At 39.8% G+C, this 72089-nt stretch overlaps 1 protein-coding gene and 1 non-coding gene across 2 annotated transcripts; both read right to left on the bottom strand.

The window, feature by feature from the left end:
• Nucleotides 1-32115: 32115 nt before the first annotated feature.
• On the bottom strand, nt 32116-32222 carry LOC141636382 (small nucleolar RNA R71). The gene has a single exon (XR_012540999.1). It is a non-coding gene; the product is annotated as a small nucleolar RNA R71 (small nucleolar RNA).
• Nucleotides 32223-56770: 24548 nt separating this feature from the next.
• On the bottom strand, nt 56771-57837 carry LOC141629218 (uncharacterized). Its single transcript, XM_074442255.1, has 2 exons — nt 57239-57837; nt 56771-57140 (listed from the first exon to the last, which is right to left on the bottom strand). The coding sequence occupies exons 1-2, from the start codon at nt 57835-57837 to the stop codon at nt 56771-56773; spliced, it is 969 nt and encodes a 322-aa protein (XP_074298356.1).
• Nucleotides 57838-72089: the final 14252 nt, after the last annotated feature.

The following is a 72089-nucleotide window of genomic DNA, read 5'->3' as shown; positions in this document are numbered from 1 at the left end:
GGTGTGATAGTTATAAAGTTGTTATGTGAATGTTTTGTGATATATGTTGGGTACGGTAAACTAATAGAATGATGTTCAAAAGTGATAATTGGAGTAATCTGGCATGGCTAGTTATACTTGTGTGTGTATTCATGATATATGTTTACTCCGTGTAATGGTATGGGTGATATTCATAAGGTTGGTATCTGTTTATTTCGTATAATATGTTTTGTTGTGATCTAGTAAAGCAGTTTTGAGTAAGTTTTCTTGTCCGGAAAGTTATACTGAGTTAGTGTTTATGGGAATTGTATGTGGTTGTTATGTCTATCGATGTGGTTGTTGTGCCTCGGGTGGTGATCCGGGCACGATACTTCATGTTATGATGCGGGTATTTTCGCGTTGCGGTGCGGCTGTTGGTGGCGGTATTGCGATGCCATCACTGGTTGTGGTGGAGTAGGCGGGATGATTACGATTCGAGTTTCGAAAGTACATACCAGTTATACATAGTTTGTTTTTTTGTTTGCTGCTGTTTCTAGTGAGTTTCAGTTTGGACAGATAGATGGTTGTCTTGTTTATTGATGTTTCTTACCAGTTTCAGCTTGGGCGTGAGGAAAGAGTATGATATGGAAGAGAGTTGTGTATGTTTCTGTTGCCGGCATGGTATAGCGATATTCTGTTGATGGGACACAGTTGTGCGAGGTTGTTACAGTAATTTTGATCTTGTTTTAAGATGGGGCATTGGTAGACATAGTAATGGCAAGTGAATGGTGGGACATGTGTTGTACTGATCTGAAAACTGCAAGTGGTTCATAATCTTTTATTGGGACAGTGAGTATAGAGTGCTGGAAGTTAGTATTGTGGGATTCATCTGTATGCATCCCTTTAAATATAAGGACTATAACGAATATATCTTGATGAATGCTAGTCATAAAATTAAATTACATAAACAAAAGGTAAATAGATGAAGAATCAACTTTTGGTCCTAGCAAATTCGGCCTAAGAACAATATCGCAATGATATTCGCCTATTAGTTGCACCCAAGACGATATGAGAAATGCCCTTAACTTGTTGCTAGAATCGATCCCCAAATTTCAGTAAATTAATTAGGGTTTTTGTTTTTGTGTTTTTAGATGAGAGGCAAGAATTGGAAAAAGAATTAGGTTAGAAAAATTATCCCTCCTTCTCTTATTATAACCGAAAAAGAGAAAGAATAAGGGGAGTTTTTCTTTTCCTAAAACTCGGCCCAAAATCCGAAAATAATAAGGAGTATATTTTCCTTATTTTCGGTTTTGGCATCTACCGAAAATGAGGATAAAAATCCTTATTTTCGGTTATTCCAAAAATGTATAAAATGTGTTGTTTATAAATTGTCATCTAGTGAGGATCGATCCCATAACCTCTTGGTTTGAGTACCCTTACTATTACCACTATGACACATTCATCTTGTTGATTAAATATAACCGATTACATTTAATCACGAATTAACATATTAATTCGTCCAAGCTTACATCATATACATTAATTAAATATAACCTATTATATTCAATTTACGAATTGACAGTTAATTCGTCTCAACTAATATTATTTAATCGGTATTAAATAATCGTCTCATCAACACATTGACTAACTGTTTAGTCATATAAGGCATCAATGTGATTACATTTCCATAACCACATCTCTCAAACACATCCTTTAGGTGTGACCTTTAGGGACCAGTTGATCACCGCCATCTGTATGATAATAACGTCAAACTTTCTAGCAAGCCAACCGTTATTAGGTAATCGTTAATCAACTGATAAAATACGAAGTATACCCTTGTGAACGTGTAAGAGATTTACAAATGTTATCACACTAATTTGTGGAGGACACAAGCTCCAAGAAACTCCCACTTGTCCTCACAAGTGTATGTGCGATAACCGATTCTCATATCCTAAAATTTCTCCCACTCAATGTAAAACAATTTGCGTAATCTGTATTCACAAAGGTCGTATTTTACAAGCGATCTTTATCAAGAGTGGTTTCCCGGAGTAGAGAGTAACTTAACTGATAAACGAATCATCATTCGAGCATGGCCATGCATTTCAGTTACAACTCCTCGAGTGGCCCTGAGAAATAACTATACCTGATAAGGGTTGGATATTTTCCTCAACTCGAATCCTGCAGATGTAAGCACAGTATGAAATGACCCAGAAAAAATCTACTTAGCCTCCAGTTATGGCAGACCGTGAGAAAGAAACCAAAGTCACCCAAAAACTGCCTTAATCTCAAGAGACAGTCGATAGTCAAAAGAATCAACTCTAGGAACACAATGGATGTTCTATCTATGACCTGGCACCGAATGTTTTTAAACATTTAGGACTCCATTACGTTGTCAAAAAAATTTGTCCTACGAGGTATCGTTATAATCTCGCATTTGTGATCGATCAGTCAACCGTTTGACTTTTGGCTCGTTGAACCCACCATCAATCGACTGCACAATATAATAGCCAGAGTTATCAGCTCTTGTAGGCGATTACGGACCAAAATAAAATATAATGTAATTCAGTTCACTTTGTGGCATTCAAAGTTGTCAGTACAATCCACATGAAAAATAAAATATTATAATAAAACGATGAAGTTATAAATAGTATATGAAAAAGATAATGTATCAAATTCATAATCAACTACTACAACTCAGGAACACGTTTAATTCCCATGGAAATAACGTGCCCTTCATGCATATCAAAATTCAACGGTTTAGTGAGAGGGTCCGCGATGTTATCATCCGTCGCAATCTTGTCAATCACTATCTCTTCTTGCTCCACATAATCACGGGTCAGGTGAGCTTTCCGATGTACATGTCTAGATTTGTTGCTAGACTTTGGCTCCTTAGCCTGGAAGATGGCACCTCTATTATCACAAAAGATGGTGATCGGGTCATTCGAACTAGGAACTATCATAAGTCCTTGTAAGAATTGATGCATCCATATCGCTTCCTTAGCTGCTTCTGAAGCGGCATAGTACTCGGATTCAGTGGTAGAATCTGCTACAACACTCTGTTTGGAACTCTTCCGGTGACCGCAAAGACACCATTAAGAGTGAAGACGAATCCGGACTGAGATTTTGAATCATCTCGATCCGTTTGGAAGCTAGCATCTGCGTAACCAATTGCGCATAGCTTAGAATCGCCTCCATAAGTCAATACCCTATCCTTAGTCCTCCATAGGTACTTGAGGATATTTTTTACAGCTATCCAGTGTGTTTCACCTGGATTCTTTTGGTACCGACTCGTCATACTCAATGCATATGCCACGTCTGGACGTGTGCATATCATGGCATACATGATTGATCCTATTGCAGATGCATAAGGAACACGACTCATGCGCTCAATCTCTTCAGGCGTCGTGGGTGACTGAGACTTGCTCAACTGCATCCCAGACGTCATTGGAAGCTTCCCCTTCTTGGAGTTGGTCATGCTGAACTTCTCAAGAATCTTATCCAAATAAGACTCCTGACTAAGTGATAACGTCCGTCGTGATCTATCTCGGTAGATACGGATTCCCAAAATGCATTGTGCCTCACCCAGATCTTTCATCTGGAAATGGTTCTTCAACCATTCTTTAACCGAAGATATGAGAGGAATGTCATTCCCAATCAGGAGTATGTCATCGACATACAATATCAAGAATACAATCTTGCTCCCACTCGACTTGATATATAAGCATGGTTCTTCGACCGATCGAGTGAAACCATACTCTTTTATCACCAGGTCGAAATGATGATTCCAACTCCGAGAAGTTTGCTTAAGTCCATAAATGGAACGCTTAAGCTTGCATACTTTCTTAGGATGTTCAGGATCTATGAAACCTTTGGGTTGCACCATGTACAACTCTTCCTCCAAATAACCGTTTAAGAAGGCGGTTTTCACATCCATTTGCCAAATTTCATAGTCATGAAATGCGGCAATCGCTATGATTATCCGAATGGAACGTAGCATGACTACAGGTGCAAACATCTCATCATAATGCAATCCGTGCACTTGAGTGAAACCTTTTGCCACTAGTCGTGCCTTATAGGTATCTGGTTGCGCGTCTACAGAATGCTTTATTTTGTAAAGCCATTTGCACTATAGAGGTTTTACCTTATTAGGTAAATCAACTAGATCCCATACGTCATTCTCATACATGGAGTCCATCTCGGATTGCATGGCTTCGAGCCATAGCTTTGAGTCGGAACAGGCCATAGCACCTTTATAGGTAGCGGGTTCATTACTCTCTAGGAGTAAAACGTCTTTCTCCTCGACCATACCAATGTATCTGTCCGGAGGATGAGAGACTCTACCCGACCTCTTAGGTTCCTCAGGAATACTAACCGTATCATCAGTTGGAGGAACAACTTCCTCCATATGTTCTTCGGTTGTTTGTTCTGGAATCTCCTACAGCTCGAAGGTTCTATTACATGTCTTGTTCTCGAGAAATTCTTTCACTAAGAACGTCGCACTAGCCGCAACAAAAACTCGATGTTCGGTAGGCGAATAGAAGTAATGACCAAATGTTCCTTTTGGATAACCTATAAAGTATGTTTTGACCGATCGTGGGCCGAGCTTATCCTCGTGTCTCCACTTGACATAAGCCTCGCAGCCCCAAACCCGAATAAAGGACAAGTTAGGTACCGTTCCCTTCCACATTTTATATGGAGTCTTGTCGACAGCTTTAGTCGGACTTCGGTTAAGTATAAGAGCGGCTGACAAAAGAGCAAAACCCCATAATGAATCAGGCACTACCATGTGACTCATCGTGGATCGAACCATGTCAAGTAAGGTTCAATTTCTCCGTTTGGACACACCATTTAACTGAGGTGTTCCAGGTGGAGTTAACTGCAAAACGATTCCACAGTCTTTAAGGTGTTGATCAAACTCATTTGAAAGATATTCGCCACCCCGATCTGAACGGAGTGCTTTAACCTTTCTACCCAGTTGGTTTTCAACCCTGTTCTGGTATTCCTTGAATTTCTCAAAGGACTCACTTTTATGCTTCATTAAGTAGACATATCCGTATCTACTCAAATAGTCCGTGAAAGTGATAAAATATCTATAGCCATCTCTAGCGGTAATTGACATAGGTCCACAAACATTAGTATGTAGGAGTCCTAATAGGTCACTAGCGCGCATTCCAATACCTTTGAAGGAAATTCGAGTCATTTTGCCAATTAGACATGATTCACACGTGCCATATGTAGAAAATTCGAATGCAGGAATAGTCCCATTATCGACGAGTTTCTTTACGCGTTTCTCATTTATGTGTCCCATTCGACAATGCCATAGATAGGTTTGATCTTTGTCACCAACCTTTAATTTCTTATTATTCATGTGTAATACTTCCGTGGTTTGATCTAAGATGTAAATTCCATTCATGGAAACCGCTTTGCCATAAATCATTTCATTGAAAGAGGAAATACAACTATTATCCTTTATTAAAAATAAAAATCCGTCTTTATCAAGTATGGAAACTGAAATAATGTTCTTAGACAAACTGGGTACATAGTAACAGTTATTTAAAAATAACTCAAAACCACTAGGGAGTTGGATTACATATGTTCCCTTCGAGACAGCAGCAACTCTGGCTCCATTCCCGACTCGCAGGTCCAGATCACCCTTTCTGAGAGGTGTGATGTTTCTTAGGCCCTGCAAATGATTACACAGATGAGAACCACAACCCGTATCAAGTACCCAAGTTCCGAAACTTGCATGGTTAATCTCAATCATATGCATATAAAATGACATACCAACAGGAACGACGCGGCCTACTTTGATGTCCTCACGGTAGATGGGACAGTTCCTCCTCCAATGTCCAGTCTTGTGACAATGGTGGCACTCAATGTCACCGCCCTTGCTCTTTGCCTTGCCTTGTGAGCCACTAGTCTCACCGGGCCCACTCTTACCGTTTCCTGGCTTCTTGAATTTTGGCTTACCTACAGTTAGGTCGCCTGGAGCTTTGCCCTTACCTTTACCGTTGTTGGAAATCGTGAGAACATCCTGCATCATTCTCCCACTCAATTTCATATCCTTCTCGGTCTGTACGAGAAGGGAGTGTAGCTCATGAGGACTCTTTTTCAAGTCATTCATGTAGTAGTTCGCCCTGAAAAGGGCTAAACCATCGTGAAGAGAATGAAGCATTCGGTCAATGACAATGCTCTCACTGATTTTGCAATCAAGTGCCTCCAACTTCTCGACATTCTCAATCATGTTAAGAATGTGTGGGCTAACCGGTTGGCCCTTTTGGAGTTTCGCATCAAAGAAGCGACAGGTATGCTCATAAGTAACGATCCTCGGTGCTTTTGAGAACTCGTTAGTGAGCGTGGTGAAAATATTGTTCGCACCTTGGGCAATGAAGCGTCTATGCAAATTGGTTTCCATTGCAAAGATGAGTACGTTTTTTATCGCACCCGCTTCCATAACGAAATCACTATAAGCAAGTGACTCGTTAACTTCCGATATGGGGCCTGGGTTTACTGGTATTGGCTCAGTTAAGTACTTGAGCTTACTGTCAGCAATGGCAGCATGCCGTAGTGCTGCCTCCCAGTCCGCAAAGTTGGACCCATCATTCTTCAGTCGCGTGTACTGATTCATGTTGTCCATAAAAACTTTCAGCCAGGACTCGCGTCCAAGTGTGGCACTAGGCATTGGGATTTCGTTATTTCCAGCCATTTGTTGTAACAGTAAAATAAACGTGTTCTACACTGCAAAAAGAAGAATAAATAATAAGCATGTGCATCGATTTTAATTCAAGTCTAATGAACTAGTGTCATAACGCAAAGACTCAAAACATTTATACAATTGACCTTCCTCAAGAATTATATAGATGATCCCAAGACTCAATTATCTGTAAATTGATAAGCCAACCTTTTGGCTAATTCTACTGTTAGAATTCTTGGTCGATAAATTTCTGTAAATTCTATCTTTAGTCCACCATAATCACGAGAAACTCTTCGGACTATAATGTTGAGATAAACTAAGTCAACACAAAATACTTACCCAACGTAGAAGGGGTCATTTTATGCCTACCGATGAAGAAGGGACTCATAGTTGTTTGCCCTTATAAAGACTAGTCTCAATTTCCGTTTTAGAGGAAGATCCCATCAACTTTATTTTAATTCATTTTAAGTGAACTAATATCTAGCATGCGTGAATGAATAAACTAAGGTTATGGCTTAATAAACATGTGACATCTGTATGTCTATGAAAACTAACATACAACCTATATGTGTCAATTTTCATGCATTTTAGTAGTAGGTGGTTTGGTTTTAGTCGGAAAATGATGCATAAACTATCATGTGAATGAAAAGCAATAGGAATGAAAAACGTAAAAACTATAAAAAGTCCTAGTGTGGCCTATCTTATCAAAATGAACATTAAATACAAATTTGGAATCCATCCTTGGACCTGAGAAGGTTGTCTCGATGTTCCATCTTGATCCATGTAGCGGGAGGGAGCTCCAATCTCCATCTTTAGTCTTCTTTGAAAAATACAATAAATAAATTTACATAATAAACCTATTTATTACATTCTAATTTCAAATCCCAAAAACTAAAGAAAAAATAACGGAGATTCGAGATCTCATAATTACATAAAATTATGTTTCTTTCATTACGAAAACATAATTAACTAAGGCCACACTAAGTATTACAAATACAACCGATTGCAAAAATACGTAAATAAATTCATTCAACGATTCATTCAACAAAAGAAAGTACTTAAAGGATTCAACAAAAGAAAGTACTTAAAGGAACATGACTAATGAAAAGACTTAACATAAAGATTCTTGTTTGATTATGATCAAACTAAACATAAAGATTCAATGTTAACGTTTACTTAAGAGCCTAATGAAACGAAATGCATCCTTGAATATAAATGAGATTTATGATTAAGAGTTGCATAGAAAGACATATGGATGTCTATAATAGATAAGTTAATGGTTAACCATGCTAGAGTCATTGCTAAACTTCATGAAAATGGACAAGTTATACCTCTTTCCGAAATGAGTATTCTGAGAGGCACGTATGAACTCCATATTGAACTTTACATTTTAGTAATAACATTGCTTCGCTTCATTTTAAGAATGAATAAGTTAGAGATTAAAATCTCTTTTCATTGTTAGAGATCGAAACCTCTTTCCAAATAGGTATTTTGAACGGATATTTTGATAACATATGTGGTTTTATCATAACAACCTAGCAAAGCAAAAATGATTTCAATTCATGAAATGTTTCGATTGAGTGGTCAAACACGAAACATGTGGAATTGAGTAGAGTTTGAAATTGTCATGTGTAGACATGAGATTTAGTGAGAGTAATCATCCTCCATGAATTTTACAACTTATTACTCATTGAGAATGACGAGCATATACTATCTTTAATAAAGAAAGCACTTAAGTTTTCAATTCTGGATGAATATGGACAAAGATGAATCCAATTAAAACATGGGATGTTGGATTGGCATTAAGATGCGCACATCAAATCAACAAGATACGTAGGTTATTCATATCGATGAAGATCGAATTACCATGAGAAGGTCAAGGTCATTCATTGAACCTAAGAACTGTTTACTACATGATTAAGTTCACTAATGTTTCCGCCATTAGAATAATCATGCACATGTCCTAAATAAATCATATGCTTAGAGCACGATGAGTCATTGGTAAGCCATATAAGAATCGTCATGAATTCTCGAGGAGAACTAATGAGCTATTCTAGAGTTTGGAAGAACACTCAGTTGTGTGATAAGAAGTTACACATGCTGGAGTTTCCAAACACATAAGGATTTATGAAGATCCTAAGCCAATTACGCTAAGAGAGAAATAAGAATTTGGAAGGATACTTGGTTGTGGTAAGAAGTTACACGAAACTAGTATTTTCTAATATGCAAGGATTTGTGAGAAGTCCTAGACTAATTATCTTGACAATTGTTGCAGGATCCTACAAAACATATACCTAGTGCATTGTGAGTTGATGGAACACTTGACTAGTGCAAGTTGTATCATCCACCATAATCCAAATTGTTGGTTATGTGATAACAACAAAAGGGTTTCTTACAAGATTAAAGAACCAAAATATAGTTCGAAGACTAGATATGTGCTTGGTAGAGTTCATGCTATGAGAGATGACATGAAAATAAGGGAAATCGCAATTCGAAAGTTTGAGCACGTGGACACATGGTGTGTTGAACTTTTATTGCATCAACAAGTGTTAACACACTTGTAAGAAATTTGGTAGTAATATGGTATTGACTACTCAAATGAAATGTCTTCATTTATTGTTTGAGTTATCATTAACTCATCTTGTACTTTGTTACATCCAAACGGGTTGTAGAGACAATATTGAACCCCGTTAAAGTGAACCCGGATTTACATGGTATTTGCCCATAGTCACTTGTATAAGGTGACGTCTCAAAGTGACTAGAGTGTGATGCGATTGATGGCAAGTTCAAGTGCCATAGAGTCATATGAGATGACTAGTTGATCACATAGGCAGACGGTTGTGAACATTCTGTCGGGCCAACGACCGCTTATAGAGTTCTGGCAAATTTATATAGCCTGCTCGTGGCGAGAGCTACTATAGTATTCTAATGAATCGATTCTTTTGACTAAAGACTATTCTCCTAAGGTGGCACAATTTCAGAGTAACTTTGATTTATGTTCCTACGACCTTCGTAAATGGGGTCAAATGGGCTTATTTTGGGTTATGATGAGTTGTGGCTAGTCGAAGGGAATAGTGCGATAGGAATTTTCCACCCCTTTTTAGGGTTAAAACTATATCTCAGGGCCACTCGAGGAGTAATGAAATGGAAATGCGTGGCCACGCTCGGAAGGTATCTATGGTAGATAATTCCGGTCAATCAGTTATTCTCCAGATCGAGGAAACCATTCTCGATATGATCACTTGCAAGTACGACCCGAAAGACACCTTGTATTGAGTTGGAGATAGTAATAGGACAAGAGAATTGGTGACGCACACTTGTGGAGGACAAGTGGGAGATTGTTGGAGTAAGTGTCCCCGACAATAATGCGATCACAATTGTCGATCATGATGATCACATGTTTAAATCTCATATTTAAGAATACATGAGGGAAAGTAATATTTTCTGATCAACTGGTCCACACATATCGGTAATGATTGGTGACTAGAGTTTGACATTCGTAAATCGACGGTGGTGATCAGTTGATACCCTGAGGTCATACCTATAGGGTAATACTCTTAATTGATTATTTAATTAATCGTATGCCGATACGAGTTAATTAAATGGCTTAAAATTGACGGATGATTTTGTGAGTAAAATTAACGTGTCTCATTGTAATTCGATTAAATAAGATACGGTCTAAGTAATCGAATTGTTTTATTACATAGATTGAATTATTGTTTACAAAACAATTGAAACAGAGTGAATAACTCATTATAAATACAAGAAGTTGTAATTTATAATTCAATAAACCTTTTTGGTACAAGTAATTAAGAATTACTAGTTAATTTTGTATGTGACATATTTTATTAATATTTTGATTTTTAATATGTTAAAAATACACTATAGTGTAACATGTCATGTAACATGTGACACATGACAAAATTGACAAAATGACAAATAAAATGGACTACCCATTTTATCTAAGTGTACCGAAATAATGGAGGGAATTAGGGTTCATATTGTGTTTTATTTTTAAATAGAAACATAATTATTAAACCTAAAAATATAGCCTTGCATGTCTAGTCTAATCTTGAGAAGAACAAAGACCATGCATTGGCCTCTATAACCACCTCCCCCCCCCACCACCCGGTTTTTCCATAGAGAAAACAAAGGGTTTTCTCTCCTTTTATACACTACATATATTGTATATACTACTAGTGTATTATTAATTCTAATACTCCATTTTTTGTTGAAAAACTTAGAGAAAGAAAACCTCACAAATACTCCCCTCTTGACCGTGACATTCAAGAGCAAAAACTCAATATTTTGTGTCAATTTTAAGTTAGATTTTAATTAATACTAGATCATATTAATTATAATTATTAAGGGTGTTGCCTTGAGTATAATTCCTTGGGAGAGATTCTCCACTTGAATCTTGTTCTTCCACCTTTGGAAAGCTCAAGAACTAGTAAGAAGGTGAACTTACTAGTGCCCATATTCTGAAATCATCAATGTAAGAATTGATTTTCTCCTTACACTTGTAACCGTTTTGCATGCATAAGATCCGATTTAATTTTATGACTAAATTAAACTTTCATATATTGGATATGTAAACAAATGAGATTAATGAATCCTAACATAATCGTGGTGGAAAATGAAGGCTTCAAAGAGGAAGAGAAGAATGGTGATCGACCTACGCCGAAACATCAGCATATAAGACTCGCCGGCAGGTGAGTGTACTGTACAGCGGTATTGGTTACCGGAGATTTGATGTCGGTGTCAGGTTGTGGGTGGGAAGTGGAAACTTGGAAGTAGGATAGAATTTAATTACAGGGGAGAAAGTTAAGGATATGAGTAGTTGGTGTTCTAACTTTGGCCGTAGATTTGTTGTATCCAATGGTTATATTTAGTTCGTAAGGTTCTACCGTAAAATAGTTCGTACAGGATCCCGATTCTATATATATATATATATATATATATATATATATATATATATTTATATATATATATATATATATATATATATATATATATATAGAGACACACACACACACACACACAACACACACAACACACACATTACTTCAACATATAATGATTCCCAAGACACCCCCATGGTGACCGGCTCAAAGTTGTAAGGGCCTAAATGCGACTTCGGGACGTCTCCCAAGCCTTTGCAGTAGCTCCTAACAACTCGTACCTGGGTTCATTTTAATTAGACTCCCTATGTTTATTTGGTTCATTAGTTTTAGGTTCCAAAATCGTCGCTCTTATACCACTTTGTAACACCCCCACATACCAAGGTGCCTTACCAAGGACCATCCTAGCATATGAAGATGTTACCATCTCGGTTGCCTGAGGTAAGTATATCAAATGTGACCATTCAAGAACAATCATTAAAGTATAGAGTTTAGTGAATACATCATCTCAACTGAAAACCAAAGTAAAAGTATATAAATCTCAATACATCAAAACAATGTATGTAAACTCATGACAGCGGAAGCTAGACTCAAAGTGATCACATCCCATCCTTATCCCCGCAGCTAAATATAATCATCACTTGTCACAATCTCCTTACCATCCCCGAATGGATCACAACAGTTTTACAAAACACAACGGGGTCAGTCAACTGAATAATCAAGATAAGCTAAACTCAAAGAAACAACCAAAGAACCCAACTGAACAACCATTCTCCAACTCCAATCACATCACATATCCGGCTACACACTTAAGTGTGTAGCTCTCCCAGATTACCCGCCGTGATAGGTAATCTTTATTGCCAGTAGGGGACCGCAGCCATGCCCACCTAAGCCCCGCTCTTCGCAATGAGCAACAACCCATGTCCATTAATATGCACATCCTCCTTTGTGACGGGAACAACAAGGGGCAAATCAAGGGCATGAAGCATTCCCGAAAATGACTCCACTCAGCCGAGGACGCACCTCGTAACATAAACAAACAATAACAATTCCAACAACCAAGAAAGACAATTCCAATAATAATTCCAATCATGCCAATACACCAATTAACATCGTTTTAAATCAATTAAACAGGCAACCGAGTAAAGAAACCCTACCTTATCACTGATCTGAATCACGAGTATACAACGGAAGCTAGAAATGTTCCTCTACGAGTCCTTCACCTAACAATAATCACAATAATCTATTCACAAACATGCAAATCACCCTTTCTCCCAATTTCAATCACTAGGGTAAAACCCTAGAGAATAAAACTAAACCAAAACTACGGAACTAGTGACTTACCGACGAATCTGATGCAAAAGAGATGAACAAAAGACTCACGGACGATCGATTGCCTTGGGAGGGATTAAGGATGATTAGAGAAGCGTAGAATATAAATAGGTTTTGGTAAAAGTGAAAGTAAACTATAAAACATGATTTATTTAACCTTTAATCATCCTTAATCAAACCGCGGAAATAAATCCAGTCAAATCGGTTACTCGGTCGAGTACTAAGAGTACTCGGCCGAGTAGTATTACATTACTTGGCCGAGTATGTGTGTTCCTGGATAGTAGCCTGACCAGAAAACACACGACACACTATTGGGCCGAGTTAGCCCTATTCAGTCGAGTAACAAGACCCAGAAAACCGTGGTATTACAATCTTCTCTCCTTAAAACGAACTTCATCCCTGAAGTTCATAATATACCCAAAATAAAACAACACAACACAACACTAACTACTCACTGACAACAACCACAACTACTCGAAGGTACAAAGAACACCAACTATACATAACAAAAAAACTCGTCCCAAGCTCAAAGATACCAACAACACACCCATGTTGACCTCAAACTAATCAAAAACATGCATGCGACCATCTCCTACCCCCTTAATAGACAACGGTTACGTCCCCGTAACCAAACATACCTGATAAAAAAGGTGAGGAAAACCCTCTCTCATAGACTCCTCTGGCTCCCATGTGGCCTCTTCCACATTGTTATTAGACCAAAGTACCTTTAGTAAGATGTTCTCACCATTCCTTGTCTTGCGCACCTTACGGTCTAAGATCTCCTTAGGAACTTTGGCATAAGTTAGAGACTCGTCTAACTCTATGTTCTCTAGCTCAAGCACATGTGATGGATCACTCACATACCTCTGGAGCTGTGAAACATGAAATACGTTGCGGACCCGATCAAGCGATGGTGGTAGAGCTAGCCTATAAGCTACTTCACCTATGCGGTTTAAAATCTCATAAGGACCGATGAACTTCTGACTCAACTTCCCTTTCTTGCCAAACCTCATCACCCCTCGCATAGGTGACACTTTCAAAAGGACCATGTCACCTACAGCGAACCCAATGTCCCTGCGTTGCAAATCCGCGTAACTCTTTTGGCGATCTTGAGCTGCTTTCATCTTTTGGCGAATCGTGTGAACTTGCTCAATCATATCCTGCACCATCTGTGGCCCCAAAACCACAGCCTCAGCACTATCATCTTAACATACCAGACTCCTGCACTTCATGCCATACAAAGCCTCGAAAGGTGCCATCCCTATGCTGGTGTGATAGCTGCTGTTGTATGAAAACTCGATCAAGTCCAGCCTATCTTCCTAACTTCCACCAAACTCCATGGCACAAGCCCTGAACATATCCTCACGGACGATTGATTTCCTTGGGAGTGATTAAGGATGATTAGAGAACCGTAGAATGTAAATAGATTTTGGTAAAAGTGAAAGTAAACTACAGAACACGATTTATATAACCTTTAATCATCCTTAATCAAACCGCGGAAATAAATTCCGTCAGACCGGTTACTCGGTTGAGTACTAAGAGTACTCGGCCGAGTACCCCTTACTCGACCGAGTATTACACTACTCAGTCGAGTGTTCCTGGACAGTAGCATGACCAAAAAACACAGTACACACTACTCGGTCGAGTTGCCCTATTCGGCCGAGTAACAAGAACCAGAAAACCGTGGTATTACAAATCTGTACTTAGTCGAGTACTCTGAAGGCAGAATACCGTTTCATCAATGTCAACACCAAATATCCAAGTCACTTACAAACATCAGTTCTAAACCATCGAATAACACAAAAACTGGGTCTCAAACATAGCATGGTCTACAATAAAAGTATAGTCTTGGCCTTATGGCTTACTTACACACACAAAAGAAGTTAAAATGCTGAATATGAAACCAAATACAAACGAAGTCAAACAATTAATACAAAGTACCAATAAAATATAAATCTCAAGGTTCGGTACCCACATCCTCGCCCATTTCATCATCATTAACTGCACCTGAATTCCCAGCTCCATGACTAGCCCCAACAATGGTACCACCACCAATCCATCTCCCCTCTGAGTCAAGCTGGCTGCCGTAGTTAGGTTCCTAAGGACCCGCGAGACAACCATACCCATAGCTAGTCGGGGCTCCCCATGTAGCTCGATCCACTCTAAATATATAGAAAACTCCACTATAATCCCCCACTCCTCTCCACCAAACCGGCTGGGCACACTCAGTCCCCACATTCTAGAGATGCTCTATCTCATGCATGTTCCTTAAATCCAGGTTGGTAGACAACATCTTAGTGAGCTCATTAACCTGCATCGTAGGGTCATGTACTGTAGGTAAAGACGGGTACTGGTGTGGGGAATAGCCCTGGGAAACATAAGGTTCCTCGGTCGCAACCTCCCTATCCACCCTCGCTCTACGAGCCTCGCGATAAGGTTTAGCGGCCCTCTGATGACGAGGAACAAACACCGGTTCGGGCATGTCCATAAGGATCTCATCGGGAATGAGGTAAGTCTGGGGTGGAAGGTTGGCCTCATCACTCTCTGGGTCAGCCTCCTATAAATGGTCGGTTATAGGAAGATTATCTGCATCGGGTAACCTCTTCCAGATAGATCCTCTTACCCTCCAAGCCAAAGTCCCATCATCTAATTCCATCAACTAATTTGTGTATAACAAATAACCCTTGTCTATGGTAGGCACCTTCTCAAACAAAGTTGGGAAGTCAGGAGAGGCCTTAAAGGTGGTCAGACGCTGGGCCAATCAGGTCATTATGGCGCCGCAACTAAGGTGACGAGTCTTGGACTGAGCCAAGGGGGTTAGACTGGTACACACTATCGCGAGTGCACTGTAGTAAAAGCGCTTTTCCCACGTGAGGTTAAGATAAGACATCAAAAGCATCACTTTATGTGAGTTTAGCTTACTCACATCACTCCTCCAAGACAGTAAACAAGTCATCATCCTCAAAAAGATACGGAGAGACACATGCTACACATCATTAATCAGCATGGCACTCGAGCTAGGTATAGGTTAACCCGTAATAAGAGGAAGATAACTAGGAGCTCCACTCTCGGTTGCCACATCCCTCAAGTACTCCTCATTATCCTCACTAACTCTATGTCACGCGACCTCTGCAACCCAGCAGCTACACCAAGACAACACCCACTCGTAATCTGAAAAGTATCACTACTCACCATTTGCCGGCAATATCTAATGGATCCGCAGACACAGACAATAAGAAGAAACACAACAAACACACCACACAAGTCAGTAACAGTATAAGATAATAAGAAAGCAGTAAGTACAACAAGCACCAAAATGAGCAAAGTAATATCAACTCTACTGTTTCCAGACTCCTTTGCAACCAATGGCTTTCATCAAAACGAGTTGTCGGGTTCCCATTATAATACTACGGTTTTCTAATGCGTAGGGTACTCGATCGAGTGGCCCTTACTCGATCGAGTGCACCTCTTGTTACTCGATCGAGTAACCCTTACTCGATCGAGTAGCCCTGGTAATTTATTATACGTGCTTCTGACCTTCACCTACTCGATCGAGTAGGCTGTACTCGATCTAATGACCCCTGTTTTGGGTCATATGCTTATCTTTTGACTTCGTTGCATATTATGTTTCATTCAAAGGTGTTATTTTGTTTCTTTATGCATTGTCTTACATATGTGTTAGTCTTGATGCGTAAGTTACCCAATCTTATGATGTAGTGAGTGGCACCTTATGGTGGGTATGAGTTCGGTGGGGAGGACATGAATTATATGTGGTTGTGATGGATAGTGGAAAAAGAAAAGGAACTATGATGAGCTGATTGAGGCATGGTGCAAGTTTTGTGAGACGTCGTGAGTGATATAATTGCGAATTTGAGTGATGTAAAGGTAAGTGTATATGAGTAAGGATTGCTATAAGTGTAAGGAACGTGAGAATGAAAAGGTTGAAAGGAAGGATGTGGGTAGTAGCAACTTGAGATATGTAAGGAATTATGGAGGGAGATGGTTAGATTGTGTTGGTTAAGAATATATGTAATGAAAGGTCGTTGTAGGAGGATGGAGAAGAGTGGTATATAGTGAACTTAGATGGAGAAATGACGCGACGTGGATTTGTAGATAGTGAGTGAGTTTCGGAGATTTGGTTAATTAAGAGGTAAAACTAGTGTGCGCTTTTCTTCGGCAATTAACGGTATGAAACGAGTTTTGGTTTGTGAGTGATAGCATGATGAGAGAAGATCCATGGTAAGAAAGATTGAGATGGTACTGATATGAAATAATGGAATTTGAGTTTTGGAGCAACAAAAACGAAACTGGATTACTAGAGAGTTAGGTACAAGGAGTAAGGAGATGAACTATTAATTGGTATTGTTGAGTGTAAAGAGAAAAGAAGGATAAAAGTAAGCTGAGAAAATATTGACCGGAGTTATGTGATATAGAAGTAAGGAATCGTCGAGATGTATGATACTATCATGAGGAGATGAGTTAATGGTTATATCGGTGTTTCAGGACAACATGATTAGTCATGAGTTTTGAGAAATTAAGGGAGTAAGAAGTTGGTAGAGTATTTGCACTATATGAGATTTTGGAGGTGAGTCAGGTGGCGATACAATTAAAGGCGAAAATTGGGACGAATGTTCAGGTAATTTTTGTGGATGCGTTTGATGTTCGTCATTTTGGTTGTCAACCGAGTTGGGAAAGAACCGTGATATTTATAGGTGAGTGTAAGATATTTGTTATACGAACAGTGGTGGTGTTGTGGTGTTGTCACTAGTGGTTAAGGGTGGTGATTAGTAGGAAAGGTAGGTATTCTAAAGAGGTTGATTTGGTAGAGGCCGGATTGGTATGTATGGTTGTGAGGGGGAATACGATGTGATTATAGGAGGCGGTGGCTAATACTTGGGTACTAATGGTATGGTTACGTTTGGCAAGAGGTGATAGTTATGCGAATGGGAGAATGTGTTATGAAGGGCATGCAAGTTAAGCTCGGGCGAGAGATAACCTTTATCAAGTGATAACTTACGTGATCAGGACTGACTAGTTGGATGTGATTACGGGTCTATGATGTGTATAAATGTTTGTGTGAGGTTCTGACATCACGAGAAGTTGTATGGTGTGATAGTTATAAAGTTGTCATCTAAATGTCTTGTAATATATGTTGGGTACAGTAACCTAATGGAATGATAATCAAAAGTGATAGTTTGGGTGATCTGGCATTGCTAGTTATACTTGTATATGTATTGATGATACATGTTTTTTCCGTTAAATGGTAGGGATGATGTTCATGAGGTTCTTATCTGTTTATTCCGTATAATATGTTGAGTTGTGATCTAGTAAAGCAGTTTTGAGTAAGTTTTCTTGTCCGGGAAGTTATACTGAGTCATTGTTTATGGGAATTGTATAAGTTGTGATGTCTGTCGATGTGGTTGTTGTCACTAGGGTGGAGATCCGGGAACGGTACTTCATGTTGTGATGAGTGTATTTTCGCGCTCCGGTGCAGCTGTTGGTGGCGGTGTTGCGATGCCGTCATCGGTTGTGGTGGAGTAGGCGGGATGATTACGATACTAGTTTTCGAAAGTGTATACCAGTTATATAGATTGTTGTTTGTTTACTGATGTTTCTTGTGAGTTTCGTTTGGACATATAGACTGTTATTTTGTTTGCCGATGTTTCTTGCTAGTTTCAGCTTGGGAGTGAGGGTAGAGTATGATATAGAAGAGAGTTGTGTATGTTTCCGTGGTTGTCATGGCATAGTGATATCCGGTTAATGGGACACAGTTGTGAGAGGTTGTTAGGGTACTTGTGATATTCTTTTAGAGGAGGCATTGGTTGAATTAGTAATGGAAAGTGATTTGTGGAACATGTGTTGTACTGATCTGGAAGCTGCAAGTGGTTCATAATCTTTTGTTGGGAGAGTGAGATTAGGGTGTTGGGGAGTGGTATCATGTTAAGTTATGCATGAGTTTTGCGGTAATGAAAGAAAAGAACTTGAGGATCCAGTGTGAGTTTGTGTAATAATTGTGGATCATGAGTTATGAGTATGGAGATAGGTGCATGTATAAGGGATTATGTCATTTCGGCGGTTATAGGGAATAATGGAAGTAGTGGTCATGCTAAGGATTTTGTGATATAGGTTAGGTGGTGGGCCGAATGAATTGAGGTATGAGAGCTGTTTAAGTAAGAGAGCCTTGGAAATAGGAATGGTTATAGGTGTTAAGGTTATAGGCGATTATCTTTGACATGTGGTGGTGATGAGAAGATACAACTAAGGATTTAGCATTAGTGGGTTACGAGGATGTAACCTTTATCTTAAGAGGAGTAGGATGCGATAAAAGAGAGTTTTATGGCAGTACATGTTGTAGTATAGTTGGAAGTAGAGTGTTGGTGTAGCATAAAGGGTGGATCTTTATTGTGGCTGATTTTTTTAAAGGTTATGGCAGTGCTTGTAGTAGTGTGATGTCTAGGAGTGTGAGAATACCTCGATAGTGTTGACAGTTGGGTGATGATGTTTATGAGTTCGATAGTGTTGACAGTTGGATGATGATGCTATGAGTGGGAGTAAACTTCGACGACGAAGTTCCTTTTAAGGGTGGTAGAATGTAACATTCCGTTTGATGTTTATGAGTGTCTTGATATTGGATTTTTTAGCAGATAATATGTTAGTGAAACGGAGCTAGCGGCGTTGGTGGATGGTAGTTGGTAGTGTATGGAGTTAGTGTTGAGAGAGAGACTACAATGTAGTTGATACGATATCGTGAGCCATGTTGTGGAGGTAGGCATAGTTGGCGGAGTTGGTGTTAAGAGTTCATGTTTTATAGGTTGGGGTTTTGTTTTGAGTTCTTAGTTGCGTTGTTGTGTCTTGATCGAGTTAGTATGTTTGTTTTGAGTATGGGTTGGACTTCGGGGACGAAGTTCCTTCTAAGAAGGGAAGACTGTAATACTATGTTTTCTATGTCTATGGGCACTCTATCGAGTGGGACTTACTCTGTCGAGTAAGTAGCTTTTTACGCAAAATAGTAGTCTGCCTGTAGGGTACTCGATCGAGTAAGTTGGGGACTCGATCGAGTAAGGGGCACTCGATCGAGAAAGTCACTTACTCGATCGAGTAAGTGTGTTTTACGGGTTTGCTTAGATGGGTTTTTTTTAATAACACGAGATTAATATAAAATATTCCGTCATTATTTTCTTAAAACACTTTTTAACATTCTAAAACCTTTCAAGATAGATTAGAAGTTACGTTGTTCGCATCTCTCCCGTTATCGGCAAATCCCCAAGGCTAGGTTCGTCAGATCATCTTGTTCGTTATACCGTTGTGATCGTCGTGTCAAGAGTAAGTTCCTTGTATAATTTTTATAGCATTTGGTTGAGTTTCATTAAAACCCTAATTGGGTAATGTTGGGGGTTTTTGAATGTTTTGTGATGTGTAGTTGGTAATTGTATATGTGCATGTTATAGGAGGAGGATTCGTAGATGAGAGATTCTGATTAGCTGCTAGATCGTCTATGGTGATTGCTATTCCAGGTAGGGTTTCCCTACTCAGTATTGTTTACATGGCATTGTTGATTGTTGGTGATTGTTTTATTGTTGTTGATTGATTATCATAAAGGAATTGACATTTGGTGATTGTGATTGTATAAGGTGATTGTTGTGTAATTGTCTGTGGTTCTCGGGGTGCGTCCCTGGCTGAGCGGAGTCACTTGCGGGAGTGGGTTCACGCCCTTGATTCGCGCTCTGTGGAACCCGCCACAGAGGGGATGTGCACATTAAGGAACATGGGTTTATCGCTCGGATGAGATGAGCGGGGCTTAGATGGGAACGGCTGCGGTCCCCTACTGGCGGTGTGGAATACTTGTTGCGATGAGTATTGTGGCAGGGCTACACACTTTAGTGTGTAGTCAGATGTGTGGTGATGTTATGGAGTTTAGGTTGATTGAATTGGTCGTGGTATTGTTTTATTGCAGCTGTTTGTTTTGTGTAATCAGTACTGACCCCGTTTAAATGTTTTAAAAACTGTGGTGATCCATTCGGGGGTGGTGAGCAGTTATCTAGAAGGTATACTATGGATGTACGTGGGATTAGTTGGGGATGGAGTTGCCACGAGTCTGATAGTAGTCTTCCACAGTGTTGTCTTTATACTTTTGTTACTTCAGTTGTAGTTTGGTTGTAAAACAGTTGTCCTTTACTTTACAGTTGGTTTTGTTATGTAATCACTTACACTTATTTATTAAAGTACGTTCTTTTATGGTCTATTTGATATACATTACCTCTGGTAACCGAGATGGTAGCATTATCATGCTTTAAGTGGTCCTGGTAAGGCACTTGGAGTATGGAGGTGTTACACCCATCACAACAGGTAACCCAAACTGCCAGTGGTAGACCGCAACCTTGCCACCTAAATCCCCGCTCATCGCAACGAGCGAACCCATATCATTAATGTGCACATTCCCCTTGTGACGGGAGCCACAAGAGGCGAACATAGGAGTGAAGACCATCCCGCAATAATGGCTTCATAACCGATACTAGTAATTCCAATAACGCCGCCACACCACAACATAATACTGTAACCAAACCATTACAATAGAGCGCCCATAGCAATGGTAATCACATTAACACAATCAATCAATCAATCACAAACTGAAACTGAGTAGGGAAACCCTACCTTTTCGCAGCCCATAGCAATCGCATTAATCACATCAAGCCTAGTCAGAATCCACATCATTTCCTACAATCAACGATTATGCCCTATTACTATGCTATTAAGACCAACTATTCATTTACGAATATTCATAAACTTACTTTGAAGACAACTAGATGTCGACGGCGGCAATGGCCCGACTCAAAGACTTCGCGCATAAGCTATGTTCTTCCTCGGATTGTGGTTCACGATAAGGTCATGAGTGGGTAGAGAGAGTTAGGTTTAGAAATGATAAAATGATTTATGAAAAATGTTTTGAATCGTAACCTCCACATAACATTATACACGTTGTCAGATGAGCACTCGATCGAATATAGGTCATACTCGATCGAGTACACCGCACTCGGTCGAGTGCCACAGACACTCGGCCAAGTGACCCTTGATAGGTCTAGTATCCAGTATCCAATACAATCTAACTCCTTTTCCGTCTCCCAACCAGGGTCATATGAGGTCAAAAGTCGGTCAACGGGTCCTAAACAGGGCGGCTATTTGATACATGTTTATTTGGTCATAATTCTCCTTTCTTTTCTATGCATTTTGGTTAATTTTGAGACGGTTTTTATGCCTATTACTTGTATTTTATTTCCCTATTTCTCGTTCTATGATTTTATGTCTCATGCTGTAGGATTTGAGACGGAAGCTAGGTTGTAACACCCCCATATCCAGAGGAGCCTTAACTAGGCCTTCCTTAGCATATAAGGGCACTACCATCTCGGTTGCCCGAGGACAGTAATAATCAAACGTCGATAAAAGAACTATTATGTTATATTACAAGTGATTTAAACCAACTGACGATATAAAAGATACAACTCAATGACTATCCACTAATGCTATCAAATCTCGTGAATACTCATCCCTGCCCGAACTCCAGCTACCAACGACATCAACATCTGTTAAGACAGACTGCTCACCATAAGGGATCACGGCAGACACATAAAACAACAAGACAACCACACAAGGTCAGTATTGAGATAAGACACAACAAAGCCAACAACATCTAACAATACAATGCAACACAATCAGCCACCCACAAACACACCCACTCCAGTCAATCTCCGTCACCGATCCCTTTGGACTGACCTGCCCAGTGGGGGACCGCACCGTACCCACCAAATCCCCGCTCATCATACCGAGCGATAACCCTGTCCCATTAATGTGCACATCCCCTTCCGTGGCGGGTTCCACGAAGGGCGAAACTAGGGCGTGAAGCCACTCCCACAAGTGACTCCACTCAGCCGAGAACGCATCTCGAGAACCAGAGACAAACAATCAGCAATCACAACCGTATATACGCTGTCACACAGCACAATCACAATACAACAACAACGACACAACAATCGACACACTAGACTATCTACAGAAACTGAGTAGGCGAACCTACCTTTACGCAACTGCAACCAATCCATGCCAACATATGGCATATCCAGCAATCAAGCAAAGCCTATAACCACAACACAATCACCTATTACTATCAAGCAAACCCTAATTGTAAAGGCAAGGATACGGATGATGATGACAACATACCTACAAGGAGAAACCCGGCAAAAGACCGCTACCCGACTCAAGCTATGCTCTCTTAAAGCAAAAGCACCTTCAAAAGGCTTCCATGGAGGCTTTATGGTGAAGGGAAGGGAAAGGGGCGACTAGAGGATAGAAGGAATGAGGCGGAAATGATTTGCGGATTTAACAAAACGCGATTAAAAACCCTCGCTGAAAACCCGATACTCGATCGAGTACCTCACATACTCGATCGAGTGACCCCCTACTCGATCGAGTAACCACGCTACTCGATCGAGTAGCCTCTACTCTATCGAGTACCACTCATAACTCGTAACCCAAGATAGCTTTGGCACGCACCCCTAAGAACTATTCCCGCTCCCAAGGTCAGTCAACGCTGGTCAAAGGGTCCCTAAAAGGACGGGTATTACAGTCTTCCCCACTTAAAAAGAACTTCGTCCCCGAAGTTCAACTCACCTAACTCAACGCACAAGACACGGGAAAACACGACATCACTATTCCTCCGACACAAATCACCTACTCCCTTGAAACGCCATCCCCCATGTCATCATCATCATTATCTAACGTTCCAAATATATGTATATGTATATCGGCTCTTACAAACTATCGTCTAAAACACCGACCTTGCAATGCAAACAAACACCAACAACGATCGCCCGTCATATTACGGGATTACTCCATTCACTAGTAACAACTATCAATACGAAATATATCTCATATCAACTTCATGCCGCACGACTATACCACTATGTTACTCAACAACGTAATTCTACTACGACACATTGCACCACAACTATCTATTTACGACCATATTTTAAACATGCTATCAACTTTCACTTCAACGTATGAATTAATCGACGAACTAAAGTAACCAAGGTAAAAGAAAACTTTGCAAATAATAAACAAGACATTATAAACGAACAACAACATAGTCTCAAAATCAGCCTTTTTATTTTGCGACATTATTCTTCCCCTCTAAAAAGGAACTTCGTCCCAGAAGTTCACCACCAAATTACCACACATAGTACCTATTACTTGTATCGTGACATAAATTAAAACCATAGTATTTATTGTCGACATTACTCATATTACTCGTACAACTAGTCAATCACAGCGATACATACAACCCTATTCGAACAACTAGTAACCGTCAAGCACGTATAAGCATATCATTTGAATTTGTATATATATATTGAATTCGGTGAAATATAACTTGCAGACTAAACGGATGTAAAATGAATGCCATTAGAATAATTACAACTCCACTATTCGAAGCAAAGACGCCTTTAAAACAAGGCACGACTTCCAACATATGAATTGAACGGTCCGAACATGTTACTACTCACTAATAATCATGTTAAACATCAAACATGCAATTATATAACAATTAAACAATTTTAATTTTTCGAAAGTACCTGTAACAGTGCTACTCGATCGAGTATGCAGTGGTACTCGATCGAGTGCCCTGCTACTCGATCGAGTGTCTTGGCTACTCGATCGAGTAGCCCCGAGATCAAAATGCATCAATTCGGTCATACCTGTAGCTACTCGACCGAGTATGGGGTACTTTGTCGAGTACCTACAGGTCAAATGCCTTTGGAAAACCTGTCATAAACCCATGTATATACATAATCGTCGCATAAAAGTGATTCGGGATGACTTCCCAACCCCCAAAATCCTGCAACAAGGTCATACTAGTAAATCCAGCCTTATCGCCAAGCATACAAATCCGCAAATAAAAGTTCTAACAACCGACAACTACCAACATCCAACATCACGATCATAACTAGGATAAAGAAATAGGAGTATCACTCCTGCTGCTGCTGCTGCTCCTCCTCCATCACCTCATCACCATCACCATCGCCTCCCAAAGTCCCCGCTCCCGATGACCCAATACCTGCATCAACTCCCGCTCCATCTCCCAAACCTACGTGCCATGGGGTCAAACCACCGTAGGGAAAGGACTGAGGCGTCCCCCAAGCTGACTGATCCACCCCGTAAGAGTGGAAAACCCCACTATAGTCCCCAACACCACATCACCAAACCGGATGCGGTCCCTCGGTCCCAATCCCCTGAGTGTACGCCATCTCGTGCATATTCCTGAGTGTCAAGGTAGATGACACTCTCTCTGCCAAGTAACTCGATCGCGTCTCCGCGGTGTCAAGGTAGGGGTAGCACGGAAAAGGGTGCTGCTGTGGTGGTGCTACCGGCCGTGGTCAGGTCTCAGCGGTCCTCTCTCTCACTCTATGGGGTCCTCTCCCCAACCTGGATCTCTCCTCCCTGACCGCCGCGTTCTCCCCCTTCTTTGGCTCGGGCATCACCTCTAGAATCGTGTCATCAATGAGGTAGGTCTGCAACTGGCGGGGCACATCATTATCCTTCTCCTCTTCCTCGTCGGAGTCACCAGCTGTCACCACCGGCTCTAACGGCTCGGTCGGTGGAAGGTGCTCAGGGGTCGGGATCCCCATCCAACTCATCCCCCACACTCTCCAGGCTAGGCTACCGTCGGCCAAAGTTCTCAACCATTTCAGGTCGAGATAGTAGTCACGGTCCATCGTGGGCACCGGTGTAGCCAGAGGCACATACTCCGAAGAAGCCTCAAAGGAGTTTAGCTTCTCAGCTAACTGAGTGGCGATCGCGCCACAACTCAGGTACCGGGAAGAGGCAGTAGCCATCAAAGCAAGGCTAGCGCAGACGATGGCAGGAGCATTAAAGACCACTTTCCTGGTCCGCTCCGGGTTGAGATAGGACATCAGAAGCAACACCTCATGGTTGTTCAGTTTACTGATATCCGGTCTATCGTAAAGGAGGTTCGAGAGAGAACGAAGGAAGATCCTCAATGTGACATGCTGAACATCATTAATCAGCATGTTGCTTGAGGTGGGAGCTGGTTTCCCGGTAAGACATGGCATTAAGCAGCAAACACCGCACTCATCAGGGATATCAGTGATAGAGTCCTTGGGAGGCTTGGCCAACCCAAGGTGAGAAGCAAAAAGGTCCATAGTAAGCATGAAACTGGTATTCATCAACCGAAACTCAACGGTCTGGGCAGCTGGGTCATAACTAAAGGAGCTCATAAACTCCAAGGTAAGAAAAGGGTAGGAGTGTTTCCTCAGCCGGTACAAACCCGTAAAGCCCAAGGTCTCGAATATGTGACGGACATCCGTCTCTATTCCCAAATTAGTCAGAAGTGTGGTATCCACACACCTCGTTGGCCTCATTTTGCGTCTTTGCAAAGCTACAAAACGCTCTCTTTGTTTGAAATCTAAAAACACAATTGAAGGGTATTCCGGTACCGCGGGTACAACGGGTCCACTCCCCTCCCCAATCTCAGGCTGTGTCACCCTTCCTCGTTTACTCTGACGGGTCTTTACGTTCGGTCTCGGCATCTGTTTCAGCATATAACTTAAACAAATTTGTATATGCATGTGAAGCACATAATTCATACATTTGAACTTTGAATGCGAAGCTAAGTACACACATCACCAACGAATTCCCAATTTGATATGCAAACTCAGTTTATAGCCACTCATGTTCAATAGTTGTGGAAAGTTTATCATGGTGAACACACATACCCAACCAATTCTAACATCCTAGCATGATTCAATGTTACTCCATACACACTCTTAATAACATGTGAGGTACTTGTATATGCTCATAGCAAAGTAATTTAGAACGTATCATCAACAACTTTCATTATTAGACACAAAACAATTCAATTAGGCTTGTCAGACGGTCTCTACAGCTGTAACAAATTTGACATATTCCCCATCAATTAACATTACCACTATCATATGGAAGTTTATCCCTTACCTAAACATTCATATTCAACACCGAATTTCAAATATAGAAGACGAATTTCAATTTGGGGCACTTTTAAGACGGAGTTTTAAGTCAACTTTTAAGGTGAAAATCATCAAAACTCATCCTTCAACATGATATATATAATGTATAGCACTCAATTCCATCTTCTAATCAATGTAAAACAACCAAAATAAATTTTTGATTTCGTAACCTTAGAAATTTCGGCCGCCAAATTTCGTGATTTCCAATCTATTTTACAGCAATTAATCACCAACAATCAAGAAAAGAAGGCATGTGAATCATATTACAACAATTAAAAGCAATAATCTATCCATATGAATCGAAAATTTCAGATGACACCTTCATTCCAACAAATTTAAAGCAATAAAAACATGTAAATAAAGGAAAGATCATACCTTGATTAAATAGGCAAGTAAAAGAACAAAACTAACAAGTAATTAACCCAAACTAGTCACCACCAACACAAGAGTATGAGAGATTTTGAGGGATTATATGAGCTTATGGGTCGAAATAAGGAAGAAGAATGAGGAGAATAAGAAAGAATAAGGGTTTTAAGAAACCCGTAAGTAGCTCTGTACTGTAGCCTACTTGATCGAGTATCTAGGGTACTCGATCGAGTGCCCTCTACTCGATCGAGTAGGCGCTATTTCATCGAGTATCTGCAGAAAATTTCCACATCCCAACGCCATAGCTTCCTAACGAGATCGAGTGAGGTGTACTCGGCCTAGTAAGCACTCGCACTCCGTCAAGTATAGTTAGGTACATGGTCAAAACTACGAAGTAGATCGAAGATTCCTGCAAAAACAATATCGCGTGTCGATTCCAAACTAAGTTTGGAATTCGGCCCTAATTATCACACTCGTTCACGTATTACCATTATTACTTAAGCCTACCACATCGTCTCAACAATCAAGGCTTATGTCATACTATGCTACAACAAATTACCCAACTCGGTTTACCTGCTACCGAGTCATTCACAAGCATAATCACGTCATCATACCATACTTAACTTTATCTTACCACATTACTACTAAACTCGGGTTCATATCAACATGAAACATATAATTAACATTAATTCATTCTTTCATATGTCATAAAAATATAATGTATACTCTACATAACAAATTAACCTATCATATTCCAAATCCAATCATAAGTAAATCATCTTACATGAATCGATTGTCAAGAAGCGGAAAATTTCAACCAATAAACAAGGCATATACGCATTACTATATGCTATATCTCATATTATAATTCAACAATTCTATAACTATCATCATTGTAATTACGGTAGGGTTTATAAACTCGTACATAATTACCGTTATTAACAACCTGAAGTAAATGCTAACATGTTCACCTTCATATTATGGCATACATTTTCACATTTTCACGCATTTCTATCAAATAAACTTTTGTCACGTTTCTCATAATCATCGTATAAGCTCACTAACCATGCCAATGCTCCACTAAGCCCCATCCAAACGCAACTACTATACCCACCTCCGCGTTAGCAAAGACTCAACCTCAAATAATTCTGACACAACTAACATACACATCACATATATACACACGGACTCCACATTCCCATACCCCGTGACTGGCTTAAGTATCATGGGGCCAAGATTTTGAAATGAGGGCGCCTACACACCCAAAATCTGGCATCAGCGGGGCTCCCATTATACATACACCAGGTTCATTTTATTAGACTCACTACGTTCATTATTTTTGTTTGTTACAGGTTCCAAAATCGTCGCTCGGATACCACTTTGTAACACCCCCATATCCAGAGGAGCCTTAACTAGGCCTTCCTTAGCATATAAGGGCACTACCATCTTGGTTGCCCGAGGTCAGTAATAATCAAACGTCGATAAAAGAACTATTATGTTATATTACAAGTGATTTAAACCAACTGACGATATAAAAGATACAACCCAATGACTATCCACTAATGCTATCAAATCTCGTGATGACTCATCCCCTCGCCCCGGGACTCACCTACCAACGACATCAACACCTGTTAAGATAGACTGCTCACCATAAGGGATCACGGCAGACACATAAAACAACAAGACAGCCACACAAGGTCAGTATTGAGATAAGACACAACAATGCCAACAACATCTAACAATACAATACAACACAATCAGCCACCCACAATCACACCCACTCCAGTCAATCTCCGTCACCGACTTTCCACTGGACCAGCCCTGCCAGTGGGGGACCGCAGCCGTACCCACCAAATCCCCGCTCATCATACCGAGCGATAACACTGTCCCATTAATGTGCACATCCCCTTCCGTGGCGGGTTCCACGAAGGGCGAAACTAGGGCGTGAAGCCACTCCCGCAAGTGACTCCACTCAGCCGAGAACCCATCTCGAGAACCAAAGACAAACAATCAGCAATCACAACCGTATATACTCTGCCACACAGCACAATCGCAATAAAACAACGACACAACAATCGACACACTAGACTATCTACAGAAACTGAGTAAGCGAACCTACCTTTACGCAACTGCAACCAATCCATGCCAACATATGGCATATCCATCAATCAAGCAAAGCCTATAACCACAACAGAATCACCTATTACTATCAAGCAAACCCTAATTATAAAGGCAAGGATACAGATGATGATGACAACATACCTACAAGGAGAAACCCGACAAAACACCGCTACCCGACTCAAGCTATGCTCTCTTAAGGCACAAGGACCTTCAAAAGGCTTCCATGGAGGTTTTATGGTGAAGGGAAGGGAAATGGGCGACTAGAGGATAGAAGGAATGAGGCGGAAATGATTTGCGGATTTAACAAAACGCGATTAAAAACCCTCGCAGAAAACCCGATACTCGATCGAGTACCTCACATACTCGATCGAGTGACCCCCTACTCGATCGAGTAACCACGCTACTCGATCGAGTAGCCTCTACTCTATCGAGTACCACTCATAACTCGTAACCCAAGATAGCTTTGGCACGCACCCCTAAGAACGTTTCCCGCTCCCAAGGCAGTCAACGCTGGTAAAAGGGTCCCTAAAAGGACGGGTATTACATAGGTAGTTTTGAAGATTGCATAGGAAAGAAGAGGAGAAAAATCTGAGAAGAGCCTCCCAATCGGTCGGCCGGCAGCCGGTCTACCGGTTGGGCATCCACCCTAACGAGCCAACGAAGAAAATAGAAGAAAAGAAGCAGGGGACTCCCAGCCATGTGGGCCTCCAGCTGTACACACCTGATGACTTCAAAGCTTGAGGAAAATTACAGGAGATTCCCAGCCGGCCAGCCAACTGGTAGCCAGCCCACAGGCTAGGGACATCTGATGACCATGAAATTGAAGAAAAAATTACAGGGATCTCCCGACCGGGTGGTGCACCGGCGGTCGTTCAGCCGGCTCAGACACCTCGACTGAAAATACCCCCTCCCTAATTCATTTTAGACACATTACCCTAGATCTGAAAACTCTCTAATTTTATGCAAGTTTCCTTAATCCAAGTTTTAATCTTTCCCTAATTAAATCTTAATTACTTAGTAATTTACACTAGATCTAGTTTAGTTGGATAGTTTATATTTGGGTATTTGGCTTGTAATAGAAGATTGTTGAAAAACTTCTTCCAATTATTAATCAAAGACTCAATCTTTCCTCTTTGTTGGTACAATTTGCTCTCTTTTTAGTTTAAATCTTCAATTGTTTACATTTCCATTTCCTTTTTAGTTGTTGTTTCATTTAATATCATGTCTATTACCATGTTTGCTTGTTTTTCTTCAATTGTTTACATTTGTCCTAAAACCATGTGTGAGTAGTGACCCCCAAGGGTTTGGGGAACCTAAGTGAGGATTAAGGCTTTGAATATGGGTTGTTAATGTTTTGTTATTGGGTAAATTGTGTGGTCTTTCTAAACATGCATAGAAGGTGTTTGTTGAAATGTGTGTATGAAAGTTCATGCCTTTCTCCAATTTATGCTTAGTATCTTGATGAATGAAAGTTTACATAGATACTTGATAGTGTGTTTATGATGAATTTAGATGCTTTGTGATGATTTTGTGTCCATCTTTAGGAGAGTCTAAGAAATTAGTTCTTCTAGGCCAATAATTACCCAAGATCCATTAATACCCATACTTAGCTTAACTTGCTTATAGGGGAACCCAAAGACCCTAGTTTTTATCAATTGTTTACATCTCATTATCTTAGTCTACTTGTTTCTAATTGCTCTAGTTTTAGTTTAGTTAATTTCACCAACTTCCTTGCTTTTTAATTAAACTTAGATTCAAACAAATTAAGTACAACTCCACTCCATCCTTGTGGTTCGACCCCGATAAATACAACTTTTATTGGGTTTTATAAATTGTGTTTGATACCGGAAACAGCGACTAAGATCCGGCCATCAAAATGGCGCCGTTCCGGGGATGGCTTTAGATTGTACTTAGTTAGTTAAGAGTCTTAGCTTTTGTCTTGGTGTCTTTTGTTTGCCTATTTGAGTACTGTCTTGTTTCTTGTAGAGTGATTGTCTTTTTGCTTATCCCTAGTGCCTAAAAACTCTAGGAGACTAACGATTTGTTGAAGCGTATGAATAGAGGAAATGGGAATCCTTTGTTTAGTATCCCGGAACCGGAAAGGCTTTTTCGAGCTTTACGGAGTAGGACTTTATCAAGGGTTCGGATTACCTCTTAAACTTCCTCAAACCGAGAAACAACAATCACCCAAACGCACCAAGAAACCACTATACAAGCGTAAACAACTGTCACCATTGATCAATTCGTAGAAAATCCTTTCCACAATCTCCATCTCCCAAATACACCACCGCAAACACCACCAAATACACATCTTATAAATCCACAAATGGCCGCCTTACAAGACCATAACCATCCAAACCACAATGACACTTCCGCTCCAATTAACTTTGGCATCTTAGCCCCCAACAATTTTGAAATCCATCCCGCCTAAGTTGGCCTAATTGAGAAGGATAGCTTTAGTGGGCACATTAATGAAGAAGCACATGCCCACCTTAGATAGTTCAAGAACAAGGTTGCGATGATGAAGCGCAATGGAGTACCCAAAGATACTTTGAGATTGATGTTGTTCCCATTCTCTCTAAGGGACAAAGTGTTTCGTTGGATAAACGTTCATGCACCAACCAGATTCACCACATGGGACGCCCTAGCCAAGGCTTTCCTAGCCAAATACTACCCATCCTCCAAGACCACTATGATTTGGAACAAGATAACTGGTTTTCAACAAGAAGATGGAGAGTCTCAAGGGGAAGCTTGGGATAGGTTTCAAGACATCCTTGCACATTGTCCATATCATGGGATTTCGGCTTGGTACATCACCCAAACGTTCTTTCAAACATTGCTACCAAGGAGTAAAGAGATGGTGAATGCCTCCGCAAGAGAAGGATTTGATCATCTAGGAGATGAAGAGGATTCGGCCCTTATCAAGAAAATGGTTGACTTAGAGTCTAACTATTGGTCAAGAGGTAACATGTTGACATGAAGTAGCCACTATCCTCCAGAGAACTCTTCTAGCTCAAAAGCCGAAACCAATGCTAAACTTGATCTTCTCACAAAGAAATTGAGCAAATACAAAGGAATCAAGTGCACCAAGATAGTGCCTCCTGATACGTGCATTTTATATAGTCCTTTTTGGCTCTTATGCACGCATTTCTATATTATTCTCGTAGTTTTGTATTGCAAAATGCCCTGAATAAGCTACTTTGGTTTGGTTTGTCTTAATTGTAGGAACGGACCCGAAATTAGTGGAATAGTACCCTTTTCAGTCCTTTTAGCATGCATTTATGGAGATGGAAGGTTTTGAGCAGAGGTATTGTGCCTCGGGAAGCGTGAAGAAGTCTCGGAAGCTAACCAAGTGAAGAACACGAGCTGTTTCAGTAGTTGGATGCTCGATCGAAGGCTTTTCTGTTCGATCGAGTGAGGATGGTGGTCAAGGAAGCTCGATTGTGTCCCTGCTGAACTCGATTGAAATGTGGCATTTGGAGTTTACTCGATTGAAGACCCTACTTGTTCGATCGAGTGGTTTTTTCTAGAATGGTGCTCGATCGAGGAGTCTCAAATCGCTCGATCGAGTACTTTGCTTTGTTACATGGGATTTTTATTTCGTGTTAACCTTAATTAGTATCTTAGTTTCTTTAATAAATATCTCCCCTATTTAAGGGAAGACGTAATTAGGTTTAATCATTCTGGTTTTTCTCTTAATTACTCTTTAATCTGAGAAACTCTCTTAAGCAAACTTTATTTCTTCCCTTTCCCTTCGTACGTTGCTCTTGCTCTTGTTCCGGATTCTAAACTTTGTAATCTTTCTCTACTCTCTATACTTAATCAATTTCATTTTTTGCATTCTTAATTACTAGTTCCATAATTACTGTTTTAATTTTTTTTATAGTTTTGTTTATGCAATTTTATTCTCTTAATTTCTATATTATGTCTCTTGCTTTCACATCTATTGTTGCTTGTTTCTTCAATATAATGAGTAGCTAATTATCTCTACGTTAGGATTAGGGGGAGCCATGGTAGTGAATAAATGATGTTGTAAGTAGATTACTTGGTATGATTGTGAGAACTGTTTTATAACAATATAATTTTAATCGTTTAGTTGAGTGCACGCTTCTAACTCAGTTAATTTGGTTAAGTTCAGACCTAGATCGAGAGATTGGAATGAATAAACCTGTTATGAACAGTAAGACTACACTAATGAGGGCGAGAGCTAAGTTAGTTGTATTTTAGGGCAGAAAGTGGACCCAGAGGACCTTTCCTTTACCCTTCTCACATTAGACCGACTGAGCTATTTATGACAGAATTGACTAATTACCATGGTAAACCGACATCCTAGCATTATTCTCCTTATTTGATCACAACTTAATTCCCTTTATTCTTATTGCTCCTTTTCTCATACCTTAATCTCATTTAGTTGGTTAGAAATCAAATCAAAACAACCAATTGTTACCGTGACAGACTTAGATAGTAGGTAGATATAATAGCCTCCCTGTGGAGTACGATACCCAACTTACCTCTACTATATTTATTAGTTGAGCCGGTTGGTTTATTTTTGATAGGGTTGCGACAGCCGTGTTAAATTTTGGCGCCATTGCCAGGGAGACAATTATCCTATTTATCTACTTATTTTCGTTTGTCTCAGTCTCAGGAAATTTTTAATTCCTTGAGAGAATTCTTATTTATTTTCTATAGTTTTGTTTATGCCTAGGTCTAATAGGTCAGAATTAGTACCAGATTATCCTGAACCGAAGCGGACTTTTCGCTACAGACAAAGCTTATTGAGAAAGAATCGCCAAAAGGAAGCCTTGAGTACTTTTAACCCTGATCTTGAACATTTTCTATTTGCAGAAGACCAGTCTTTTGAAGAAGATACTTCTATTTCCGCAGCCAAATCTGTAAAGATGCCTAATATCGCGAGCCATTCCGAGCCAACAGCTGCTTCTATTCCTAAAGGTTTTAACCTTGCAACTGAAGATGGGAGTACATTTGATATCCGGCCATCTTACATTAATTTGGTCGAGAGGAATTTGTACCGTGGAGTAGCTGGTGAGGACCCACGAAAGCACATGGAGGTGTTCACAGATTATTATTCTACCATTCCCGCTACTAAGGGAGTGACGCAGGATCTCTCTGACCGATGAAGCCCGAGAGTGGCTTATTGATCTTGACAGGACTCCAGCTGGGATTACCAACTGGGAGACCCTGGCCCTGGCTTTTTACAAAAAGTACTTTCCTCCGCAGAGAACTAACCAATTGAGGGGAAATATTATAAGTTTCAAGCAAACTCCAGACGAGAACTTGTACGAGACGTGGGATCGGTTCAAGAAACTGGTGCGGTCCGTCCCTCATCACGGTTTCGATCAATGGTTTTTGTGTAACCAATTCTACAATGGGTTATATGATGACCACTGTGCTATTTTAGATACTGCATCAAATGGTCAGTTCCAAAAGAATATTGATGATGACAAAGGTTGGGGAATCATTGAGGAGATGGCGACCCATTGTGCTGAATATGGGAATCCTAGAGGGGGAATTAGAACAGATTCTTCTGTTGATAGTGCACTTGTGGCTCAGCTGGAAGCCATGAATGCCAGGTTCAATAAACTTGAGTTTCAGGCTACGGGGGATCAATAGACGGTTCATTTGTTGAATAGACAAGAGACCCTCTCATGTGAAAGATGTGGTGATAATGATGGTCACACTGCTGTGGATTGTCTAGCTAAGAAGGAGCAGGTTTTTGCCTTTCTACAATTCAGGCAAGGTGGCTCCTATTACAATAATCAAAGTGGCGTCCATCCTAACTTGAGATGGACAAGTCAAAATGTGATAAATCCTACAGCTCCACCGTAGCAACAACCATATCTGCCGCCTCACAAAGCTCAACAAGGCTTTTAAAAGCCTCCATAATTTCCATCGCTACAACAAGGTGCTTCCTCTAGTGGCATAAGTGACGTCTCCGAGTTGTAGTCGATGATACAGTCATTGACTATTTAGTTGCAAAAGAGTGATTTAGCAATGGATGCCGCTATTAAATCACTTGGATCACAAGTGGCTCAGCTGGCCACTAATCAATCTTCGCGGCAACCGGGCCATGTACCGTCCCAACCTGATAAGAAACATCATGAGATGGTAAATCTGATAAATTTGAGGAGCGGTCTTTCTTATGAGGGACCCAAAATACCGACTAAAAATGATAAATTAGACCCGGTAATTGTTGTTAGTGTACGTGAACAGTCGTCCTTTGACGAAAATATGCTGAGTCCAAGGACAGTCCTCGATCGATTGATCCCAGGTGGCCGATCGAGGGAAAATGCCGTGGAAGTTACTTGATCGAATGGTGATACTATTCGATCGAGAACTGTTGAAAAGGGTGTTCTCTATCGAGTGATTGTAGATCCTCGATCGAGTGAAAAAGTTGAGAAAGTTACTCGATCAAAGGGAATTGATGTTCGATCGAGTAAACCTGATGCTGATTACGAGAATTCTTTGGCAAAAAGAAATGAAGGACTAGATATTCCCATCACAGTCCCATTCCCGAGACGATTGCAAAACAAAAAGGCAGAGCAACAATTTGGTAAGTTTGCTGAAATTTTAAAGAGTCTTCATGTTAATGTACCCTTCGCTGAACTGCTAACCCAGGTACCCTCTTACATGAAATTTATGAAAGAAATATTAACTCGTAAGAGGCATATCAATGATCATGAGACGGTGGCTTTAACTGAAGCGGGCACTGCCCTAATTCAAAATAAGACTCCACCTAAATTATCTGACCTGGGTAGCTTCTTTATTCCATGCCATATAGGGACCCATTTAATAGATAATGCATTATGTGATTTGGGAGCTAGTGTGAGTGTCTTACCATTGTCTCTCGCTAAGAGACTCGGTTTAACCAAATTTCATTGTACTAGCATGACTGTGCAGATGGCCGACCGTACTTTATCATAGCCCTTAGGTGTCTTAGAGGACATACCTGTAATGATCGGGAAATTCTATATTCTTGTTGATTTTATAGTCTTGGATATCCCCGAAGACTCTTACACTCCAATTATTCTAGAAAGACCATTTCTATTTACCGCTCGCACAGTAATAGATGGTGGGGGGAAGACTCTAACCTTTCAGGTAGGTGACGAGGAGTTAACTTTTTATCAGCCTAACGTTTGCAGGGCTCCTATGCAAGTCCATCCCTGCAATGCACTACCCTCTACTGACCCCGACACGGATCCTCCAATAGATAATATTGAATCCTGTGCTGCTATATTAACACCTCCGCCTCAGATTGAGAGCAATATAAAGGACCATTCCACCGTTTCTGTTGTTACAAGTATAGGTGGAGTGGACATTGGAGATCCCGTTGATAAAAGTACAATGAAATTCAAGCTCACCGATAGGAATGATGCCAAAGAAGATGCTAAAGACAACGGACGAAACAAAGAAAAGAAGAAGGTAAAGGAGTATGTGGACACAAATTATTCTTCTTCTATCAGTTCAAGTTCATGGAGATCAACAAGGATGGTCCGCAATGCTGTAGGGACCTCCTCCAATCAGAAGCCCTCCTATGGGCTATTGAAGTGTTTTGGAAGATAAACGGGGAGCTGTCCCATTTGTAAAAACATTTTGTAATTTGAAGTTTTGTTAGACACTTTGTTTGCTTTTAGACAATAGAGTAATTTAGTTAGTTTTCATAGCGTAAAAGTGAATATAGACTGCTGCTGTGAATTTGGTATTTTCGGGAAGTATTTTCTATGTTTTTACGCAGGTTTAGGGAAGATATGCTTCCATTGGGATGCGTACCAAAGGAAAAAGACTCGATCGAATACTTTTGAACGTGATGCGTGTCCTAAATATGATGTTTTACACCCTATTTTACACCCATTTAAGAGCTCAATTATGTAGTTTATGCTACTATTTTCCCTATTTCCGTCTACTTTCGTGTTTTTGTGTAATATTGCAGAAATGGGAAAAATGCAGCGAAAAATGAGCCGAATCCGTCCCCGAGTACTAGGCATAGGACCTGACGTGAAGTAAAGACTCAGGAAGCGAACTTGGTGCGCGTATCGAGCCCTGAAAGACAAATTTACGAGGCTTTTGGAGGAAAGTACCTGTTGAAGCAGTCGATCGACTGATGCCCTTAGTCGATCGACCAGAGCACGATTCCTAAATCAAATCAGAAGCTACTGTACAGCGAAGCTTGGTCGATCGACTGGTCCTAGTGGTCGATCGACCACACAGCGACTCTGACGCAAATTAAAGACGAGAGTTAGAAGCCCAATTTTAATTAGGTTTTTAGGAATAAGAGTCACGCTATACTCCTATATAACGTGAACCTATGTTTCAGAACAAGCATCGAATCTTTAGGATTCAATATCAAGTTTTTAGCATCAGATTTCATAGATTAGAATTTAGTTAATAAACATTCAATACAACAAGCTTTATTTTCGTCAATAAAGTTCGTGCTTTCGGATTCTTCTTCCTGCTTTCATTCGGTAATTCTGATTCCTTGATTTCAGTTTTATTTTATTCATTCATAGATTAAGATTGTATAGAGTAGTTTCCCAAGGCCTTATTTCATTTATGCATCTTATTTGCTTAGTTTATTTAATCATGCATCCAATTTCGTTAATTGTTAATTTCGTTGTGGTTATAAATTCTATCATAAGTAGCTAAACCCTTCGTGCTAAGATGTAGGGGACCTGTAGTGTAGGCGGCGTAGATTTCGTAAACCTGATTCGGGTCTTGGTCGATCGACTGAGCCCGTTGGTCGATCGACCGCTTCACGTAAGATCAGCTCCGTTTTAGTTGATTAATTTGCTTAATTTGATAAATCGAGTGCACGCGACTAGTTGAATATTTAGTAATTGACCGACCCATTAGATCGAAAGATAGGGGAGGGAATTAGACTACCAATTGAAACGGCTAAATTATACTGAGATCGAAAGATAGGTAAAATTTAAGCTTTTAAGAATCACTTTTCAGGGCGAGAGCCAGTACTAGTGATACTTAGGGACCCATAGCTACATCGAAAGATACTACCTGTTAAGAATGGACCGAGAGGACTTCTTATTTTCCCATCTTACATGATTATTTCAGACTTACCTAGGATACTGCCGTCGAAACTACAGTGAACCGCCCATATTAGCATCCTTTTAATATTTGATTTCATCTATTTTCATTAATTGCTCATTTATTTGCTTTAGTTTAGTTTTAGTTTTATTGCCTTTAGTTATAGAATCATTCAAATCAACCCCCCCCCCCCCAAAAAAAAACTGTTACTTTAGACTTAAATTAGACAACTTTAAATTGCTTGCCTCCTTGTGGTTCGACCCTGACTGCCACTATTTGTAGTAGTAGTTTGGATTATAAATTTTATTTTTGATACGAAACGACGGTATCAAATTTTGGCGCCGTTGCCGGGGAGGCAATTGTTGAATTTTTAGTTGTTTTTATTTTAGTCTTTTTCTTAGTTTAAGGGACATTTGTTCCTTAAACTGTTCTCATATTCTACTTGTAGTTTCCTCTTATGCACAGATCACAGGGTGGTGAATTACTACCGTTAGATCCTGAGATCGAGAAGACTTTGCGTGAGTTGAGACGATCATCTAGAGTATTGCTGCCAGAGGAAGAGATGAGTACTCTGTCCAGTTATTACGAGAACGAGTTATTTGAGGAGGATCCACCTTCATCTCCTATTTCTACTTCTTCAGCTGAGATCGTTACATCTCCAGATATGGCTGAAGAAGCAAGTATAGCCAGTCACTCCGAGCCAAAAGCTGAGAATCTCTATAAGGGATTCGCGTTGCCAGCTGGGACGGATAGAAAATTCGAAGCGAAACGGTCCTACATTAACTTGGTTGAGAGAAACCAATTTAGGGGAGATGCAAATGAAGATGCATCTAAACATATGGAGATATTCATTGACTACTGTTGTTCCATACCCCCACCAGCAGGTGTGACCCAGGACCAGATAAAAGAGACGATGTTTATATTCTCGCTACGTGATGTTGCTAGGGAGTGGTACCGAGATCTGGATCGAGCTGCTAATAGGATTACTGATTGGAATTCGCTGGCCCTAGCATTTTATAAAAAATATTTCTCTGCATCGAAGACCAATGCGATTAGAGCTCAGATCATAAGCTTTAGACAGGGTTCTGATGAGGATTTTCATGAGGCATGAGTCCATTTCAAGAGACTGGTGCGATCTATTCCGCACCATGGGTTCGAGCAATGGTTTCTGTGTAATCAATTCCATAATGGGCTTTATGATGATCAGAGGGCTATCCTGGATGCTGCAGCTAATGGCAGATTCCAGGAAAATAGTGGAGAGACTAAGCGGTGGAAGATTATTGAAGATATGGCCACCCATAAAGCTGAGCATGGGAATTCTAGAGGGAATTAGAGAAGAGCAGCTGAATCTCCTACTACAGCCACAATAGAGGCCCTTACTGCGAGATTCGACAAGTTAGATTTTGGGGGATCCCAAAAAGGTGGGATATATAAAGTTAATGCAGTTTTAGACGGTCCCTTTACATGCAAAAGATGTGGAAGAGAGGGACATGTTTCGGAGTTTTGTACTAGTTCGAATGAAACATATGCTGCCTTTCAACATTTTAGGCAGACTGGTGCTTATCCCGATCCCTCTAATGTCCACCCCAATTTGAGGTGGACTAACCAGAATGTTCTTAATCCAGGTCCACCACAGCAGCAGCAGCAGCAAAACTATGCGCCCCTCATAAGCAGCAACAACAGTATCAAAAGCCTCCCTATGTGCCTCAGCAGCAGCAATTTCAAAGTTCAGATATTTCCGAATTGAAAAACATGGTTCAGAATTTTTCGGGTTTGCTGCAAAAGTAGTCTCTAGCTAGAGAGACTTCTACAAAAATGTTGGAGAGCCAAATTGCCCAATTGGCAAGCAAAAGTGCAACTAGAGCTCCGGGGCAATTACCGTCGCAGCCGGATCAAAAAGAGACTCTAAATGCGATGACTTTGATGAGTGGGTCTACCTTTGATAGGCCCACTATGGTCGAAGATGTTACTGAAAAGGACGAGGCAAAACTGAGTAAGAAAAAGGCTGGAATGAACAGTAGCAAGAAAAAGACGATCAGCAGGTGCATCAGTGGATCGACTGACACACCTGGTCGATCGACCACATCTGGTGAACAGTGGGGAGTCTGTAACAAAACAGAAGGTTTGAGCAACAGTGCAGTTGGTCGATCGAATGACACACCTGGTCGATCGACTGAAGATACGTCTGATTGTGAATCTTTTCGTCCGCCAATGCCAGATAACTTGAGAGACTACTTACTTCGGGGTACGACGACTCCGAAATTATTGAGGCAAGATAATAATGCTGATGGGTCAGTTCCGGTTCCAAAGTATGATTTTACGATGGTTAATGGTTCATTCCTGAGATGGTATGAAGAAGGTTCGAGCTATAACAAGGACAACGTAGTGGACTTTCAGCCTAAGTCCATTGATGCCAGTATGAGAGACCTGGAGGAGAGGGCTAAGTTGCTTCTTACAGCCCCTTATTCAGAGAGATTGGTGCCGACAAAGGAACAGGTATCGTTGAATAAGTTTGAAGATGTTATTCGTAGTTTAAATGTGCAAGTTCCTTTCCTAGAATTAGTTAATCAAGTGCCTGCCTATATGAAATTTATGAAGCAGCCGTTGTCTAAAAAGAAGTCACTTGATACTATGCAATCTGTCGCACTAACTGAGGAGTCATCTTCCTATTTGACTCATATTGTACCTCATAAGCTAGAAGACCCAGGTAGTTTTTCAGTCCCATGTAATATTGGCACCTTTTCTATTGAGAAGGCATTGTGTGACCTAGCGGCTAGTATTAGTGTTATGCCTTTGAGTCTTGCTAAGAAATTGAGATTGACTAGGTTTGCAATTACAAACATGATAGTGCAGATGGCTGATCGTTTTGCGGTCCGACCTATAGAAGTCTTAGAGAACATACCTGTGCAAATAGGAAAGTTCTTTTTCCCAGTTGACTTCATTGTGATAGATATACCCGAGGATGCTCACATTCCTATCATTTTGGATAGACCATTTATGCACACTGCTAGTGCATTTATAGATGTTGGCTCAGGGACATTGACCTTTAAGGTAGGAAAATATTCCATTGTTTTTGCCCAGACCTATAAGAAGAAGGATGCTATGTACCCAGTAACTTGCAATGTAGTTAAATCTTATGTTGTGTTTCCTGATATGCCTGCCCCTATGCCTATTTCTGCAATAACACCTCCGCCCCAGATTGGGAGCAAATTGGAGGAAGATCCTTCTGTTTTGACTATTGCAGGAGCTGGTTTGGGGAATTTAGAGCCACATATTGTTCCAGTTATGAGAGAGCCCATTGTGTAGAGAGGCGGTCTAGGGTGTCAGAGCTATGCAACGGATGAGGAGCCAGTCAAAGTGACGGAGTCCGATTTGGACTTTGATGAGCCAGACGAGGTCAGTGATTGGGAAGATGTTAGAGATGTTGATCCGTTGAGTTCTACGGATATTGGAGTTGTTAGGAGTGCAGCTGAGAGGATGAGCACTGTAGAGGCTACTTCTTGTAGCCAGAAGCCGAGCAAGTGGGCCATTCCGTGGCCATTCTTGATCAACTATTAGTTGATCAAATCCTTTTAAAACAATTTATTTACTATTTTTTGCTAGACTATTTATTGTTTTGGTTTGCGCGAGACTTCGCTTTAATTGGTTTGCTTAGGATTTTTTTTAGACTATAGACTTTTCATTTGGGTAGCGCAATTTTGGAGTGCTTTATTTATGTGCAATTGCAGGTTATTAGACCAACTTAACTCAATTCATTGAGTTAATTCGAAGAAAAGAGGCAGAATCGTCAGGTATGCCAGTCGATCGACTGGACCCCCTGGTCGATCGACTGATGCGGAGGATTCCAGAGGCACTGTTCCCAGGTGCTCTGGTCGATCGACTGATACCTTTGGTCGATCGACCACCTCCCGTGCTGATTCCCTTTCTTCTATTCTTATTCTTTTGCACATATTTCTCGTTCCTTAGTTGTTTTCTCGGAATTATGCGCGGTACTTTTGTGTTTTCAGGTACCTTATGGTAGCACTGCTGGCTACTGAAACCTCCTAGCTCACGCTGGTTTGGGGAGGTTTCCTTTTGCTGCGCTTAAAGTCTTGTGAGTTCCCCATGTCTCCTTCATGTCTTTTTAGTTAATATTATCGCAAATTCCCATTTCCCTTGATTATTTTCTCATATGATTTTGTACAATGAGGGCATTGTATGATTTGGTTTGGGGAAGGGTTTTGCGTTGCATTCATTCTGTTTTGCATTCACGTTTACATTTTTGTCTTGCATTGTTGTTTATTTTCCTCTTATATACAGAAAACCCAAAAAATTAAAAAATTTCAAAAATTCAAAAAAAAAATTGCACGTTTATTTTAGCATATAGGTCGAGTCGGAACGGCAGTAGTTCAATGATGACATTGCATTTTCATCTGTTTACGCCTAAGCCGTGCTCATTAACATGTTATTAGTAGAGTCTTATTGCATATCTACGAGTTTTTGTTAATTTATTCTCTGAATCGTAAAACTTGACTTAGATTTTTGGCAAACTACATTATATTCTGAGTTTTAGAGCCTTATAACTGGTGACATTCATGACCGGTTTATTTAGGAATGTGAGTAGTACTCCTTATAAGAAGACATGTTATATCAATATGCATAAATATGAACTTAATCTGCTTAATACCTGTATGCATTCAGTTCGTGGTATGTTGACACATGTGGAAGAGGCCACCCCTTTATTCATTTTTCCCATAAGCCTCACACTACCAGAAATAGCCTTTTTGTCCTATTAACTACATCCTATATTTAGCCTGCCCTTGTCAAGCTGGTAGTTTTAGTTTTTGGGATTGTTACTTCATTTTTGGTTGCATATGCTCTTATTGAGATGATATTGGAAAGATGAGAAAAAAAAGAAAAAAAAAAGAAGAAAAACTCGTACTGTAGAAGACCGGTCGATCGACCGAACATCTTGGTCGATCGACTAGGGTGCGACTAATTCGAAAAAAAGAAAAATCACATGATTGAATCTTCATTAGTTGGTGATTTTATATTCCCGTGTTGCGATTAATATCATTTGGGGAATTAAGCTTGTATGGAGAATGTGAGATTTGTGCTTACTGTTAGCACCATTTTATTGTTTAATCTTGAGCAAGAAGTTGGAATGATTTATTATAATTTGGTTCCCTTAGTTACTAGCTTGGCTTATAACTCTACTATTACCAAATTCGTCTTACCCCCTTCTTACCCATAACCTCACATATCTAAATTGTATCCTCGGCATATGTCAATGGTCTTTAATGGTTGGAATGCATATGTACGGTTGTAGAGATCATTTTCATATTAGATTGCAGGCATGTTCTTATAGGTCGTAGTTAGGTGAGAGTCATTACAAAATTACTTCTTTCTATCGTTTACATATATTCACCTATGCTTATTTGTGTGATTTGAGCGACCCGTGAGAGTCCAATATGATAAGTCTCTATAGTTTAAAGTTCAGCAATTTTTAACGACTACATAACTCGTTTGCATGATTCATATTACTAATTGATTGTTGATTTTTAGCATTAAACTGGTTTAGGCTTTGCAGTTTGCATTTAGCTCTGTGAATGAATGCGTTCCATCAGGCTTTAAGATCGAGTCTAGTTCTTGCTTGGGGACAAGCAAGGGTTTGGTTTGGGGAAGTTTGATGCGTGTCCTAAATATGATGTTTTACAACCTATTTTACACACATTTCAGAGCTCAATTATGTAGTTTATGCTACTATTTTCCCTATTTCCGTCTACTTTCATGTGTTTGTGTAATATTGCAGAAATGGGAAGAATGCATCGGAAAATGAGCCGAATCCGTCCCCGAGTACAAGGCATAGGACCTGACGTGAAGTAAAGACTCAGGAAGCGAACTTGGTGCGCGTATCAACGCCTGAAAGACAAATTTATGAGGCTTTTGGAGCAAAGTACCTGTTGAAGCAGTCAATCGACTGATGCCCTTAGTCGATCGACCAGAGCACGAATCCTAAATCAAATCAGAAGCTACTGTACAGCGAAGCTTGGTCGATCGACTGGTCCTAGTGGTCGATCGACCACACAGCGACTCTGACGCAAATTAAAGACGAGAGTTAGAAGCCAAATTGTAATTAGGTTTTTAGGAATAAGAGTCACACTATACTCCTATATAACGTGAACCTATGTTTCAGAACAAGCATCAAATCTTTAGGATTCAATATCAAGTTTTTAGCATCAGATTTCATAGATTAGAATTTAGTTAATAAACATTCAATACAATTAGCTTTATTTTCGTCAATAAAGTTCGTGCTTTTGGATTCTTCTCCCTGCTTTCATTCGGTAATTCTGATTCCTTGATTTCAGTTTGCTTTTATACATTCATAGATTAAGATTGCATATAGTAGTTTCCCAAGGCCTTAATTCGTTTATGCATCTTATTTGCTTAGTTTATTTAATCATGCATCCAATTTCGTTAATTGTTAATTTCGTTGTGGTTATAAATTCTATCATAAGTAGCTAAACCCTTCGTGCTAAGATGTAGGGGACCTGTAGTGTAGGCGGCGTAGATTTCGTAAACCTGATTCGGGTCTTGGTCGATCGACTGAGCCCGTTGGTCGATCGACCGCTTCACGTAAGATCAGCTCCGTTTTGGTTGATTAATTTGCCTAATTTGATAAATCGAGTGCACGCGACTAGTTGAATATTTAGTAATTGACCGACCCATTAGATCGAAAGATAGGGGAGGGAATTAAACTACCAATTGAAACGGCTAAATTATACTGAGATCGAAAGATAGGTAAAATTAAGGCTTTTAAGAATCACTTTTCAGGGCGAGAGCCAGTACTAGTGATACTTAGGGACCCGTAGCTAGATCGAAAGATGCTATCTGTTAATAATAGACCGAGAGGACTTCTTATTTTCCCGTCTTACGTGATTATTTCAGACTTACCTAGGATACTGCCGTCGAAACTACAGTGAACCGACCATCTTAGCATCCTTTTAATATTTGATTTCATCTATTTTCTTTAATTGCTCATTTATTTGCTTTAGTTTAGTTTTAATTTTATTGCCTTTAGTTATAGAATCATTCAAATCAACCCCCCCCCCCCCCCCTCCCCCCTCATACTGTTACTTTAGACTGAAATTAGACAACTTTAAACTGCTTGCCTCCTTGTGGTTCGACCCTGACTTCCACTATTTGTAGTAGTAGTTTGGATTATAAATTTTATTTTTGATACTAAACGACGGTATCAGAACTCGATCGAGCAGATTGCCTAGGTAGAGCCTTCGATCGAGTGAATACCAGTTTTCGATCGAAATGTCCAATTTGAGGGGTCCTCGATCGAGTTGTCCTGTACTCGATCGAGAGTTACAGTACTCGATCGAACAACTTAATATTCTCGATCGAGTAGAATCTAGGGAAAAGGAAGAAGGATTCGATCGAGCAGCTTCGAAGGTCTCGAAGGAGCAGAATGTTGAGGAAAGCTCTCGATCGAGTGGTTTCAAATCACTTGATCGAGTAACATGCCCTGATATACACGAGGGAGTTTCTAATTCCTTATTTTATTTTCATTCCATCTTCTTTCTTTTTTCCCCTTTATGCGATAAACCCCCAACAATCATCCCCAAATCACCATTTTTCGTCCCTTTTCTACCAAATTAATTACTCATTTTCATTCCCCATAATCAATTAAATCAAAACCCCATATTTGCCCCATCAAGTTCGTCATATTTTTGGAGTTTTGAGGGTTCTAAGGTTCGGAAAAATCAAAAAAATTTCTATCGTTCTTGTGCTTTATTTATTGATTTTTATTGCAATATTTGTTGGGTAATTTGTCAAGTAAGTTCTTTCCCCTATTCTATATTGTTTAATTGCATTTTTATGCTTGATTTCTCGAATTAGGGTTTCGAAATTTTGACATTAGGGGACAAATTCGAGTTTGATTGATTGTTTTTTATTAAGATCTTTGCTTGTGATTATTAGGATGGATAGTATTACTATTTTCGCAACTTCTTCTACTACTGCTCCGTCTACCTCTGAGACGGTGGTCCCTGCTGCCACCACTGTCACCACCCCCATTGTTACTGCAACCGTTACTGTTACCCCTGCTACAATTACTGCCTCTACGGTTCCTTCTGCCACTACCGCTGTCCCTATAGCAGTGTCGACCCCTGCTGTGTCGACACCATCCGTTACAGTCACGCCTTATGCCCTTGTACAGAGACCACCTTCTATCCGGGGTCGTTGTTGTCGCTGCTTCAGGTTCCCCGGGGGGGGGGGGGAGGGGAAGGGGAGTGGGTCCTAGAGCTGCTACACGTACTGCAGCCAGGTTCGCGGCTGATACTTCATTGGATCCTCTACCTCAGTATCCACAGGTACGTTTCTGTAGGGTTAGATCCGTATAAAACCCTTTCTTTATAGGATTATAACGCAAAATTTATATGTAGTTTATAGTCATAAAACGAAAATCATAAAGAAACGATTAAGCAATAGAAATCAACCTCGGGTCCTTTGATGCACGGCGTAAAGAACAGAAATCAACAGCGATTCCCTCCTAATTGTTGCACCCAAGATGTCCGAGTAATGCCCTTGTGCTAGAGAGAATCCCCTAATTGCCTTGCAATATTGAGGGGATTGTTTTGTGAGTTTGTGTTGGATGAGAGATCCGAATTTCGGGAGGCACAATTCCCAAAACCCTAAAATGTTTTTGCAAATGAATTGGGTTTCAAGTGAAAGGAGAAAGCTCTCCTTATGGCTCCCTAATTCGGCCAAACCGAGACTACCAAGGGGAAGTGGGCTTTCACTTCCTCTTAGTTTTAACTCATGGTCCGGTTCGTGATTCGCTAAGTGTATATGACACGGTCTAATTATAAACTGTCATCGGTTATCGGATATTAAAGCATCAACTAATTACACGGATTAGTTGAATTATTTAACACGTGTCCGACAAAGACAATATCGTATAATTATATTCAATATACATTTAATTAAATATAAAACGCTTATATTCAATTTTACGAATTAACCGCTTAATTCGTCTCAGCCATTATTATTTAATCCGTATTAAATAAAATATCTCAACATCACATTTTGACTAATTATTAGTCAAATAACTCAGACTAACTGGTTAGTCAAATTTGGCATCTACATGACTGTATTTTCATACCGTCACATCACTCAAAACGTATCCTATAGGTGTGACTTTTAGGGACCAGTTGATCACCGCCATCTGTATGACAATAACGTCAAACTTATCTAGCAAGCCAACCGTTATTGATAAACGTGGACCAACTGATTATGATACAAAGTATACCCTTTGATCCTTTTAGAGATTTATAAGTCCTTGCACTAACTGTTAAGGACACCAACCCCAACAAGCTCCCACTTGTCCGTACAAGTGTATGTGCAATGACGTTATCCGCACTAACTGGAGGACACAGCTCCAACAAACTCCCACTTGTCCGTACAAGTGTATGTGCGATAACCGATTCTCATATTCATTTAAAATTTCTCCCACTCAATGTAAAACAATTTGCAGATCTGGATCCACAAAGGTCGTATTTTACAATCGATTTGGATCTAGAGTGGTTTCCCCGACTAGAGAGTAACTTAACTGATAAAACGAATCCGTATCCGAGCATGGCCATGCATTTCGATTCTGACTCCTCGAGTGGCCCCGAGAAATATCGAGTACCTGATAAAGGCTGAATATTTCCTTCAACTCGAACTCCTTCCGATCTAAGCACAGCATGAAATGACCCAGAAACAATCTACTTGGCCCCCTGTTACGGATGACCGTGAGAAAGAAACCAAAGTCACCCAAAATCTGCCTTAGTCTCAAGAGACAGTCGATAGTCAAAAGAATCGACTCTTAGGATCACCATGGAAGTCCTATCCACGACCGGGCACCGAATGTTATAAAACATTTAGGACTCCACGTCGATGTCACAATTGTGTCCTACGAAATATCCGTATAAATCGCCTCTGTGATTGGTCAGTCAACCAACGTCACAAAATAATTGCCAGAGTTATCAGCTCATGTGGGCAATTAAGGACTGAAAAATATAATGTTCGTTCAGTTCACTTTGTGGTGTTAAAAATTTGTCGTACAAATCCACATGAAAAACAAAATATATATAAAATATCAAAACGATGATGTTGTATAGAGTACAAAAGCGAATGAATCTAATCCATAAAAGAGTACTACAACTTAGGAACACGTTTAATTCCCATGGAATTAACGTGCCCTTCATGCTTATCTTGTCGTAATGCTTTAGTGAGAGGATCTGCTATGTTGTCATCTGTAGCAATCTTTTCTATCACTACTGCCTTTTGCTCCACGTAATCCCGGATTAGATGAGCTTTCCGTTGTACATGTCTAGACTTGTTGCTAGACTTTGGCTCCTTAGCTTGGAAGATGGCACCACTATTGTCGCAATAGATGGTGATCGGGTCATTCGAACTAGGCACTACGGATAGTCCATGTAAGAATTGACGCATCCATATCGCTTCCTTTGTAGCTTCGGACGCGGCATAGTACTCGGACTCGGTCGTAGAATCTTTGTGATTTGTTTCGAACTCTTCCGGTGATCGCAGCGCCATTAAGAGTAAAAACGAATCCAGGCATCGAGATTTCGAGTCATCACGATCCGTTTGGAAGCTAGCATCTGCAGAATAGGTGCGCATAGCTTTTGATCGCCTCCATAAGTCAATGCCCAATCTTTAGTCCTCCGTAGGTACTTAAGAATGTTCTTGATGACCAACCAATGTGATTCACTGGATCTTTGTTGGAATCGACTTGTCATACTCAATGCATATGCCACGTCGGGACGTGTGCATATCATGGCATACATGATTGATCCTATAGCCGAAGCATAAGGAATCCGTGTCATGCGCTCTTTCTCTTCCGGTGTCTCCGGTGCCTGAGACTTGCTCAAATGCACCCCTGGAGCCATAGGAAGGAACCCTTCTTTGAGTTAGTCATGCTGAATCTCTCTAGGACTTTGTCTATGTAAGACTCCGATCGAGAGATAGCATCCATCGTGATCTATCTCGATAGATACGGATGCCTAGAATTCTTTGTGCCTCTCCCAGATCTTTCATCCGGAAATGGTTTTTCAACCATACTTTCACCGAAGTTAAGAGAGGTATATCATTCCCAATCGGGAGTATGTCGTCAACATACAATATTAGGAAGACAATCTTGCTCCCACTCGACTTGATATATAGACATGGTTCCTCGACCGATCGAGTAAATCCATTTTCTTTTATCACTTGGTCGAAGCGATGATTCCAACTCCTTGATGCTTGCTTAAGTCCATAAATGGAACGCTTAAGCTTGCACACTTTCTTAGGATGTCTTTGGATCGATGAAACCTTCGGGTTGTACCATGTACAACTCTTCCTCCAAAAAGCCGTTTAAGAAGGCGGTTTTCACGTCCATTTGCCAAATTTCATAGTCATGAAAAGCGGCAATCGCTAAGATAATCCGAATGGAACGCAACATGACTACGGGTGCAAAAATCTCATCGTAGTGCAAACCTGGCACTTGGGTGAAACCTTTAGCAACTAGTCGTGCTTTGTAGATATCTTGTTGACCTTCCACAGAATGCTTTATCTTGTAAAGCCATTTGCATTGAAGGGGACGAACCTTAGCAGGTAAGTCAACAAGATCCCACACGTTGTTCTCATACATGGAGTCCATCTCGGATTGCATGGCCTCAAGCCATAGCTTTGAGTCAGAACTAGTCATGGCACCTTTATAGGTTGCGGGTTCACTACTCGTTAAGAGTAGAACGTCATCTATATCCTGTTCCTCGATCATACCAATGTATCTCATGCGGAGGAATAGAGACTCTTCCCGACCTCCTAGGTTCCTCAGGAATATTCACCGCAGCCGGGATTGAAGGAATAGGTTCCTCCAATGGTTGCTCGGTGTTTGGTTCTGGAATCTCCGACAGGTCGAAGGTTCTATCACTCTTTGCATTCTCGAGAAATTCCTTCTCTAAGAATGTCGCACTAGCCGCAACAAAAACGCGTTGTTCGGTTGGCGAATAGAAGTAATGACCACGTGTTCCTTTAGGATAACCTATAAAGTATGTCTTGACCGATCGCGGGCCGAGCTTATCTTCAGGTCTCCACTTGACATAAGCCTCGCAGCCCCAAACCCGTATAAAGGACAAGTTAGGGACCGTTCCCTTCCATAGTTCATATGGAGTCTTGTCATGAGCTTTAGACGGACTTCGGTTAAGTATTAGAGCGGTGACAAAGAGCATAACCCCATAATGAATCGGGTAAAACCGTGTGACTCATCATGGATCGAACCATATCAAGTAGTGTTCGATTTCTCCGTTCGGACACACCATTCACCGAGGTGTTCCGGTGGAGTTAAGCGTAGGGCGATCCCACGTCTTTAAGGTGTTGATCAAACTCGTGAGAAAGATACTCGCCACCACGATCTGAACGTAGTGTTTTTATCTTTCTACCAAGTAGGTTCTGTACCCTATTTTGGTATTCTTTGAATTTCTCAAAGGATTCACTTTTGTGCTTCATTAAGTAGACATAGCCATATCTACTTAAATCATCCGTGAAAGTGATGAAATACCTATAGCCTTCTCGTGCGGTGATTGACATAGGACCACATACATCCGTGTGTATGAGCCCTAATAGGTCGCAGCGCATTCCAACACCTTTGAAGGAAATACGAGTCATCTTACCGATGAGACATGATTCACACGTGCCAAATGATTGAAAATCAAAGGCCGAGATAGCTCCATGTTTAATGAGCTGTTTTACGCGTTTCTCATTTATGTGTCCCATACGGCAGTGCCATAGATACGTTTGATCTTTGTCACCAACCTTTAACTTTTTATTCATTACGTGTAATATTTCGGTGGTCCGATCTAAAACATAAATTCCGTTCATGGAGACTGCCTTGCCATAAATCATATTGTGTAAAGAGAAAATGCAAGTATTATTCTCAATTACAAATGAAAAACCAAGTTTGTCAAGTGCGTAAACCGAAATAATGTTTTTCGAAAAGACTGGGTACATAATAGCAATCATATAATGATAACTCAAATCCGCTAGGAAGCTGGATCACGTATGTTCCCCTCGAGACGGCAGCCACTCTAGCTCCATTCCCGACACGCAGGTCAACCTCACCCTTTACGAGAGGCTTGAGATTTCGGAGGCCCTGCACATGATTACACAGATGAGAACCACAACCAGTATCAAGTACCCAAGTTCCGTAACTTGCGTGGTTAATCTCAATCATATGAATAAAAGTAGAAGGAGAAGACATACCAACAGGTTTAACGCGACCTGCTTTTATGTCCTCATGATAAACGGGACATGTACGCCTCCAATGCCCAATCTTGTGGCAATGATGGCATTCCATGTTTTCGGTCTTGCTCTTTGTCGCGCGTGATGAGTTACTTGCCTCACCAGGCCCACTCTTACCTGATCCCGACTTCTTAAACTTCGGTTTGCCTACTGTTAGGCCTGGCTGAACTTTGCCCTTACCCTTGCCCTTGTTTGACACAACGAGAACGTCCTGTTTCATGCTTCCACTGAACTTCATGTCCTTCTCGGTCTGTACGAGGAGGGAGTGCAGTTCATGGGGAGTTTTCTTCAAATCATTCATATAGTAATTCGCTCTAAATTGCGAATAACCATCGTGGAGTGAGTGAAGTATGCGGTCAATAACAATGTTCTCGCTGATCTTACAATCAAAGGTCTCCAGCTTCTCGACATTCTCAATCATGCTGAGAATGTGTGGGCTAACCGGTTGGCCCTTCTGGAGTCTCGCATCAAAGAAGCGAGTGGTAAGCTCATAGGTCACGATTCTCGGTGCTTTTGAGAATTCCCTAGTGAGTGTAGTGAAAATCTTGTTTGCACTTTGAGCTATGAAGCGTTTCTGCAAATTGGTTTCCATTGCAAAAATAAGTACGTTCTTTACCGCACCCGCTTCCATGGCGAAATCGTTATACTTGTCGATTTCGTTAATTTCAGCCGTGGGGCCTGGGTTTGGTGGGATGGGCTCAATCAGATATTTGAGCTTCCCATCAGCAATGGCAGCATTCCGTAATGCCGCCTCCCAGTCCGTGAAGTTTGATCCATCATTCTTGATCGAGTAGGCGATTCATCCGATCCATGAAGATCCGAAGCCAGGACTCACGGTCCAATGTGACACTTGGCATTGGGTCGTCCTCACGGCCAGCCATTATGTTATTAGCAGTTTAAATGTTCGTGCTCTACACTGAAAAAGGAAGAAAAACAAAACGAAATAAGCAACTCATCGAGGTGATTTAAGTCTATTTAAAATTCATTTTAAACATGTAGACTCTCGCACTTGCATAATTGATCTCCCTCAAGAATGATACAAGTGATCCCAAGACTCAATTTCTGTAAATTGATAAGCCAACTGTTTAGCTAATTCTTCCGGAAGAACTCTTGGTCGATAGATTTCCGTAAATCCTATCTATAGTCCACCATAGTCACAGGATCGTACGAGTGACCATAGTGTTGAGATAAAATAGGTCAATCGGTTCCAACTTACCCGACGTAGAAGGGGTCATATTATGCCTACCGACGAAGAAGGGACTCATTGGAGTTTGACCTATAAAGACTATTCTCAATTTTTGTTTATACGAGGAAGATCCCATCAACTAAATTATAATTCATATTAAGTGAACGAATAACTAGCGTTTGCGTGAATGAATTAATTTGGGTGATGGCTTAAAATCGTGTGACATGCGAATGTCAAAGAAAACTAACTCGTGACCTCTATATGTGTCAGTTTTCATGCAATAATTAGGTGGTTTGGTTTTTAGGCGGAATATGATGCATACTATCGTTACAATAAAATAAATAAATGAATGCGATACGTAAATAAAAATTCCTAGTGTGGCCTATCCTAGTAAAAAGAACAAAATACAACTTTGGAATCCACCGTTGGACCCGAAAGCTTGTCTTGGTGTTCCATCTTTGTCCATGTAGCGGGAGTGATCATCCGATCTCCATCTTTAGTCTTCTCAAAAATTACAATTAAAATTTACAAATATAAACCTATTTACATTCTAAATAAAAACTGTAATTAAAAGAAATAAAATGGAGATACGAGATCTCAAAATACAACCAAGACCGTGTTCCATCATTACGGTAACACGTTCTACTAAGGCCACACTAAGTTACAACCGTTTGCAAAATAATTAAATACGTAATTAAAAGGCATTCAAAACATTCAAAATATAAACAAGAACGATAAATGAAAATGCATCAACTAAAATTAAATTTATTCGTGACATAATTCCGTAATTATGTTAAATTTTTATCCAAACCACCAAAGATGATTAAAATTACATGACAAAACCGCTTTAGTCAAGTTAATTTTAATCCGAGATAATCCGTTACAATAAATCATGTTAAAGTAACTTTATTTTACGTGGGTGAACCGTTTCACTAACAAGCGAGAGCATAAAAACCGTTTTATGCATTAAAAGGCCGAAAGAAAAAAAACAAAAAAAATTTTTTTTTTTTTTTTTCTTCTGTACTGCTGTACGTGAACAGTACCAGGGGCCAAAAAATTTTTTTTTTTTTTTTTTTTTTTATAGAAAGCTGAAAAGCCGAGAGCCTTTAAGGCCAAAAAAAAAAAAATTGTACGGCTCAAACTCGTGAGCAACAAAAGATCAAAACAAAACGGTTTGATAAAACACAATTGCAATTTTAATCTAATCCGTATAGAAAACAAACTACAATTGTAACATCTTCAACATATAGCAATAATTATCGGTTAAAATTGCTACATGTGAAGAACGATTGAAAACAAGAGATCGAACGATCTAACAAAATTGTGTGGCACGCATAACGATGCAAAAAAAACAGAAAACAGGCCGTGTTCATGAAGGCCACACGGTTTTCATAAAAAAAAACAGATTTGCCGAAACAAAAAAAATTGCCACACGAAATTTTATGCAATTATTTTGACCGATCTTTAACATATAGCGATGAATATCGATTACATAGACAATATGCAAAGATCAAAAAGTAAACAATCATCACCGTGTAAACTAGACACGGATCCCAAGGCACAAAACAACAATAAAACGCAGCAAAAGAAAAAAAATTGCCGAAAAAATTGTTGTGCCGTGAGAAAAAAAAACCAGCCGTGACAAATTTTTAACCAAAATTCATCGTTTCAACAATCGTTTGATGAAAAACACATATAAAAATTTACGTGGCCTCGCTCTAATATCACTTGTAGGGTTAGATCCGTATAAAACCCTTTCTTTATAGGATTATAACGCAAAATTTATATGTAGTTTATAGTCATAAAACGAAAATCATAAAGAAACGATTAAGCAATAGAAATCAACCTCGGGTCCTTTGATGCACGGCGTAAAGAACAGAAATCAACAGCGATTCCCTCCTAATTGTTGCACCCAAGATGTCCGAGTAATGCCCTTGTGCTAGAGAGAATCCCCTAATTGCCTTGCAATATTGAGGGGATTGTTTTGTGAGTTTGTGTTGGATGAGAGATCCGAATTTCGGGAGGCACAATTCCCAAAACCCTAAAATGTTTTTGCAAATGAATTGGGTTTCAAGTGAAAGGAGAAAGCTCTCCTTATGGCTCCCTAATTCGGCCAAACCGAGACTACCAAGGGGAAGTGGGCTTTCACTTCCTCTTAGTTTTAACTCATGGTCCGGTTCGTGATTCGCTAAGTGTATATGACACGGTCTAATTATAAACTGTCATCGGTTATCGGATATTAAAGCATCAACTAATTACACGGATTAGTTGAATTATTTAACACGTGTCCGACAAAGACAATATCGTATAATTATATTCAATATACATTTAATTAAATATAAAACGCTTATATTCAATTTTACGAATTAACCGCTTAATTCGTCTCAGCCATTATTATTTAATCCGTATTAAATAAAATATCTCAACAGTTTCATTAACCCGCTTGTATTCGTTTCACTCATTTGATGGACTGTGACGTCACTTCTACATGTTTTTTGTGTCTTTCTTCATTAGAAAAGTTGGGAATTTATGAACCCGTGGCTGAGTTATTAAACGGGACTGGGATGTCGAGTTATTTAAATGGTAGCATTCCCTCCACAAAGCCAGACACCCTTAAGATATCCTGTTTAATGTGCTCTGGAACTCCTTGGAAGTATGCATTTGATTTAGTAGCACTCACCTGTAGTCTAGATGCTTTGGAGAAGGTAGAGACGGCTCTTAGCAAAAGCATCATAGAGTAGGCATCCCCTCTGCTGAATAATAGTACATCATCAGCAAACATGAGGTTTGCTAGTCTTACGTCTTTGCAAAGGGGATGGTAGTTGAACTCAAACTTAGCAGCTGCATATTTCAGGGTCCTAGTTAGGTACTCCATACATATAATAAAAATCAGAGGGGAAAGAGGGTCTCCCTATCTGAGCCCCTTCTTACCTTGAAAATACCCAAACATATCTCCATTCAGGGATAAAGAAAAGCTTGCATTAGTTATACATTGCATTATCATTTCTTTAAAGTCAGCAGGGAACTCAAGAGCATCTAGCAAGTGTTCAACAAATGACCATTCCACCGTGTCATAAGCTTTTTGCAGGTCTATCTTGAACATACACCGAGGAGTAGCATTTGGCCTGTCATACAATCTGATCAGGTCTTGACAGATAAGGATATTCTCCTGGATGCTCCTATTTTGCACAAATGCTCCTTGATTTTGATCAATGATACTAGGCAAAACATCAGCCAGTCTAGCACAAAGCAGCTTAGAGATTATTTTGTATTTGACATTGCAGCATGCTATTAGACGAAATTGCAGCACATTTTGTGGTCTCTCACATTTAAGGACAAGAGTTAAGGTAGTAGCATTGATTTTCCTGAGCAGCTTCTTATGGGAAAAGAAATCCTGGACTATAGTAATCACATCTCCACCTATTACACCCCACGCATCCTTAAAGAACTTGCTTGTGTAGCCATCAGGTCCAGGGGACTTGATGTTAGGAATGCCAAACACAATATCCCTTATCTCCTTACCAGAGACTGGCCTGGTCAATAATGTATAATGTTCAGCATTACATCTGGGTCCTTGGTCAATAATCCTCCTGTGTACTTTTTTTGTCTCCTGCTTAGCACCCAGTAGAGCTTGATAATAATCCAGGAAAGCATTATGCACCAGGTCTGGGGTATCAGATGAGTTACCATTCCTATCCTCAATCAGCATAACTCTATTTCCATTCCTTCTTTTTTTTAGCACTCCATGAAAATAAGAGCTGTTAGTATCCCCCTGCTACAGCCACTGAATCTTTGCTTTTTGAGCCAAAAAATTGTCCCTTGCCTCAGACAGTTCCCTTAATCTTTTAGTAGCATCAGTCTCCTCAGATATAAGGGCCATATTTGAAGGGTCTCTCCCTATCAATTCCTGCAAATCAGCTACTCTTTTCTTCATCACTGAGGTAGATTGCTCAATATCACTATACTTCTCCCTATTTAAGGCTTTCAGAGAAGGCTTCAGGAGCTTCAAATTTTTTGCCAGCCTGAACATTAGGGATCCAGGAATACCTTGACTCCAACACCTCTTAATAATAGGCAAAAAGTCCTTGGCATTTCCCCACATATTATAATACTTGAAGCTTCTAATTTGCTGGACCTGAGTAGAGCTATTAAGCAAGCAGGGAGTGTGATCAAACATACCCTCAGGTAGGAAATTCGCATATAATTCTGGAATTTATCACTCCAAGTTTTATTGATCATAAACCTATCAAGCCTACTGTAAATCCTATCAACAGGCTGCTTCTTATTATTCCAGGTGAACAATGAGCCTGTAGCAGGAATGTCCACTACTTCACAATCTGCAACACATGCTCTAAATGGTTCAATCTCTGCATTAGGAGTATTACCTCCTACTCTCTCAGAAGCTGACAACACACAATTGAAGTCACCTGCCATAGCCCAAGGGCCATCTACTTGACCAGCAAACCTCCTTAGATGATCCCATAGAGGGGTCCTATCTTGAATACCATTAAATGCATATATCATGGTTAAGAAGAAAACACTCCTACTAACCAATGCTTCAACCTTCATATGGATGAATTGAGCATTGTATTCAAGAAACTGAATTCTGAAAATCTTAGGGTCCCAAAGAATCCAGATTCTCCCATTATTGTGGTACCCATTATTTGTAGAAATGCACCAATTATTAAAAACATTTACAGTTCTAATGAAAGACTTGCTTTTGATTTTTGTTTCTAACAAACCAAATAGCCCTACTCCCTTATTTTGCAAGAAAAAATTAATGAACTTTTGCTTATTTACCCTATTCATTCCTCTCACATTCCAAAATCCTATTATATCCATTAAGTATAGGAGGAGAATGAATATGACCATTACCAGTTTCAACACCATTCAATTATGAAGGAGATGTCAATATTTCTTTATAGGAATGAGCTCCAAAGGAATCACCACTATATCCACTCATGTCTTCTTCCTGCCTATGCATTCTGACTAATCTTTTACGTGGCGTCACCATCCCAGTCACCATTTGAGGCTTTGGATTGTTCAGAATCATAGTGCCCTCCTGTGGTTGAACCCCAACAGTTTGTTTTACTCTCCATACCTGTTTGACTGGTTTTTTGGCAACATAGTCCTGGTTTCCTTTCCTACAGTGCTCCATCCCATGCCCCATGCCCTGACATTTCTTACACTTAACAGGTCTCCACTCATACTCAATATCAACCCTTATGATCTGACCTTTTTCATCTTTAAAGCAATCTGAGGAGGCAACTCTTGGTCCACTATAAGTTCTACCATTACACGAGCATACCCCAGCCTTGTCCTCTCCTCAGTGGCAGCATCACTTTTAATGAATTTCCCAATTAAACCTGCAATTTTAGGTAACCCCTTCCCCCAAAACTTCAGAGGGAGTTTATGGATTTGAACCCAAGCAGGAACAGATTTCACATCATCCTTAGTCATCTCCATATCCCTAGTCCATGGCTTAACAATAAATGGTTTATTGTCAAAAAGATAATGCCCTGGACTCACGACTTTGTTTTTCATTTCCATCGTTTTAAACCTAACCAGAAATATACCATTGGGCATGAACGAAATTTTATCAATATTGAATTTTGTCCATATTCGTCTTATAAAGCCTTCTACCACCTCCCACGGCGGATTTGCCCCCAGAATAAAGCAAACAACCGCCTGACTCCAGTATTCAATTTCCTCTTCAACATCCTCCAATTGTAACTGTAACATGCCATCAGACTTTGTTTTTGGTTCTTCTCCGATAACAGGAGGGCTCTGTTTTGCTGTCTCCTGAACCACTCCCTCCTCTTCCTCATTTTCAATTTCATCGTCATCACATTGTTCTTCCTCTTCATCAGTTTCAATCACAAGTTCTAGGATGCCATTAATCTCATGAATATCTTTTGTTTTACGTTCCTGCTCGACATCAGGCCCTGCTCTAATTTCATTATCAACCGAGTTTTCCATATTTTCCTGATTTGGTTCTTCTACTGACAAGGACTTTGCCCCTGGTACACTCCTTCCACGTAGCATCATCTCCCTTTGTCTTTGCAGATTGGATTTCCTAGCCATAGGCTCGAAAATCGAAGGCGGCTTCTCTCTCTAGTTCTCCATCATTTCTCTCTCTAGGGTTTTTTGTTTTTGTAAGATTATATTATGTCTCTTGCTTTCACATCTATTGTTGCCTGTTTCTTCAATATCATGAGTAGCTAATTCTCTCTATGTTAGGATTAGGGGAGCCATGGTAGTGAATAAATGATGTTGTAAGTAGATTAGTTGGTATGATTGTGAGAATTGTTTTATAACAATATAATTGTAATCGTTTAGTTGAGTGCACGCTTCTAAATAAGTAAATTTAGTTAAGTTCATACCTAGATCGAGATATTGGAATAAATAGACCTGTTATGAACAATAAGACTACACTAATGAGGGCGAGAGCTAAGTTAGTTGTATTTTAGGGCAGAAAGTGGACCCAGAGGACCTTTCCTTTACCCTTCTCACATTAGACCGGTTGAGCTATTTATGACAGAATTGACTAATTACCATGGTAAACCTACATCCTAGCATTCTTCTCCTTATTTGATCACAACTTAATTCCCTTTATTCTTATTGATCTTTTTCTCTTATCTTAATCTCATTTAGTAGGTTAGAAATCAAATCAAAATAACCAATTGTTACCGTGACAGACTTAGATAGTAGGTAGATATAATAGCCTCCCTGTGGAGTACGATACTCGACTTACCTCTACTATATTTATTAGTTGAGCCGGTTGGTTTATTTTTGATAGGGTTGCGACAGCTGTGTCACCTCCCATGGTCAACCCATGGAAGAGGTCATTCCTAACTCTTCTTGTGAATTTTGTGGAGGAAACGGACATACTTTTGATGTGTGTGCCAAAAATTCTTACAATGTGGGGTATGATGAAAATGTTCAAGATATCAATGCTTTTCAAAGCTACAACAACAACATGAGGTCACCAAGGCAACCCTACAACAACCAAAGCAATTACAAGCCCCATTCCAACTTTTATCATCCGGGCATGAGGAATAGTCCACTCTTGAGCTATAAGAGCACGAATGTGCAAAATACGCATCACATTCAACCGCAAAACACCAACCCACCTGGGTTTTTGTCAATGTAGGGGAGGAAACAAAAATCAAAATAGCAACTTCGGGAATCAAAACCAATAGTCAAGCAACAATCAAAACCAAAATTTTGGAAACCAACCTCAAGGGTAGCAAGATTTTGGGGGTAACCAAGGTAATCAAAGCTTCTACCAAGGAAATCAAGCTAACCAAGGGTTTGGCCAAGGGTTTGTTCAAGGGTTTCAATAAAAAGGGTATAACCAAGGGTCTAAGGTAAATTATCAAGGGGGCCACAATAACAACAATCAAGGTCCCAACGCCCGATTCGACTATGGGTTACCTCTAAATTTGGCTAACCAACCATTCAAAGATCCGACTATGGAATCTCAACTTAGTGACTTGATTAAAGTGGTGAAGAATATGAAAATATCACACCACCAAGAAATGAATAACTTCAAGAAGGACATGGAGTCTTGAATGGCATCTGAAGCGTTAGCCAACCCTCAAAGACCGCCGGATGGTTTCCTTGCCAAAGGCCAAAGCTCAAAGGATGCCTCAGCGAACCATCAAGCTCATGCGGTTATTTTGAGGAATGGAATTGAGCTTGAAGACCCTTATAAAGATCTTGAAATTGAAGTAGATGCGGATTCGAAAAGGAAGCGTTTGGTTACGAATGGTGGTGAGAAAGCCCACCAATGACTCTTTCGGCTAGGGTAAGTGAGTCCAAGAAGGAAAAGACTACAAGTGAGGGAACATCAAAAGGGAAAGCTCCTCTAGAGAGGAATGAGGATGTATTGGTTGAAGACCTCCCTTATGAAAAGGAAGTGGGTGAAGAATCTAGAGAAGAAGTCCTTCTACAACCTTCTACTAAGGTAACAAGCAAGCCCACTTCTCCCAAGGTAGCCTCTAATTCTCAACTTGTCACTAACATTCCCTATCCCACTAGAGCTTTAAAGTCTAGAGAAAGTGTTAAGTACACAAAACATTGTGAAATATTGGAAAAACTTGAAGTGACTCTATCCTATACCGAAGTGATATTGAACATGCCAACCTAAACCAAGTTTTTAAAAGATATCTTGACTAAAAAGAGGACCTTATGTGACCAAAAAATGATGTCTATGGAAGAAAAATGTAGTGCTCTACTTCTAAACAAAATGTCACATAAGCTTGGTGACCCGGGGAGCTTCTTCATACCTTGTGTAGTTGGCGGTGTTCCAATATCTAGAGCTTTATGTGATCTAGGGGCAAGTGTAAGTGTGCTTCCCTTGAAAATTGCCAAGAAAATTGGTATTTATGATTTAATTCCGACAAACATGACTCTCCATTTGGTGGATAGGTCCGTCAAATGCCCCTTGGAGGTGCTTGAGGATGTTCCCGTCAAGGTTGGAAAGTTGTTATTCCCACCAACTTTGTTGTCCTCAATATTTCGGAGGAAAGCCACACCCCCATCATCCTCGGTAGGCCTTTCTTGGCTACCCGAGGAGTGTTGATTGATGTAAGAGATAGGCGGCTAACCTTTATAATTGAGGGTGAGAAAGTTGAATTTAACCTTCCTAATCTTGTGAAAGGACCAAAGTTTAACCAAGCATGCATGCTTGAAGTCATTGATGAAGTGGTTAAAGAAGTGGCAAGGGAAGAGTCGGAAATGGAAGAAGCCTTTTAAATTTCCCTTCATGATGAAGAAGTGGAATAATATCGTGAGGTTGACGATGAGCTTTTGAAGAAAGTTGAGTGATTGCTCCCTCCAAAGGTACAACTCAAAACCCTACCTCCCTCACTTAAGTATGCTTTTTTAGGTGAGGGAGAGACTTACCCGGTGATAATCAATGCTAATCTTGCTGAAGTACAAGAACAAAAACTTTTAAAGGTTCTTAGGACTCACAATGCCTCTTTGGGATATAGCATTAAGGATATTGAGGGACTAAGTCCTAATTTATGTATGCATAGCATAAACCTTAAGGAGGGGAGTCGGCCATTGCTTGAGGGTCAATGAAGGTTAAACCCCAAAATGGCCGAGGTGGTCAAAAATGAAGTCTTGAAACTGCTAGAAGCAGTGATTATCTATCAAATAGCCGATAGTAAGTGGGTAAGCCCCCGTTTTATGTGGTTTCCAAAAAGGGTGGAGTGACCATGGTGGAGCAAGTGGGCGGAACTTGCGTGCCTACGCGCCCGGTCACCGGGTGGCGTATGTGTATTGATTATCGGAAACTAAACTCCACGACCCTTAAAGACCATTTCCCCATCCCTTTTATTGACCAAATGTTTGAAAGGTTGTCGGGACACGCGTACTATTGTTTTTTAGATGGATATTCCGGGTTTTTCTAAGTACCAATTCACCCGAAAGACCAAGAAAAAACAACTTTCACATGTCCCATTGATGTTTATGGTTACCCTAGGATGTCGTTCGGGTTGTGTAATGCACTCGGCACCTTTGATGGCGATCTTCGCGGATTTTCTTGAGAAATGCACAGAAGTCTTCATGGATGACTTTAGCGTACATGGAGACTCATTTGATCACGGATGGTTAATCTTTCAAATGTCTTGAGACGGTGTGAGGAGCACAACTTGGTCCTCAATTTGGAAAAATGCCACTTTATGGTGGAAGAGGGAGTTGTACTTGGCCACAACCTCTCTAAGAGCGGGATTGAAGTTGATGGTGCTAACGACTCGGTAATAGAAAACTTGTCACCTCCTACAAATGTGAAGGGGGTGAGGAGCTTTCTTGGCCATGCCGGCTTTTATAGGCGATTCATAAAAGACTTCTCCAAAATCGCAAAACCATTGACTTCACTCCTTCTCAAAGACACCCCCTTTGTATTTGATGATGTTTTCCTTGAATCTTTTAACAGGTTAAAGCATGCTATCACCACGGCTCGAATCATTCGGGCTCCGGATTAGAGTCTCCCTTTTGAAGTGATGTATGACGCGTCGGATTATGCCGTGGGAGCTGTACTTGGTCAATTAGTTGACAAGAAACATCATGTCATCTACTATTCTAGCAAGACATTAGCCCAAGCTCAATGCAATTATTCATCAAATGAGAAAGAGATGCTAACAATCGTTCATGCCATTGAGAAGTTCCGGCAATATCTTGTGCAATCCAAGGTGGTGGTTTACACCGATCACACCGCCTTTAGACAATTAATGGTGAACAAATATGCCATACCTAGACTATTGAGATGGGTTATATTGCTCCAAGTATTCGATCTTGAAATTCGGAACAAATCCGAGGCCGAAAATGTGGTGGCCGATCACTTGTCAAGGCTTATGGTAGATGATCATACCATAATAGATAAAAGTGGACCGATAGATGAGTGGTTGAGGGAAGATGCCCTAATGGAGGTGAGTGTCAATGTGCCATGGTTTGCGGACTTGGCAAACTAGTGGGTAAGCGAGTTCATTCTGAATGTGTTAGATGCTAGGGAAAGGAGGAAATTGAAAAATGATTCAAAGAGGCATTTTTGGAATGACCTACACTTGTTTCGGAAATGTGGAGATGGTATGTTTAGAAGATGCGTATCCAAGGAAGGAGGCATGAAAATTGTTGATCGACTACATAACTCGGCCTATGGTGGACACTTGGCTACTGCAAGAACTATTGCCAAGGTACTAAAAGGTGGGTTCTATTGGTCTTCGATGTTCAAGGTCATCCATTACTTGGTGAAATCTTGCGACGCATGTCAACGAACGGGAAATATTGGAAAGAGGAATGAAATGCCGCTCAATAACATCCTTGAAATTGAGCTCTTTGATTGTTGAGGAATTGACTTCATGGGACCGTTTCCGAATTCATGTGGAAATGAGTACATCTTGGTCACCGTTGATTATGTTTCTAAATGGATTGAAGCGGTAGCATCTCCAAGAAATGATTCAAAAGTTGTGATGAAACTATTCAAGGGCACAATCTTCCCTAAATTTGGGACTCCAAGAGTTATAATAAGTGATGAAGGTTCCCATTTTCAGAAGAACGCCTTCAAGGCACTCTTGGAAGCTCATGGAGTGAGGCACCAAACCGCCCTTGCCTACCACCCATAAACTAATGGGTAAGTGGAAGCATCCAACCGGCAAATCAAAGCCATATTTGAGAAGGTAACAAACAAAAGTCGAAAGGATTGGTCCCAAAAGCTCCCCGATGTTCTATGGGCTCTAAGGACAGCGTACAAAACACGCATTGGGACAACACCGTACAAACTTGTGTATGGCAAGGCTTGCCATACACCCGTTGAACTAGAGCATAAGGCATGATGGGCTCTTAAGGAGATGAACTTTAACATTGATGCCACCGGTGAAACGTAGTTCCTCCAAATGAGTGAGCCAGAGGAGTTGAGAATGGAAACATATGAGAGCTCAAGGATCTACAAAGATCAAACCAAAAAGTGGCATGATGCTAAAATTGTGGAAAAGAAGATAAGTGTGAGAGACCTAGTGGTCCTCTTCAATTCAAAAGTGAAAGTGTTCCAGGGCAAGCTCCGCTCTAGATGGTCGGGACCTTTCAAAGTGATGAACATCTCTCCATATTGTGCATTTGAGCTTTGGAGCGAAGAATGTGGTAGCTTCAAAGTCAATGACCAAAGGGTGAAGAGATACTACAAAGAAGATGAACGAGGAACCGTTGAAATTCTCTACCTCGGGCAGTGGCTTTCTGGGGAGGAAATCGTCTAAAGGAACTTTAAGTGATAGGTTTGGTGGAATTCCTCAAGAACCGCCATTTTTTTGTAAATATTGCATGTATATTAGATAGAACATAAGAGCATTTAGAACAACTTTCATTTTGTACAAACTTGTATTTGGTGACGGGATGTCACACTGATGTCATTTGGGAAATGTGGAACACAAGCATACCCTTCACTTAGCCTAGTTCCCGACATTATGCGTCGTCTTGAAAGTGGAAAACACGCAAATCGAGGCTATGTGAAGATGTTGGCATTTGAAAATGAAAAAGAAGAGGAATACATGAAGAGACGGATGCCCAGCCGGTGGGCCGGCAGCCGGTCCTCTTGCCGGGTGGGAACTTCCTGATGATAAACTTGAAAAATTGGGACAAATTGTAGAGGAGGGGCTCCCAGCCGGGTAGCCGGTGGATGGTACCGCTACAGGCTCGCAAGTTCATGTATGTTTTGTCAAAAAAATTGAAGTTTGAAGTGAAAGAGGGGGAAGGAGGGGTGTGAGCCGGTAGGCCGGAAGCCGGTCCATCGGCTGGGAGCACCCCCATTGACGAAAAATTGTGAATTTGAGGAGAGAAGAGCTCCCATGCGGTCGGCCGGCTGCCGGCTCACCGGCTGGGACTCCCCTATGAAGGTAGCACGGTGACAGAAAGAAGAGAAGAGAGGCTCCCCACCGGTAAGCCGGCAGCCGGTCCACCAGCTGGGAGCACCCCTATTAGTGAAAAATGAGATAATGGACAAAGGCATAGACTCCCAGCCGGGCTACCGGCGGCCGGTCCCCCTACGGGCTGGGAATTCCCTGACTATGTTCCAACTTTTTTTCAAAAAATTCAAAAGAGCCTTAGACTCCGAGCCGGCCCACCAGAGGCAGGTACCCCGACCGGCTGGGAGCCCTCTGAATCTCAATAAAGCGCATGACATATACAACAAATCACTCATAATTTCCTTTCTTCTTCTTCTCTCTAAAATCAAATCTCTCCCTCAAAACTCCCTTAATCCTTCACAATCAACCACCCACACCATCCCAATCACTAACCCTCCTACACCAACATCAATGGCACCAAAGAAATGGATTCGTCGCGGTTATTTGGCACTTGTTCAAGCCGAGATGGTGGTGGCGGCTTCAGATACAGATCTGGATTTTCCGGGCCTCCAATTCCTCTCAATCCCTCAAAAAGGTAAATTTGTGCTATTTTAACAACTTCCCCTTTACCCTACCCATTTTATTGATCGCCCTTCAATGAGGGTTCTAGGTTTAGACAAAATCTCCATAGAATTGTTTAAGGGAGTCGGGATGAAGCATAAGTATGATATCCATGAGAGGACCTACCGCCGTCTCACTTAGGAGTTTGAGCTCCCTCAAAATTGACAAACACAAAAAATCGAGAAAGGTAGCTTTCCTCCACTTTCGACTCATGAACTTGTACTATAGTTTAACCGTGTCCGACTTTGCAAAAAAATTTGGGCTTGATGCGTCACCATCCCACAAGCGCCCGAAAATTTTGACCATGGGATGGTTTGGAAGGCCATTTCCGGCCTAGATGATTTGAAAGGGGTGAAGAGGCCGGCAAATTCAATTCATAATGTGGCAATAAGAATTTGGCATAGGTTTATGGGATGGACTGTTTTTTCCCGGGATGAACCACATAACGTCCGAACGGAGGAGCTAGAAATATTGGGCTCATACCTTTACCGAAACCCAAAACCTTTCCAAATGTGTATTGCGCATCACATGGCCCTTCACCTTCAAAAACTAAGTAATTCTCTGGGTCAATTGACGCCAATTTGTGCGGGTGGCATCATCACCCTAATCGCCAAAGGTATCATACGAGCCTTAAACTTGAACACGGTCAACTACATCGTCGTGGATACTACCCTCTCTAAGGACTTCATTAAACACACCCTTAAATGGATTATGAGGAACCCGATTGACCGTCTTCATTATTGGCAAATCCGGGTTATGGGAGTTGACAAGAACTCGGTGCCACTCCCAAATGCACCCAAAATGAAAATAGTGCCAGGTCTAGAGCACTATTTGCTTGAGCTTGAAGTGGAGGAGGAGAATTTTGATCCTCCACAAGATCAACCCACTGTCTATAGGCGCGACCGTCCAAAACCCACCCAAATGACAATGCATTACAACTTGCGCCCTACTTCCTTCCAAACCGAGCCCTTCTAACTACCTCCACCTTGGTCCTACCAACCAGGGGAGGGGTCATCAAGTCAACAACCACCTCCACCGCAATAATTCACTTGTGCTAACTCACTTGTCGAGTTCATAAACAACGAGAACTTGGGCCTTCAAACGGCCGCGAGTGAGCGGCTAAAGAAGCAAAAGAGGTTGGACCGTATTTACATTGACCAATCAATTGGTCAATTCCCCATGTACAACGATTATATGAGACGGGGATATATGCATCCATCCGGTCTTCACCCCTCCTACTACCTCACCCCGGATAGGGGTTATGGTAGTGGAAGTAGAACCATCGTTTATGGAGACATCAACCTCCAAAATGACTACTTTAGCAACCCCGCCTTCCTGACTCCGGCTACTCATGGAGAGGGGCATGATGCTACATGGTTTGGAGGCACGCCCTCTATTTTTGGCGGTGGTGATCCTGGTGGTGCCTCCGGTTCATGTGGTGACTACATGACAGGAGGTGGATTCGTGTCGGGTGAGAACCCAATCTCGATGAACACGGATGACCTAATCCGGGAGGAGGAGTTCGGGGTTGATGATGATGGAGAGGAATCGAGTTTTGAGACCGGTTCTTAGTTGGCTTACCTTGCTCCCTACCAATCCAAAGCACAACTATGATTCCCTAAATCCAAATCTCTCATGCATAATTAGAATAGTTTGCATCTACTTTACTTATAATATATTAGAGATAGTTTCATATAATTGCATTCATATAAGATTGCATTAGAATTTAAATTCATGTAATATATTATCACATATAGGATTGCATTCATGTAGTATAATTTGCATCGTACTTCAACTTTTACATTTAGATAGAATCATGCATTGCATCCTTATTTAAAAAATACAAAAAATTGAAAAATAAAAAAAACTTTAAAACTATGTATTTCATTCCCGAATTTCCTCCACACATTTATATCCATTGGAAATTTTGTAAATAAATAAGTGTGGGGATGAAATTCTATAATTTAAAAATACAAAAACATGTTATTTAATTTCAAATATTCAAAAAATCCAAAAATATGTTCTTTTAATTTCAAAAATTGCCTCTTAACCACACTTCATCCGTCATTGGATGTTGTAAATAATAAGTGTGGGGAGGAGGCTAAAAAAAACAAAACAAAAACATGTTATTTCAATTTTAAGAAAATTTCAAAAATAACAAAAACAACTTTTTAATTTCAATAAATTTTTCAAAATTACAAAAACATGTTTTTTATTTTTTCTATTTCTTCCCTACATTTCTTTTCATCGAGGACGATATAAATTTTAAGTGTGTGGAGGAAAATATCCACCTTGTGTATATTTGTATATATTTGTATACATTTACTTGTTAATTTGAGAAAATTAAAAAAATGCCTAAAAAAGAAAAGTTTTAAAAATGTTGCATTGTTGATATTATATATATTGCATTTGTCCTAACCATTTTGATAGGCAACACATGCGAGCATCAGAGAAGACGCTTGGTAAAATTTTCCAATCCTTTCTCCTTTATCATTCCTTTTTTTGTATATATTAGCATGGAGGAGGGCGAGATATTTTATGTGGGTGTTCCCTTTGGGAACCGTTTGGATATGCTTGTGTTGTTGGTGTGCTGTTAGGACTAGATATTGTGTGTATTTAGAGTAGATGTGTATATATGTGTTCACTCTTGCATTCACGTAGCTTATTCATATGTTTAGTTGCATTTCATAAATGTTGCATCTTGTTTTTAAATAGGTGCATAGAGGGTCAAAATGTGGAGGGTATATTGTTGGAGTATGTGTCCTCAACAATGGTGCGATCACATTATTGAAACTCATTATAAGAATACGTATGGGATGATTCATTTATATATGTCAACTGATCAACATTAATCGGTAATGATTGGCTGACCAGAGTTTGACATTATTGTCGTTTAACGGTGGTGCTCAGTTGATCCCTTAAGGTCACACCTAAAGGACGATTCCCTCAATTATAAAGTTAGTCGATTGTATGACGATACACATTGATTAAATCCTTAAATTGAACAAATTGATATATAAGAGAGAATATTATATCTTATTGTAATATGATTAAATAAGATTCAATTTAGTAATGAAAATGTTATATTACTAAAATTTATTATTGTTTATGAAACATTTGAGAAAAGAATTATTAGTTAGTTATAATTACAAAATGTTGTAGATTATATTGACTAGGTTAAAGATGACCCATTTTATATACATGTAATTATGAATTATAATGTAAATTGTCATGTGTAATTTATTTAATGAATAATGATATTTAATTTGTTAAATATGCATTAAAATTACTTGTGACATGTTATGTGTCACATGTCACACATTACAATGACAAAAGACATTTTGTAAAATGGATGTCCATTTTATCCCATCAAAGCCGGTTTTATGGGTGGTAAATGGGCTTTGATGGTTTTGTTTTTTAAATGATAAAAATAGACATCATGATGACCATCTTACATACCTATTCACTAGTTATTGTCTTGATAAGAGAAAAAGCAATGCAAGCCTCTTTTAAGAAGAGGAAAACCGTGCACCCCTAACACACTAGTGGGAGTGGAGTGTTCTCATATTTGTAGAGATTATTCTTATGCTTATGCATGATTATTCTTTTCTCCATATTCTCTCCAAAAATAAATAAAAATACTTTATGTCCATTTTGTTCTTAACATCTAAAAAAAAAATATTACTATGGTAGTAATGATATTAATATTAGAATCAATATTTAAGGTCACTACTCTTATTATCTAGTTAATAATATTTGTAGTATTGAGGGATAGTCTTGGTGCAATCAAAAGGAGGATCTCTACTTGGGGATCTTGTTGGAGGATCATCCATATACTTTGTAGCTTAAGAACAAGTGGAGGAAGGAGTCCTCACTTGTGCCCATTTTCGTTCCACATATAATGTAAGAAACATGTTTTTCTTCTTATTTTGTATAAAATCATCTTGCATGCAACTAGATCCACTAGTATATAAATTATGAATAATTTATAAAATGATTAGATAAGTCTAATAGGGGTATATGAACCTTTCAATTGGCATCAAGAGCATTGGTGTTGCATGCATATCATTTTTATTGTTTTTTATGAGTTATTTGATAACAAAATAAAAACTAAAATTTTAGATTTAGAATGATAAATCACGAAAATTTTTGCATGTTATACATTCTGGTCCTAAAATGTTTTTAGGTCATATTGATGATTTATGGATGATTATAGCTTATTTGAATGATTTTTAGAGAAATAATTACATTTTAATGAGTAAAATGAACTTTTATTTACTAAAAATAGTTAAACTTCACTACTGGTCGTGATTTTTTAGTATGACCTCACATGCATATTTTGCATATTGTATGTAAAATTTCGGATCATTGTGATTAGTTTTGCATGTTTTATGATTTTTATGTGATAAAAATGGTATAAATGGAGGTTAAATGACTAAAAATAGTTAAACTTTGAAACAGGCCACGAAATTCTAATATGATGTCACATGCATATTTTACAGATTTTATGTAAAACTTGAGATAAATGTGATTTATTATGCATGATTTATAATTTTAATGGTTAAAATGATATAAATAGTGACTATTTTTAGCGAAAATAGCTAAAATGAATTTTATGACTTCAAATTTTTCCCTAATATTGTATATATCATATGGACATCAGAACTAAAGTTGCATGATTAATTTTGATTGATTTGGTATGTTTATTGATTTTTATGAGATAAAATCGATAAAAAGGGCAACTTTATTAGTCATAAAATTATTTCAAAATTTTTGGTTGAAATTTTACCATTTCCAGGTTCTGGAAATTATTTAAGAATGTTCAAAATTTTGATTATGATTTTTTCTTAATTTTTATGTTTAATTTGGATTAAATGGTAAAAGTTATGATTTATACATTTTATTAATGAAGTAAATTATAAATATTACATGGATAAATTTTATTGAGTTTTTGAAATCTCAGTAATATTCCAGAATATACAAAATTGTGATTTCGAAAATTTTCAATTTTTTATGATTTATTGGGAATTATTTCATAATTATTATGATTAAAAGAAGTTTACATAAGCAATAATACAAAACTAAGTTGAATTATTGGCAAATGTTTAGTGAAGACTAATTTTTGAGTTCTAAGAAGGTTAGGATAATTGACTTGGGCTTAAATTCGATTTAAGTATTGATTTGTGATTTTAGTAAGTTATTATCACACATTTCCATAAAACCGGATTATATAAGATATAAGATTTAAGTAGGGCGATTTGGCACATTAATTTGGCATGTTAGACACATATTATAATGCTGCATTTTTTATTGATGAATATCATATTTTATTTATTTAATTTTGAATTATGTAATTTTATCGTAGTATGGCCTTAGTTTTAATCCGTATTACCCGTAATGTAAGGGAATACCGATTCGGTTGTAATTTTAATGTGATCTCGTATCACTTTTATTTTTTACTAGATTCATTTTTACAAATGTATAATAGAAATAGCTATGTATTTTATTATTATTTGTTATTCCGGAGTTCCTTCAAGATGGTGCCATTCGGAAGGTGTTTCGACAAGACAGAGTTTTCTTGGAAGGCATGCCATATGAAGATTCTAGGGACCAAAGAAGTTGGTTTCAGAATTTGTAATAGATTATCAGATTTTCTATTTTAGGAAAGGCCATACTAGGCCATTAACATCTCATGCATTATATATATATATATATATATATATATATATATATATATATATATATATATATATATATATATATATATATATATATCGTTTTTCGACCGTGTCGATTATAATTATCGTTAGTTCACTAATGTAGTTCACATAAAAGTGACAGATAATAAATCGACAAGACCTCTCACATATTTAAAATTGAGATTAGCCTTTCCAAATAGTAGGACCCAAGAATCCCTTTGTCATTTGGGGTAGATTCCGTTTCCCGGGGTACTTTCTTTTTTCATCGGGTAAGTGGGGTAATAACAAGTTATTACACGCGAAATTTGGTTGGACTCAACGGAGATGGAGACTAGTCTCACGTTGTGGGCTAGAGATGAACTTAACGTAATTTCATCGACTGAGAGTTCTAATTGTAGAATCGGTTAAAGAGTTAACCCACCGAGTGATA

This window comes from Silene latifolia, chromosome Y (assembly GCF_048544455.1).
Source record: "Silene latifolia isolate original U9 population chromosome Y, ASM4854445v1, whole genome shotgun sequence".
Taxonomy (NCBI): domain Eukaryota; kingdom Viridiplantae; phylum Streptophyta; class Magnoliopsida; order Caryophyllales; family Caryophyllaceae; genus Silene; species Silene latifolia.
This window is presented reverse-complemented; position numbering and strand designations above follow the sequence as displayed.

Bases quoted from the DNA above. Each gene is read 5' to 3' on its own strand.
- LOC141629218 (XM_074442255.1), bottom strand. From the start codon at position 57,837: ATGGATATAATAGGATTTTGGAATGTGAGAGGAATGAATAGGGTAAAT. The intron at 57,141-57,238 runs GTTTATGATCAA...CTTGCTTAATAG, and splicing joins ATTTACAGTAGGCTTGATAG to CTCTACTCAGGTCCAGCAAA.